Raw genomic sequence first — 72089 nt, 5'->3', positions numbered from 1 at the left:
TTTTTTTTCATCTTTATCCTTATTATTTTAAAGAAATGACATAATTTACCCTTCTCAATTAAAACCCTTTTCTCTTCTCCTTTAATTTATCCGCAACTTTCACCGCAAATATTATTATTATTATTATTATTATTATTATTATTAGATTTGCAACAATATTGCTACTTCATTATGAAATGTTATATTATGATTATGTTAATAGTTTTATTTCAAAATGTTAAATTTTAATATGTAAACAAACTAATTTAAATTTTATGAAGATGTCCTTTTTAGTCTTTTTACGTTTATCAGCTTATCAAAAAGCTAATTTTACCAAACACTTTCAATCATAACAGCTAGCTTAAGAGCTCTTCAATTTTCAGCTCTGAGCTTATAGCTTTTCAGTTTTCAGTTCATTTTCAGCTTTCAACTCCTAGCTTATAGCTTTTCAACTATGTTTGCCAAACAGAGCCTTAATCTACTAATATGCTATAAGTTTTGTTTGGTAATGTTCCCAAAATAAGCTTCTAGCTTAAAATAAGAGCTTATTTTGGGACGCTATCTTAGGTAGCGTTTCAAAATAAACTTATAGCTCCCTAACTTTTTTCCCATCTTTATCTTTATTATTTTAAATAAATGAAATAATTTACCCTTTCCAATTAAAACCCTTTTCTCTTCTCCTTTATCCGCTACTTTCACCGCAATTATTATTATTATTATTATTATTATTATTATTATTATTATTATTATTATTATTATTATTATTATTATTATTATTATGAGATTTGCAACAATATTGCTATTTCATTATGAGATGCTAGATCATGATTATGCTAATAGTTTTATTTCAAAATGTTAATTTTTTTTTAAAGACAAAATGTTAAATTTTAATATGTAAAGGTCAAGTTCCTATGAGAACAGATCTTCCCGTGCGGTCAGTGCGGCATACACCATTAGGTATGCATAAATGCATCACACGGTGTTCGAAAATACTAAGACTAAATGTGGATATTCTAATTAAAAAAAAAAAAAGACTAAAAGTGGACTAACACATAAATCTAGGATCAAATATGGAATTAACTTTTATTATTATTATTATTATTATTATTATTATTATTATTATTATTATTATTATTATTATAACCCAACTATTATGTAGTGTAATGACACCTCTATTACCATTACAAATGAGGAATAATAGGATTGAACCTCTATAGTGGGGCAACTACCACACACAAACGGCCTACTCTCTATATAGCAAGTTTTAATAGGTTCATTTTATTCCCTTTTTTATTTCAAATCTCAACCTATTATAACTTGTCACATCAGAATGTGACAAATTTGTGAATGATAATGTAGAGATATACGGAATATAACATTGTCCTAATAAAAATTGAAGAAATATTACATGGACTCCAAAAACCTACTCTCAATTTTTACTCTCACTTGTATTCAAATTTAATTGAAAGAAAAAAAAAATGTTCAAAAATCATTACTTCCTATTAAATTAACCAGTCAAAGCATGCTAAATCATAGAAAGTAGAAAATGATGATTGGAATTAAGAGCGTACAAGTAGAATTACTCATAAAAATAATAATCCATTTTTTAATAAATTATTATATCACACATCATCGAATATAAAATAAAATATAAAATATTTCTCTTATTTAATTGTTTGGAAAGAACAAATGTTATCGCGGCGGGTGTCGTGGAACGGCTGGAGTTTGTTGTTGGACCACGCGGATCTTGCAAAGGGACAGAAATGCCCCCACTCGGCGCTGCGTGCCAGACTGCGCCAGCCAGCCTCCTCACAGCTCCCTTTGTCGGTGCACGACTTTTCTCCATGGGTAAAACAAATATTACAAATCGCTGCAATTTTGTCCATTCTATTAACTATTTAAAAAGCTTAGAAAAATGATAAATTTTAGCCTCATAATTGTGATGTTGCGCAAGTTTAATCTTTTATTTATTTATGGTGTAAATTTAGTACTTTAAATTTGTTCATCTGACAAATATGATTCTTCATAGATCAAATTAGACACATTATTATGTTGCATATTGATTATGAATTTAGCCATTGATGCTAAATTTTCCACTTTGATAAAAATTAGGGGATTAAATGTATACTTCAAATAATTAAAAGATTAAATTTAAATTTCGGTCACAATTGTGGGATTAAAGTGCAATTTTTCTAAAAAAAAAAAAAAAAAAAAAATCTTAACACTAATAAAGTATGTAAATCTTCCGCCAAAGTATTATGGGTTTTTTTTAAAAAAAAATTATAAAAAAGAGTTAACTTCACAACAATTTTTTTTTTTTTGAGTACTACTGACTCTGCTACAATAAGGGGGCAGCTTGTGTCATTAGACCCCAAGATCTTGGCATAATAATTTAAAATGGGTTCAAACCTTTGACCATCCAAATAGATAGATATTCCGGATGTCATCACACTACGTGGTAATTGGCTTAAAACTTAAAAGTGACATTTATTTACCATAAAAATAAAAGTTAAAAGGGAAAATGGCACTTTTTGCCCTGAGTTATATACTTATAGCACTTTTTCCCTCTCAATTATTCTAAAAGTGGTGCTTTTTCCCCTTGATATATTAAATTGACATTTATATCCTTAAAGTAAACATTTTATTTATTTTACTTCTCCAACAAATTATTGCGTATACGTAGGGATGACCACCGTTCGGTTTGAACTGAACCAGACACTAAAGCAATCGAATTAAAAGTATCCGGTTATGATTCAGATCTAAAATCCAATATTTAGATGTCAATTTATTTAAATTATGTATAAAAAATTTGAATCTTGAACTATAAATCGGCGGTTCCAGATCCGGTTCGCGATTTTGAACTGTCTTCATTTTAAAATTTTAGTTTTTATTTTAAAATAGTCTAAATTCAACAATAAATGTATTTCATTTTTTTCAGTTCGGAACATGAACAATCCGTTCCGGTTCACGATTTTAATAAACTCTAAATATCGGATTTCGATTCAAAATTGTAATTAGAATATTTCGGTTTGGTTGCTATAGTGTTTGTTTGGTTTGAACCCAATTATGGTCATAATTTGTTGGAGAAAAAAAATAAATGAATTATTTATTTTAAGGGTAAATATGTCCATTTAACATTTCAGGGGGAAAAAATAGCCACTTCAATAATTCAGGGGAGAAAAATGCTATAGGTACATAACTCAGAGGGAAAAAGTGCTATTTTCCCAAGTTAAAATAACTAATCACTAATACTTAAAAGGTAAATATTATATTTTTCCCTTGAAAAAATTAATACTAATCTTTTGTAAGATTAGAAGTAATAAAACTTTTAACAAGAGTTAATACTAGATTTGGTCATCTATTATTAGGATTTCATCATTTTGGTCGTCAACTTTCAGACTTGCTTAATTTCATCCCTAATTATGTAATTGTTAACCAAAATGATCATAATTAAGACTATTTTATTTTGGATAAAAGATTATTTTAGATAAAAATTATATAGTTGGAATGAAATTGAACAAGCTTAGAAGTCGATAATCAAAATGGTGAAATCATAATAGTTGAGAGACCAAATCAAATACTCCGTATTAACTACGTATTAACTAATTAAGAATCAGATTTTATTGTTTACAAAAAAAATCAAATTTTATGATTTTTATTTATCTTCACTGTTTCAGCCTATCCCCCTTCTTTTCCTGTACTTGAAAACCTTTCCTTCTCTCTTCTTTTCGTGGTTCCATTATTGCCTCTTCTGTCGGTCCTCTTCTTCTACTTTCTTTCTCTCTGCACATTTATTCTAGTGAGAGAAGAAATTTTCAGCTCCATCATAAAGTTCCCACAACTTTCTGTGACCTTCTCTTCTCTCTCTGCTGTAAGTTCTACTCATTTATACATAGTTTTTGCTTTTGTTTTTTCTTGAAAATGTACCATCATTTTTTTTGTTGAATCTTGTTCAAACAAATTTTTGTGCTTGGACTATAGATAGCGTTTTCAAGATTTTAGTGGGGTGTACTGTGTAAGAATGTTGGGTTCAGGGATTTCTGAGAAAAATGGGAACTTTGGGTGGATATTGAGGGCAAATCCCATAGTTCAATGGTGGTTTAAGGTGTTGGTAATAGGGTTTTTTCTTGGAATGTTGATTGTGTGGGGGATTGATGGTGTCAATGTTAATGTGGGTAGCTTGCAGAAAGATTTTGGTGTTCTGAGACTCAATAGTAGCTCTGGGATATTTAGACCAACCTTCAAAGATTTTACCTTTACCAATGTTTCACTTTTACCCCATTCTCTGCTGAATCTCAGCCAAACTTTTGAGAATTTGACCCAACCCCAAGAGGATTTGGGTCCAGAAATTGTTCCAAGTGAAGTTAATTTAACTGAAAATGGAAGTATGGCTATGGTGAATTTGAGTGTGGGAGATCAAGAATTGGTAGGAACAAGTACGTTGAGTTGGATTTCAGCTGAATTAGAAGCCAACTATTCGTCGATGCTTTTCGATAGGTGGATGGCTCGAGGCGGTGAACCGTGTAGGGAGTCGAAAACTGTGGGTATAATGATTCGAGGCGTAGATGGTAGTGAGAGTAGTATCAAGTTGTCGACTGGGGATATTCACGAATTCGTTTTCCAGGCATTGGATGATTCGGGGAAGCCTCGTTGTTTAGGTGGGGATTATTTCGAGACTGATCTTTCTGGCGAGAAATGGAAGTCGAGGCCTCCAATCGAGGATTTTGGCAATGGTACCTACAAGTTTTCCCTCCAAGTCCACCCTGATTTTGCAGGGGACTACAATCTCACCATCATCCTATTGTTTCGACACTATGAAGGATTGAAATTCTCGCCTCAAAGATTCGCAGTCGATCAAGTCCTCCGTGTGATCCCCATCAAATTCAATAAATCCTCAGCGGAGTTACCAGAAATTTCACAGTGCCGAAAGTCTGATCTTGCTAGAGACGTTTGGTCGGGGCGGTGGACTCGACACGCTAAGAATGATAGCTGCCCTATTAGCAACGATGGGCGATACAGATGCCAAGAACCAAATTTCCCGTGCCAAAAACCATGGTGTGACGGTCCACTAGGTTCGCTGGAGAGCAATGGGTGGGTATACTCGACACATTGCTCGTTCAAGATGTATTCCAGTGAAGAGGCATGGAATTGTTTGAGTAACCGGTGGATCTTCTGGTGGGGCGATTCAAACCACGTTGATACCATCCGGAATATGCTTAACTTCGTTTTGGGGTTATCCGAGGTTAAGGCTGTTCCGAGAAGGTATGACATGAACATAACCAACCCCAAGAACCCATCCCAAATGGTCAGGTTTACAAGCATTTTCAACGGTCATCATAACGCAACCGCGAACTATCTGGGCTTGAATTCATTATCAAATGTAGAGTACCGGGAGCTGCTAAAAGGTTATTTCTCGGGAAATGTTGTTCCCGACACCATCATCATGAACTCGGGTTTACACGATGGAGTGTATTGGCCTAATCTGAGATCTTTCATCCAAGGTGCCGACTATGCTGCCGCCTTTTGGAGCAAGATAGTGGAAACGGTGAAGCAGCGAGGATTGGCGCCACCCGAGGTAATATATAGGACTACAATCACAACGGGTGGCTATGCCCGAAGCCTAGCCTTCAATCCTCACAAAATGGAGGCATTCAATGGGGTAGTCTTGGATAAACTGAAGGCGTACGGTGTCCTAAACCGGGTCATTGACGATTTTGACATGACCTACCCGTGGCACTACGACAACCGGTGCAATGACGGGGTCCACTACGGCCGCGCCCCGCTCAAGTACCGGTGGAGGGATGGGCAGATAGGACACCAGTACTTTGTGGACCTGATGCTGTGTCACGTGCTGCTCAACGCGCTGTGCACGAGATAGCAGCATCGGTTCCAGGCTGCGTTTATCGCGCCCCGGCAACACTGATAGGAGGGAGGGGTAATATTTTTTGGATAAATGAATACAAGGCTTGGGATCTATATATATATATATATATATATATATATATATATATATATATATACACATACATATCATTTATCTTTGTAATTTTTTGCCAAGCTATATAGTAGATCACATATATTAGTACTGTAGTAGGAGATTGTGGAATAATAATTTATCAGATGTATTCAGGCTTTCCTATTCTATTGAGGATTTTGAATTTGGACAAATGTTTCAGAGGACTAAAAGACTTCTCCAATCACCTCAACTGTTTACCATCAAACCCTAACCCTAATTTTTCATTTTTCAGAAATCACAATTCCTCAGATCAATCATTGAGAAATTGCCTGCCACCACTGGGAGAGTGATTTGTGGAAATTGGATATTTGGGTTAGGAATTGCTAGTAAATGATTGATGTGGTGAATAAGTGTTTTATGCCTTTAAAAATCAGCACGTGCCACGTGGTGGGTGCATATGGTCTCAAACAATATGGCTATGTCAACTGTTACAATCGTTTATATTATATTTTAACAAAAATACTAATTCCGGTTCGAACCTGTGACCTCTCATGAAAACTATAAGGGCTCGTTTGGTTCGCGGAAAATATTTTAAGGGAAGTAGAATTGAAATTCCATGGAAAAATAATTATTACGAAGATGAATTTCATTGTTTGGTTGGTGGAAAAAGAATTACTAGGAATACTAATTCTATTGTTTGGTTAGATTTGGAATTGTAAGGAATAACGAGTATAAAGATCTATATGTCCCTACAAATTAATAGGAGTAATATAATTAAAAAAAGAAAACAAGGGTAAAATAGGCGATCCATGAATTCCATGAACCAAACACTAGAAAGCAACATTTTACTCCACTTTAAAGAAAATATTTTCCTTTGAAAAATATTTTCCATGAACGAAACATCTCATAAAGGTGTCATTCAACTACAAGTTACTTCACACTACTTTGTAATATTTAATGCACTAACAATATATCTTTTTTATGTTGTCGCTAAAGATATCCTTAAATCATAAGACAAAATTGATAATATTTTTATTCGACTTGCTTTAAAAAATAAATAAATAAGGTGGTGGTAAATTTTTCAAATTAGAGTTCTATTGTATTTTTTATTTAAATGTTAAATGATCATAATTTTTAAAGTGATTCATTTAAAGTTACTGGCTCTATTACATTGTAATATCTGACAAAGAACCAATAACGCCTCCACTGAAGCTTGAACTCATAATCTTCCAAATGGAAGTCCAACCCGGGTACCATTAGACCACATAGTCCTGGTTATTTATTGACTTAATACTTAATTTAATCATCGATTATAGTGATTTTTTTTATTTAGTCATAAACATGTTTTTGTGCTTAATTGAGTCTTCAACTTTGATGATTTTACCTAATTGAATCCTCTGTATTGTAACTTGATAATTTCCCTTCTATTAGTCAAGGGACTATAAAATGGTCATATTGAAAGTCGATGACAAAAATTGATAAAAATCAATAGTCAAATATTATTTATGGTCCAATTGAAAGTCAAAAGATAAAAATTAGTAAATATCAATAGTCAAGGAACCATTCATAAAATTATAAAATGACCGAATATCAAATATGAGTGTATTTAGATATTCGTATCAAGAGTAAATGACATAAAATGTGTAATATTTTTGGATTAAAATATAATCCTAGAGATATGGAGTGAGGTTGAGCAAGGCAGGCGAAGATGGCAAATCAACCAATCTAATAATTTGTGAAGGAGTTTGGAATACATGGTTACAACGGCTGGAATTTAGCACAATATCACATGTTGGTTTTGCACTTTGGCAGACAAGATTACGACATGCCAATGCCACCTTAGCTTGCACTAACGTTCAAAACATGCATCCAAACAAAGAACAAGTTCAATAGTGAAGTAGTTTTTTTTTTTTTTTTATTAATTTTTTTTTTCAAGCGATGTATGGATAAGAAAATAGAAGGAAAAAAAAAAAACAAAATAAAACAAACTTGTTTTATGCGCTCAGAATACGTGTGGAGTGCACGCGCCTGGCTAGATGCATTTAGTGCGCACAACATGCACTAGAATGATGTGTTTTTAATTTTTTTTTCTTTTAGTGAACCCCACAAAAAACCATGCATTGTAATAAGAGTTCTTCACATTTCTCTCTCCTTTACTCCACTTCAACCTTGGCCTCATAAAAAAATTCCAAAAAATAACAAATGAAGATTCCCTTAGCTGGGGAATGTTTAAGGTAGTTGTTACATTCTTAATTTTATATTTTTAAGAGAAAAATGACAGTTGTGAGTTATATTGTCACTGTAGACTCAATTTCTAAGTAATATTATTTCAGTCCCTTAATTTTTTATACTCTAGCATTTTTAGTCTAATTCTGTTAGCTCTCAATAAAAAAGTGCAAAAACCCCTAATTTTGCAAGGTCAAATTTGTCATTTAAATAGTATACTGACTCGTGCTATTTTCAACTCAAAGAGTGATGATTTGGTAACACATACTAAAATGGTTATGATAAATGGCCTGTTGAATTGTAAATGGCATAAAAATTTGAAAAAATGCAATTCAAGAACTAAAAATGTTTCTTTTTAAAAAAAAAAAAAAATCACATTATCTCAAATTTGGGAGGAATGATATTCCACAAAAATACTATCCAAAAAAAAACTGTATACTGAGAAAATTGAAGAATTAGAAGCTATCCATTTCTGTCCAAGCTTAGTACATTAGTATTATCCGACTGTACAAGAGAAGAATCTCTGCATCAACACCACACGCGTATCAGAAGCTAGAAATAACCACTAACATTGCATCAGGTATAGAATTTACAGATATTACAACATTCAATTTTCATGATTATCCCGAGCATCATCTATCTTGATTATAAGCGGCTGGTTGAGATTTCCAGGAGGATCTGCCACAACGGGTAGCTCTGGTGATTCCAATATGTCATCAACATCGTCGTTTTCAGCCAATGCTTTTTCTAGCGCAGCCTTTGCTACTCTTGTAACGCATATCATTAAAACCACTGCAACGGATTCGAAGATCAGTTTCGCATTTCCAGTAGTTAGATTTAGAACAACCTAGTACTAAGTTTGATGATTGAAAGAACCACGAGAATATGCTTTAGTATCTTGAAAACTTCACTGTTTACTTGTTTTATAATATGAATCCCGGCCTGAAGACAGTTTCTGTGATTTCTAAACTCTGTTTCTACGTTATAAAACTTAGCAAAGTCTTTAGACTTACCAGACACCAGAAGGCCCAACACAATGAATACCTACACCAGAAGTAGACGCAGATATCAAAAGACTAATATGTCAAACATCAAGATTTTATGCAAGTTTTTGACCAAAAGGGTGAGAAAGTGAATGTGGTTATAACACTTCTTAAATTTAGATATGAATTTCAGCTAGTCTTACCCAACGGGTTTTTGAGAATTCACCCCACCCGTGTGTTACATCAGAAAGGTCCTTCAGAGTTGTTCCAACGTACACCAGTGCAAAAGTAATTGGCTGCAATACAAAGAATAGAACAACACATATCAGATTTAAATAGCAAACTAATTATCTGATCAGTGAAGAATCTGCATGTCAGGCGTGTTTGCAGTTTACACATAAACCAGGCCAACAATATGCAAACTGACAGGCATGAGAGCTAAAGACGACCCTGATCCCAGACAATAGTCTTATGTTACAGTAAGAATCCAAGGAAACAAAATATTTTCTCCTTATAACTCACAGATCCACTTATTTTGGTCTTAGAATTTTCACATATAACACCCACAGCTATCTCCAATCCATTATGAGTATTGGGAGTCTGGAATTCACAAGACTCCATAAAGAGACACAGCCTACTTCATATCCAGTACGTCATTCTAGCATTATTGTGGCTCATGGACTCAACAATAATATTATCCGAATCTTATACAAAGAGCCACAATTATGGAATCCCCATTCAGGATGCTTATTCCATTCTTAGCATTGGCTACAATTATGAGAGATATGCATATTTCCCAAGAAATTCCTGAGATAACATAAAATCTCATGTTCAAGTCCCAACTATATATCACCTTATGTCTTCTCATTGAAGAAAACAAGTTTCAAACATACTGAACATTTTAATCTAACAATAAATTGAAATATAGTATATCTGTATATGGCAACCAGTGTAATACTTGAGTTCAATATTATGGTATTTGCTATGGCTTACTGGATGATGAAGAAATCGTCAGGAGAGTTTTGTGCATATGGAAAATTACCAAAAAAAAAATTTCAGAAAGGGCTATATATAGAGACACACATAGAGACATGCATGCATAGAATTAGAAGGAGTGCCAACCATCATTCCCAGCCATGAAGCTAGCACATATTCCATAATGGGAACTGGTGTCACGGACAAGAGGTAGTTCAGCATGTTGAACGGAAGGAAAGGAACAAGGCGTAGCAGCAAAACAATCTGTAAATAAGACGTGAAGTTATATTACATCCACACTAATCTCCTTCAACTTTCAATAAATTACAAAGATAAACTGATAAAAGACGAACTATAAGGTCCCAACATACACTAACCTTAAAGCCAGACCTTCGAATTGCAATTGCAACTGCACGAAACTGTGGATAGTCTTTCAACTTGGAGATAACAAATGACCTCCCAATCTGTAATAACCCATTAAATAATCTGCTGAGAAGCAAACTTGCAGTAGCTGACAGCATTAAGGTTTCTCAAAGTCAAAAAGTCATGCATTAGAGAAAACAATGGGTAAATATAGAGAATAGGAAGTTTTAATGAAGTTTATTCTATAATTCAAAACAAGCATTTCACCGATCCCAGCAAAAACATCACTTCTCCAAAAATATTACTTAAACAAGGTTCTATATAGCATCTGTACCTCTATTTATTCTAGTATTTCAAGATGAATAGTTACCGTTCTTCCAAGAAGGAAAGCTGCAGCAGCACCAATTGTAGCACCAATAGAATCAGCAACAAAACCCACAGGCAACCCAAACAGATAACCACCACCTAACTGAAAGATATACCAGGTACCAGTTTGAGTTTAATTAGGAAGACAAAGATACAGGAATACTTGTGGTAAATACTCAAGAACATTTAATCTAAATTTCAAAACAGGAATTAGAAGGAAATGAAAATTACTATGGCAGTGTAAAGGAATCGGTCACAGAATACCAGTTAATCTCTATTGATGTGTACTCATGTTGTTCTTTAAAGTTTGCTAAGTCTATTGAGCTAACTGCTTTACATATAACTATTGTGGTTTTAAAAAGTATTCTAACTTACAGTAAGTACTGAAGCAGGAACTGCTAACACTGTTAGAGGAATGTATGCAACAGCCCTGAAAGATGCACAAAGCAAAGTTAACTTTAAGAAGGAAGCACTGAAAAATTCAGATAAGCCGAAAGAAACAAACAATGTTTTATCTTGGGCATGATTCATAAACAAATTGCAGATTAAAGTCATACTTACAGGACAAGAGGACCCCAAGGACCAAGATCATCTTTTACCCATATCAGGAAATCTTTTAAAATCTGCAAAAGGCAAGGTGTTCTCCGCTACATAAGAATGATAATGACTCCAATATAAATAGGCAGACAGGTGACCTAAATACTAAGCTTTTCCATTTCAAAATGTCAGCTCCAACAATTAGAAATTGGGAAAATTGTAATTTATGCCCCTCCATAATATGCCAATTATCAATGTCAGTATGTCACTCTTGAATTATTAGTGGTGTAAATGTTGCTCCTCAATTCTCAAAACGGTACATATATTGCCCCTCCCGTACCGTACGGGAGGAAAATTGAGGGGCAACATTTACACTAAGGGAGGGGCAATATATGTAACGTTTTGAAAATTGAGGGGCAACATTTACACCACTAATAATTCAGCCATTTAGGAGTGACATTGATAATTGGCTGGAGGGGCCTAAATTACAATTTTCCCTTAGAAATTCTTAACATATTACATGAAGAAAGATGAGTAAAACTTTTCCCCTCAGGAAAACCTTGATCTCTTCAAGTTCTATTATAACACACTACTTTCACAAGTCAGGTCAGACAGAGAGGAAAAGCTACCAGCCTATATCTGATTTCCTTCTGGAATAGCTTCCCTAGCAGACTAACTTCTACCAGCTTAAGTAAGATACATTGAACAAAATCACAGATTACTAGGAAATTGTGATGAGAAGAGACCATATAACACCAAGAGTGAATGCCTAAACAGCAAAATCCAAGCAATTAACAAATCAAAGTAGTTGGTATATACATAATCAGAATAATCTTAATCAAAACAGTCCAGGCTAATTCAGAAATAAACAAATATTCTGTATCATGAACAGAAATGTTTATTTAAGACTTAAGAGCTTTTAGCAGCATAAAGAGAATCCAAATTGTCGATTAAGCACAGTAAAAGAAGCATCCAGATCATAAACAGTACGATCCAAACAAGAAAACAACTCAAAATGTGCAAATCAAAAGAAAACCAAGCCGGACCTTTTCAACAGGAAGAGTGAAGCAAGCTGTGGCAATGGCGGCAATAAGCAAAAGAAGAAGGATAATTTTTAAAAGGGAGACCCTATTGAAAGCCATCGAGAGCCTCTTACGCCAAGGCCTACACTCTTCTTCGTCCTCCTGGGCCTCTCTAACAGCTTGCCTAAAACACAATCGCGGCCGCAAATTCACTCCTTCCCCTAAATTTGCCAGATTTTCAATCTGGGGAAGTGCAGAATGAAAACTAAAACAAAGATAGAACAAAATCCGAAGAATAAAATGGGAAGAAATGTTATAAATCGAAATCCATTTAGCGACAAAAAGAAAAAGGCGAAGCTATATGAAATGAGCACACGCAAGAGCCGCAGTAGAGATGATCCTTCTTGTGGTTGGCGGAAAGACGAAGAATTTGGGAGCTTGTATGCTGTACTAAAAGACAGTTTCTTACGGTAGGGGGTTCCCTTGCGGTGAAAGTGACGTAGCTAAACTCTCACAATCCGTTATCCCTGTTAGCGCCTTCCTACCAATTTCAAGACGGCACACTTCCCTAAAACCTACCAATTTTTTTGGAAGAAGTGTGAAATAACCCATCTATTATTCGCAAGTGTTTAATTAAGGAAAATACTACATGTATTTCTATTTTTTACTATAGAAAATTAGGTCTGGACCTATTACGAGAATTTAAGAGTTGAGCCTGGCCTGAAGCCTTTTTAAAAGTCTGTTTAATATGTAGGCTATTAAAAAAACTTCAAAGTAAGTTTTACTTTGAACCTATTTACAACCTATATATTAAGTCTTTTTAAAAACTTTAATAAGTATTTATAAATAATTTATAAAATATACGCCTCCATAAGGCTCGATCTCATGAGGAGAGAGATCAATACTTGTCATCTAAGTACAAGGTGCTTGGCATTTATGAAATATACCTAGCTAATACAAAATTAATATATAACTACATAAGTATATCGAAACAATGCAAACATAATAGTATAAACTTTAATAAAATATATTGATTTCTACTTTCCCATTCGTACAATAATTCTGGGTGAAAATTCTATTATAAAATTTTAAAATAGTGTAATACAATTCCCTTTGTACATCTATACTATATATAAGAATTTTAACTTCCAGCCCAATTCTTAAAAAATCTCTCTTCCCAATAAAATATATTGATTTCTACTTTCTCATTCGTACAATAATTCTGGGTGAAAATTCTATTCTAAAATTTTAAAATAGTGTAATACAATTCCCTTTGTACACCCTATACTCTATATAATAACAAAATCCTGGAATTTTAACTTCCCGCCCAATTCCTAAAAAATCTCTCTTCCCAATAAAATATATTGATTTCTACTTTTCCATTCGTACAATAATTCTGGGTTAAAGTTGTGATGTGTCAAAAGTTCGGCAAGGCATAACTTTTGACTCAGTTTTCCGTTTTGGACAAATATTTTTTTTTAATCGCGTATTTTTTCGAGATCTATCCACCGCAAACTGCCGTAGGCAGTTTGGCACACCAATTTCTAAAAACAAATGCTTTATTAAATAGTTTTTAAGAAAAAAACTATGAGAACCTTTTGTTTTATTAATGAATTTTTAAAATTTTTAATTAAAAAATTGTCCCGTGCATTATTTGATAATCTCTCTTTATAATTGGTCAAATTATTTAATTATGGTAAATTAGAGAATAATTAATGATGGTAATAGAAATCCTAGAAGAATATTAGAATTGAAGAATATTTAATTATTGTTATATTATTATTGTGACTCACGGAATACAATACAAGAATATTTAATTAGGGTTATACTATTATTGTGTGCGTCACGATCATTATATACTATCAAAACTTGAAAAGAAACTAATAATAATAATAATAATAATAATAATAATAATAATAATAATAATAATAATAATAATATAAGTGGTAAAAATAATATTTAAAATTAATTAAGTGTTAATAATAATAGTAAGAATATTAACGTAAGAATTATAACATAGAATAAATCATAATAATTAATAACTATAGTCTAGGATTAAATTTGGAATTGGCAGGAAAGATAAGCGACCTCTGGTGAAATTAACTCTTTATCGATTTAAATATTCTTAATATATTACAACAATTCCATTCAGTGCATCGCACGGGTGAAAATACTAGTAGTATTAAAACATATATAAAATAAAATAAAACAAGTCACAACTTCAACATGCTTGTTGAGCACTTGTTTAGGAATGAATTTAATTGTATTATTGATTGTCATCCTATATAATCTCATAAATAGTTAACAATCAACTCACATAATTAAGTCGTGACACTTCATTAAATATTTAATAGTAAGAACAATTAAACAATAAGAACACTTATAATAGGACTAACAAGAATGTTTATAGTTGAATCAGAATTTAGAATGCGATTTTGCAGGTGAAGGGTTAGGGTTTGATAATTATATATGTTTGGAATTATATTGTAAATATAAAAATATATTAGATATAAAATAGAATATATATATATATATATATATATATATATATATACACACACACTAACTTAATATTACAAATAAATTATATATGTGTGTGTAAATAGGCTAGGCATGTAGGCCTGAAGGCCGAGTTTGGTATAAATAGGTTTGGCCTGTTTAGTTTAATAGGCTTCAAAATGAGCTCAAGTCTGACCATTTTACTAAACAAGTCAGGCCTATGTAAGCCTTAAATAAGCCCGGCCTTAGGCCCCTATGAAGGGGTCTGGCCTATTCCCATCCCTACTCTCAACTTTTACTTTCACACACAAAATTTTGATGTAGACACTTGTATTAGGGCCCACATAAAAAAAATCGCATATCAGTGCCTGCTACATCAGTCAAATTTAGGGAGTATGATTTGAGAGTTTATATGTAGTAGAACTCTTTAATTAATCCCTGCCCTTGTTCTAAAATGAACTTTATATTGATGCGCTCATTAACTGTCACAGTTCAAAGTTTCCTGACATATTTGGTTTCAACCACTAGATTATAGGACAATTTACAGTTGGTGCACGCCTAACTAAGACTGCTGAAGCAAACAGGATAAATGAAATTCCAAATTGTGACCAGGAGCGTAAGGCCATGAATAAGTTCTGCCTTTGAGCATGTTCAGGAATTAGGCGGCGAAGAGTTTCAGGATAGATGCTAGTGAGCTTTACATCAAAGCATGAAAGGACATGGTGATAGGCATATAAATATTATACAACCATAGAAAGTTTCAGCAACCCATACTAAAGATATTGTGAGATTACTTGGGCACACAAGTAACAAGTGGGAGGCAGCAAACAATTTTCCATTTTCGGATCAGCAGCCGCAATGATGGTGGTGAGGATGAGCAGGAAGAGAGTAGCGGTTTTCTCTGACTATCTACTCTCAATGAAGGTACAAACTTTTTTTTTTTTTTTTGAAGGGATGAAGGTACAAACTTGAAATACCTACTCATAAAAAAATCTAGAATGGAACGTTGCAAGTCAATCTCCACTCCAATTCTAGTCAACAACAAACTAAGTGCAACAAACTCATCTCAACCATATGACAACTCCACATAGTACCACAGCTTATTTGGTGCACTTCAATGTCTAACTATTACTCGTCGAGATCTCTCCTTTGTCATAAAAAAATAAAAATAAAAATCAATAAAGCATAATAAAAATATAATAAATAATAAGAAAAAAAAAACGTAAAATAAACCATCAAAAGTATACATATAATAGTAATTAGGTCTAAACCATAAAAAAATTCAATTAGACACTTCAACATATGCATGCAATTGATACAATTGAACTAGTAATTGTGAAATTGATACAATTGAGCTGATTTGCTTATAAACTCCAGCTAAAAATCAGTCATAGTGACATGGAATCCTAGTTGACGCTGACATATATAAATAAATAAAAATTCTTTAAAAAAAAAAAAAACTATTGGTTTCAACAGAAAAGCCACCATAGATCCTCCATCCAAAACTGGTAAAAGTATTTTTTTTTATTTTAATTTTGAAATATATTTATTTTAATAAAAAAAAAAATGTCATCACAACACATTTTAATTGATTACCTGGTAACGAACTAATTGATCCAATTGATAAATTGAGATGTCTAATTGAAATTTTTAATAACTTAATTGATTTTTCGCTAGTTCCGAAATTTTTTTGATCAATTTCCTAACAAAATAAAGATACATGTACATGTTGAAATTAAATGTGAAATGCTGTGCATGTGAATTTATACACGCACATTATGCGTGTATGTGCACTTTTATACACAATTAAATGTGTATTATATAATCAAGACTATGTGATCTAATGGTACATAGGTTGGACTTCCATTTGAAAGGTTGTGAGTTTGAGCGTTACTGGAGATGTTATTGGTTCTTTGTGTTTTATAACTGTTCTATTACATTAATTTACTTTTTAATATATAGTATTCATATTAGATAATATTTTGTCCCCAAAAAGTAAAATTTTCTCATTTTGACCCTTAAATTTTGATCCGACATGCAATATTAGATAATACCTTCACTAAGAATGTGACGGTGATTGATATTGATGTTGCTTGCAAGTTGCAATGATCATAAAAATTAAAAGCTTCATACAGATTGCTGCATAGACTGTAAACACTTTCCCTAATTCTAGAAAACTTGATTTTAAGAATGTTAACAGTGTATGCAGCAATCTGTATGAAACTTTAACAAATAATACTTAGGGCAACTTTAACAAATAATACTTAGGGCAACTTTAACTAAGTTGCATAACCTCAATGTCATTTTTTTTTTTTTGGGGAATGCATAACCTCAATGTCATAAGTTTGACTTCTTGTGAGAGTTACCATGATTTATATTTTCCCAGATGCTCTGTCGAGGCGGAGTGTGGGGCCCTTAGAGTTGGGGTTCAACCTTTTGGAAGAATAATTTCACTCATGTAAATTAATTAGGGAAATAATGATACCAAAAATAAGGAAAATTTTGATCTATTAAAATCTCTTTAATGGACGATCTAGATGTATTCTCATGTCCACATGTGGGAATGTGTTCTCATATATATATATATATATATATATATATATATATATATATATATATATATATATATAGAGGATCATATGAGAATACTTGTTTAAGTGAGAACGTGAGAACAAATCTTGTAAATCAATCGAATTAATTGTAATGGTCTAGATTAAGTGTGTGCGAACGCGCTTAAGTGTGTGCAAATGCGATTGATCTAGATTGGTCTAGGTGACATTGTGAGATCAAATCTTGTGCATCAATCTAATAAATTTAATGGTCTAGATTGATCTAGATTAAGTGTGTGCGAATGCGATTAAGTGTGTGCGAACGTGATTAAGTGTGTGCGAACGCGATTGATCCAGACCATTAAATAATATTAGATGGATGCACACGATTTGTTCTCGCGTTCTCACCTAAGTATATATATATATATATATATATATATATATATATATATATATATATATATATATATATATATATATATATATATATATATATATATTGATGTAGTAAATACGGGTGTCTACTACATAATACGGTGCTAGGGTTGATTTTGGCTAAGGTCCCTAAGTTTAAAAGCTCGGAAGACTTGATAGTGGGTCAGAGGTTCCCGAACTAACAGATAGTGTGTAGAAATTGCCAAAAGTCCCCCCCCCCCCCCCCCCCCCCCCCGCGTCCTTGCAATTAATGCGGTATTTATAGGAGAGAGGAGGGAGTAGGTACTGGTCTCTCAGCATGTGTGGCACGTGGATCCCATGCAGTGGTCCAGGTCGGAGCCTAAAGTGGCTCGCCCACGTGTCCTTAGATTCATGAGTTCATTGGGTACGCCTCTGCCCTGTTCAGCTAAGGGAATTAGATCGGTAGCTCGGCCCCGAACTAATTATGTAACACCCCATTTTTCTAAACTCTAGAGCCCATAAATTAAACATTCTAAATAGGATAAAGTCAAAGGATTAACATAAACTAGGATAGAATCCAAAACATAAATTGAAGGGAAATGTTACCGCCACAGCTACCCACTCATGAGTAACTGCACAGCCTAAACATAAACTGCTAATACTGGAGTCTAAGCTCATAAAACATGAAAAGGGGAAGCAATCCCCGGTGTCTACGCACCATTAAAAGATAACTGTAGTCTAGCTACAACCAAAATCACCGAACTCTCTAACATAAGAGAGAAACTAATCTAGCATCAAACATGAACACTAGAGCTACACACTACTATACGATACGCGCTCTCATCATGTACTGGGTCCACCTGAAAGGGGTTATAAAACACATAGGAAAATAAACCTGTTAGCATATAATGCTAAGTATAAAGCCACTCAACCTTGTAACATACTATAAATATAGGTTGGAAAACGTTTTGCATTCATACACATTCTTAAGTATGAACATAAGCAATCAAGACACTTAGTCAAAAGATCTCAATAGATATACTTATATACTTCTATATGCTCAACGACCTATATTCTCATGTCAACAGGCATTAACTCATAATACATACTTATGCACATACATGTACTGGAAATATATACAATTCTTCTATAAGGCTACTATGCACTTCTTACAATCATACTGATACTTTCAAGATAGATACTAACATGAACTGATGCTAACATATAGGATCATGCTTTCATGCTAATACTCAAGCAATGAATGATACTTTATTTCTCATATAAACAAGATAGGACATATGCTATGCCATGATATAAATTAGGATATGATGCTATATGTATACTTATACTCTCACTCTTTATTTAAAAAGAAATACTTTTATGTGGAGGATCTCTGTTGAGTCACTTGACTCGCTTTTCTCTTCTTTCTTTCTTTCTTGCTTTCTTTCTGAACTCGTGGGGGAGGTAGGAACTTCACGAATCGTGAATGGACCTATCCGGGCTCGGCAATCTGGCCGGCCTAATACTCTTCTCGCCCACAGAACCGGTACTCGTGTTTCTTAATCTCGGTGGAATCAGATATTGTACTTTCAGTGTGCACACCCCCTAATTAGGATTCCAAGCCCAGCGGGTATATCCAACCTAGCAACTCGGGATTGTTCTACCAAGTTACTTCTAGAATAAACTGTCGGTCTTCTGTGACTGTTTCTTTCTCTTTCTCATAACTTCTTTCTTTCTCTTTTCTTCCGAAAGGACATAGTCCTAACGGGAACCTTCAAAACATAGGTTTTCCTCACATTATATAAATAGCATATATATATATATATATATATATATATATATATATATATATATATATATATATATATATATATATATATATATATATATATATATATATATATATATATATATATATATATATATATATATATAGGCGGGTTCAGGTGCGGCAGTGTCTTACGGTGCGGCAACACCAATAGTTCACCAAATATGCACCATCAGCGTTAGGAAATACACCACACAAAACAGAGTAAACAGAGCCCTGCATCACCAAACACACACCATTAGGTGTGAGTAAAAACACCATACACTGTTCGGAAATACACCATTGGGGGTGGTGAGTTATATGGTGTATTTTTTTGAGTCTGTGGTGTATTTTGTGATGTTTTATTACATTTCATTGGGGTGTGTTTTTATTACACTGTTGATGCATATTGTTAACACTGTTGGTGTATTCTGGAATTTGACCGCACCGCCGCACCGTAAGACCCCGCCGCATATGAGCGCTCTTATATATATATATATATATATATATATATATATATATATATATATATATATATATATATATCACATGCAACTTCTTTTTCTCATGCTAGTAATCTAGATATCATGCAAGCTTCTCAATGCACATATATATCTCATACAACTTCTCTTTCTCATATTGGAAATCTAATTATCATGCAAGCTTCTCAATGCATATAGATATAGATTTTTCAAAATAGATATAGGGATTTGAAAATAGCTTAGTGCTTCACTTTAAGCCTTCTATTGTGCACAAATCTTTAAAAGTGGCAAAATAGACTTTTCAATGCAAAGTTTGGAAAACAGTGACTTATGCAAGAAATCTCAATAATCTCATAAATTCTTATGTTCATGAGCTAAATGCAATTATCACATTTAATCAAATAATTATTGTAAGCAGATGCCAACATAAAACTTCATAATTTCGAACTCATTAGCCAATCAAATACTCAAGGACCAAATTTCATACTTTGTCTGGATAACATGCTTCTACTCAAAATCATACAAATACAACTCACACTAGCGTGTCGTTACGAGCCCGAGTGTCCGAGCTTCACGGCCTTACGAATCCCGGTCCGAAACAACACATAGCTGAGCCTCAAGGGCCCGGCCTCTCCTCAGCTTGACCTGGCGGAGCTTGGTGGCGGTCATTGAGAAGCCCCGCCACTTGGCTCTGCCAAGTCACAGACTGGAGTGACGGATTACTCCATGATCCGTCACTCTAGTCTGTTGATCAACGGACCAGGCCAACGGATCCCCTTTGGACCCGTTGGCTAGGTCCTCACGACCAAATCAGGGTCTGAGACAAAGAGCTTCTCTGAAATGCACCAGATGACACAAACTCCATTTTTACATCTCAGACCTCAACCAAACACCCCAACCAACCATGAATAAATCATCTAACATCATCAACACAGAATAAACATATTATCATGCATTCTCAATCATTTCTAAACATCAAATATCAAGAAATCTATTAACATAGGACTAAAATAATAGATTAGGGAATCCATGATTTATACCTTTGAGCTTTGCTAACACTAGTGTAATCCCTCCTCTAGCTTCTTTCAACAATGGCTTCCACCCCCACCTCTGTGCTTTCTCTTCTCTTTCTCAGATTTCTTTTGCTTAGAGTGAAGGAGGCAAATGGAGAAATTGAAGATGATCAGGTGAATAGTGTGGTTTATATAAGGTACGAAACCCTAGGTAGGATGTTGGCTGAGAAGGGCATTTTGGTCCATTGACTTATGAATCATCAGGCTCCTTATTTTACAATAAGGCAGGGTAATAAAATAGGTTTAACCATCTTTGGTAATAAAATAGATTTCCTATAGAGATGTTTCTAAGTAAAAACATTTGACTCAGATTTCACAGGTTCCTCTCAGGTTTCACTCAGATTGACTTTTTGGGTCAAAACTTGATACATAAATATACTCCATACTTAGGATTTTCGAATTAGGCAACTATTTGGTGTTGATTTAATAAAAATCACGATTTTAAAATATTTAATTCATACACCAAGTTTTAGAAATATTTTCGAAGGAGTAAAAATAATTATTTTGGAATTTATAAAATAGAATTTAGGAAAAATAATTTTTTTTTTTTGAGTTGTCACAAATTAGCTCAAGGCAGAGTGACTGATACAACTCTCAAGTCTAGTCGTCTAGTGCTGGGCTCAGTCTGGATTTTGGTCGGGAAATTGAGCATTCTAGGTCTGTGATGATCGAATCGGGATCGACTCAAGTAATAGGTCCGATACCGACCTAGTGTACAATACGGTCTGGTAGGCGATAATCCCTATCAAGTAGCCCCCTAGCCCGTGGCTTGACAACGGTTCGTGGAGGAAGGGTTTGAGCTAAGAATCCGAGCAAAACCTATAAAGGTTTTCCCCATGGGCAGGGATCAGGTGTGATGTGGGTGTATGGACAAAACACGGATCACTGCAGTATAACCCACCTTTTGGACAACAATAAGGGGTGAAAGAACTGAATTATCTCAGTTAAGTATGTCTGGTGCTTATCGATCCCCCAGGTCTGGGCTTCTCAGTATTGCAAACACACTTGCTCGACCAAGACCCGAGCCTTGACCTCGACGACGGCGAAGATCTCCTCGGAATTCTGTAACTATCACATCTTTTGTTTACTTGAGGAGTACGCCGTGGCTGGCCTCCAGGATCCCCGATACGACCTGGATAATAAGTATATGCTCGAGCCAAAAGTGGCCACCTTTGCGGTTCTTCCTCCTACAACTAAACCGAGCGCCGAAGGTTCAGAATATAATGATCTTTTCAAATATTTCCCAAGTCTCTTGGGTCGGTAATTCTATTCGTCGGGATTTTGACTCACTTTTTTCATTTTGTCGGCATGGGTTTGGACAAAGACTTTGAGACTTCGACTCCCCGAGGACCCCGCCTTAGGATAACTCTGGGCAGTAACAAGTCCACCGTTACCTAGAGGTGGTCGCCCTGGTCCCAACCGCATTGTTGCTTGCAACGGTCGTTCCGACCAGCTCAAGGTCGGATGTACTCATAACACGGGTACAAGCCAAACGGGGTGAGGAAAAAATCCCGGAGGTCGAAGAAATCCAACAAAAGTTTAAGCTTTAAACTTAGGCACCTACAATTATAAACTTACGCACCTTAAGTTGTAAATTTACGTACCTTAAACTATAAACTTACACACCTTAAGTTTTGAACTTACGCACCTTAAGTTTTGAACTAATGCAAAATTACCATAATGCCACTATTTTTTTTCAATCTGGGTTGTTGATTTTGGCTAGATCAAGGGCTGAGATTATACCCATCTTTGACCTGCAATAACCTATTACCGCACCTGATCTTATATATATATATATGTGTGTGTGTGTGTGTTTAGATTCAAATGCAGTCATGTTCTCCAGTGCGGTTATGTAGATATATTAGAATCGTAGGATGAGATCAAATCAGACAAATGAAAATTAGTGAAGAGGAGAAAAGACGCGAGAACACTTTTGTAATTTTATCAATCATGTATGTTTTAGCGGTGCATTAAGTGCTAGTGAATGGTATACTTATGGGAAGTATGTGATGCATTAGGTGATGCACTTTGAAAAGTTATTATTATTTTTTTGAAAACATGAAAAGTTATTAATTGATTGTACTTAGACATCCATAACAATAATTTCTTACAAAATTTTAGAAAAGGAGCAATTGTATAAAGGATAAAGAAAAAGAGAAAACAAAAACAATAAAATAATATAAATTAAAGCAAAAAAGGGGGCCCAAGAGATGGAAAAGAGAAATCATCAATCATACACTTAATAGTATTGTTTAATTTTGTTAATTTTATTAACATAGTGAGTTGGACTCCCATCATTTTCTACTCATCGCCGTCCTCTACACTTCACTTCCCACAATTCTGCATTCTTTGCTTGTGCTGAGAAATTCTCTCCTTTTTTTTTTTTCCCTTTCTTTTTCCTGCCAAAAAAAAAAATTGTTTTGAAATTTTGGAAGAAAAAGAAAAAAGAAGAAAGGAGGGAAAATATGGGAATTTCATTCAGTACAAACACTAGCAGGAGGAGCAATATCAGGAGTGCTTATTATGGAAACCCCTACGCTTATCCTGCGCACTCTCCGTACCCTTATCCTGCGCACCACCCGCATTTGCTTCCTCCTCCGCCGCCTGTGAACTCCTACTACGGCTCCACCGCCTACAATGGGTGCAATTACGCCAACCCTTTTCTGGGTAGGGCCCTTCTTCCACCATCTTGCCCTTACCACTGTAATGATTGGGGTGGGGCCCGCCTGCCACCGCCACCGCAGTGCGTGCCGGTGCCACCCCCTCCGCCGCCTTACCGGCAGTCCAAGAAGGTCAAGAGCGGTGTGAATGTGCACAAGGATACCGCAAAGCTTGAGCTTGATGAGCGCAATCCGGATCAGCATTTGGTTTCCTTTGTTTTTGATGCGCTCTGCGATGGAAGGTAAAGATCCTTCTTTTCTTCAACTGTGATTTATGCATAGGTTTAGGATTTTAGTTCTCTTTGTAGAAAGGCATTGCTATTTTCATATAGATTAAGTGATTGATTGGTTTATTTAATTATTTGTTTGCTTGTTTGTAATTCTGTTTTAATCTTGGATCTTGTTAAAAGTCCTACATTAAAATATAAGTGAGAATATATGAGTTTATAAGGTCAGAGTCAGACTAGCTAAGAGCAAATACCAATTTTGGTCCCATGAGTATTAGCAAAACGACAGTTTTGGTCAATATGTTTAATTCTTACCAATTTTCATCCACGATTATAGTTTTAGTACCAATTTTCATCCACAACTATTGTTTTAGTGCCAAAATTCATCACACTGGTCACCCCTTGACATGTCGAAATATGAATTTATTAAGGGTAGTTTCGTGCTTTTCAAATTAGGATCCCTATTTGAGCATGAATAAAAGAATTTAAGCCCTAAGATGTATACGAATTCACAGTTTTCTTCCTAAAATTAAGATAGGATGAAAAGGAGACCTGCGAATTGAGATCGATTTTAGGGCTTAAATTCATTTGTTTATGCTCAAATTAAAATCTTAAGTTGAAAAAGACGAAAATGCCCTTAAAATTTTTAAATTTCGGGATGTCTTAAATAGATGGGTGACCGACGTGATGAATTTTGGTACTAAAATAATAGTCGTGGATTAAAATTGGTACTAAAACAGTAGTCGTGGATGAAAATTGGTAGGAATTAAACATGTGGACCAAAACCGTCATTTTGCTAATACTCGTGGGACTAAAATTGGTATTTGCTCGACTAGCTAATTGATTGGATTTAGTATTTTAGTGTGGTTGGATTTAGTCTTTTAGTATGACCACATTGAAATATAAGAGAGAATATATGGGATTATAAGGCCATGAGTTAGACTGGTTAATTGATTGGATTTAGTGTTTTAGTGTGGTTAGGCCATGTGCATTATAGCCGACCTTAATTACCCCACTGTTTCTTGGCAACTATATGTAGCCTTGGTAGCAAGGTCTAATGCAAAATGTAGTTAACTATATATATGAAATATCCAGAATTCCAGATAGAACATATTAAGGCAAGTTCAACTTTTAATCTTGTGCATATGATATATGATGAGAATACCACTTTTCACATCTTCACATGGGATATTGAAGAACCAGCTTGCAACATTTTGGGGGTGGGGGTGTTTAGAAAAATTTTCATGTGTCTATTACCAAGACAATAGTGGGAATAGAAACGAAAAATAATGGAAATGTTAATCCAGTTGAAGCAAAAAAGATCAACAAACTGGTAGTGCCATACACAAACTCCAAGAAGAGAAAGAGAGAGGTCTGATTTGGGTGGTAGGGGAAGTGTTCTCTGAATCTCTCATGCCTCTTGAATATTGGGTGAAGTAAGATAGAAGGTGACAGGAAGAATGGGAGTTTTTGTGGTAGACAGTGGGGGTTTAGGGATCCGATTGGCGGAGAGGTTGCTGGATATTTGTGAGGGAGAAGAGATGGGGTGAGGGTACATATCAAGGCTGTGGAAGTGGACAACACTGGGGGAGAAAAATGGGGAAGAACTAGAGGAAGAATGTAACACTCCAGGGACCAAAAACAGATTAAGAAATCAGTAGGGAGAAGAGAGCAGATTTGGGGAGAACAGAAGAGAATGTTGGGAAGGGAAAATTAGAGTTTTCATTCATTAAAAGCCAAGATAAAATCCTTACATCCACTGCAGCAATACAAGTAGGATAAAATCAGAAAAGGGAAAACAGGCTAACAAATTGCCTAAGCTGCTGGAACTGCTACTGATAAAGAAATAAGCAAACAAAGAAATTAAAAAGCTTCCACCAACTTTCATAACGGCCACTTCCAATGGTGTCGTTTCTGGCTATCTTAATCCATTCTCATAATTCACAATATTTGCACTTCACCTCCTGATGTTAGCATCAGAATTCAAGGATCGTTGTCCTCAAGGATCAAAAGTTGGAAATTGCTTGGTGACAATGTGACATGATGAAAATTTTCCAGGTGGCTTCTTCTAGTGGGAGATTTGCCATTGGACTAGAATTTGAACCTCAGCTGCATTGTTTTTCTTTATCATTCTTTTACCCAGCACCGCCACAGGTTCTTCAAGGACTTGACCATCTGGTCCAGTGGCTGGAGGTTGTGATTGCACAGCTACCTGGATCCTATTTTCTTATTGAGTAGAGAAATGTGAAACACAGGGTGTATTAAGGACCCTGGGGGTAGCTGCAACTTATAGGCTACTGGTTCAATCCTTTCCAGTACTAGATAGGGCCCATAGAACCTTGCTGTTAGCTTGATGTTGGACCTGATAGCCGTAGATGTCTTCCTATAAGTTTTGAGTTTTAAATAAACCCAATCCCCTACTTGTTGCTCCCTCTCAGACCCTTCAACCTGCTCTGAGCTTGCAACGGTGCTTCAAATGAGTTAGAATCTGATCTCTGTCTTTCAACCATTCCATTTGGGTTTCTAGCAATGATCCCTTTACTATATCAAATATCAATAGACAACATGGGTGGAGAGTACCCATTCAAGGCTTGAAAGGGAGTTATCTCAATTTGGATAATTATGATGCTCCAATTTGGTCCCATAAGAATGAAAAACTAAATTTATTTTGTCTATTTTGCATATAATTTAATGGAGTCCTAGTAGGGAAAAATAGGTATTTATTTGGAAAAATAAACAAAAATGAAAGAGAAATTAATTGTCTTGAAATAAGTTATTATATCGGTAAAAAAAAAGTCAACGCAGCTTAAGAACATTCATGAGCAGCTTGAACTTAAGCTTAGGCTTGTAGTTGACTAAAGGCAAATTCTGGTGGAATATATATCTGTAGACTCTTAGCATTAACCAACTTAGGAATCTCTCCAACTAACAGAGGATGTTGAGGATACACACGTGAATAATGTCTAGGTGACTGACTATTCTCGACATTTAATGGCAAATAAAATTGATGCCAACATTTTTTAGTATGAATCAAGTAGGAATCTCATAAATGCAAATCAATTTCTTTTCACCTAGTTTTCATGGTGGCATGAGAATGAATTAACACCTAAACATTTATATGTTTTCTTGGTCTTTCCTTTATTGTTTTGTCAGTTCTCATGTTCCAATTATGCAGTCTAGTTCTGGTAGAACGATATGCAAAATCCATAAGTGGAGTGTCAAGCAACTAACTCCAAAATAAGCAATCTAGCCTTACTTCTTATACCTTGCTTCAAAGGTTGTAAAAGGTGCTAGGCGCTCATTAGGCTGTGGATGGGTGCCTAGCGCCTAGGGCCTAGGTGGGTGCCTAGCTATGTAAAAAAATAATTAATTTTGCCTTTTATTTATTTTAGGCTTAAATATCAAAACATAAAAGACCGTTCATTTACTTTAGGCTTCAATGCCAAAGCATAAAATACCTTTCATTTACTTCAAAGTTTCAATACCAAAGCATAAAAGACCTTTCATTTACTTCAGGCATAAATACTAAAGCATAAAAAGTAGAGCTAGGCACATAAATAAGAAAAAATTGTTTTTGCTTTTCATTTACTTCAAGACTATCAAAGCAAAAAAAAAAAAAAAAATCGTAATTCTGCTCTCCTCTGTCGAATGGAAAAAAAACTTGGCTGACTTGGGTGCCGAGGGCGCCTAGTCGGCCGGCCAACTAAAAAGGCCTAGTCCTGAAATCCCCTCAGCCTAGGGGCGCCTAATCGCCGCCTAGGCCGATTTTTACGACAGTGCTTGCTTCTTACACATATTGATTCTGGACTGTTTGTGCTTTCTGTTGGGCAGCATCACAATTTTTTATTTTACGAAGGAAGAACCAAGTTGCAGTTTTGTTCCCATATATCCAGAGGTGTATGGACCTATAAGCATTCCTTTCCACAAAGGACTTGGCCAGAGATTCCAACAGCCAATAGGGACAGGAATTGACTTGGGCTTCTTTGCTCTGGAAGATCTTTCTGGACCCTTGTCTGGGAAAGTTTTTCCACTTGTTATAACTGCTGCAACCTACCTTCCATCTCTTTCAACAAATGAATATACTCAACAGAGCCTGTCCTTCCATATGCAAGCAAATTATGCTGTTCTGGAGAAGAATCGTGAGGGCTATTTTAATGTGAAAGTGGTAAGGCAGGCATTGTGGGTTGATGGCGTTTGTTATGAACTACATGAGATATATGGAATTGGAAACCATACCCCTGATTATGACAACAATGGCTCGAGCAAGGACTGCGTGATTTGCATGACTGAACCCAAAGATACGGCTGTATTACCATGCCGACATATGGTGAGGAACTATTTAAAATAATTAGAGTATCTTGAATAATAGCAAGTTTATCTGAATTTCTGAAAATATCTTTAAAATGACTATATTGACTACTTATCATAATATATAAACGAGCAAATTACACTTTTGGTCCTATGACTATAGGGGGCGTGTTAATTTCGATCCGTGACTTTTAAAACTAACAATTTAGTCCTTTGACTATGTTTTTTTTTAGCATATTTGGTCCTCCCGGCCAAATCACCGGTGGAAATTGGCCGGAAAAACTTAAACCTTTTAAAAAAAATTATTTAAGAGGGTAAAATGGTCTTTTTACGTTAAAAAAAAATTGGAAAGTTATTTGCTGCCGGAAAGATGGAGCTTGTTGTCGCCGACGTGTTCCTCCTCTGCGCCTCCCCATCGTCGTCGGCGAAATCCGAGGGGGAGATCGGCGAGATCCTCCTCAAGTTCAAGGAATCGTTAAAGAATGCCACCGCGTTATCCAGCTGGAATCCCTCCAAGCCTCCCTATCACGGAGAGCGCCATAACTGCGACGGCGTCATTTGCGAACACGGCAATGTCCGCGGCCTCAATTTGAACGAGAAGGGTTTGAAGGGAACCATAGACGTTGACTCCCTGGTTGAGTTGACGGGTCTCAGGGTTTTTACCGCCATAGATAACAACTTCGAAGGGTCCTTGCCGAAGTTCAACAAACTGGGAGCCTTCAAACAGCTTTATCTGTCGCATAACAAGTTTTCCAGGGAGATTCTGAGCAAGGGATTCTAGGGAATGAACTCCTTGAAAAAGCTCCATTTGGCCAATAATAGCTTCGTCGGCGTCATTCACACCTCCTTGGCCACGTTGGGAAAGCTCATAGAATTGATGCTTAAGAACAATAAATTTGATGGCAATTTACCAAATTTTAAGCAAGAGAGGTTTACATTAATAAATTTCTCCGACAATTTACTCGTGGGTGAAATCCCTCCTGCCCTCTCTAATGATTCCTTGAAATTGAGGAGGATCTCCACCTAGCTCGGAGTTCCCCGACGACGACGGGGAGGCGCGAGGAATACGGCGGCAACGACAAGCTCCATCTTGCCGGCGACAGATAATTTTCCAGTTTTTTAAATATAAAAAGACCATTTTGCCCTCATGAATAAAATATTTAAAAAGGTTTAAGTTTTTCCGGTCAATTTTTACCGGTGATTTGGCCGGGAGGACCAAATCTGCTAAAAAAAAACATAGTCAAAGGACTAAATTGTTAGTTTTAAAAGTCACGGATCGAAATTAACACGCCCCCTATAGTCATAGGACCAAAAGTGTAATTTGCTCTATATAAACAAATAAATTGAATAATTTAACCGGCACAAGCTTACCAATATATACATATCTGAGATGATTTAATCATGGTTCTTCATGTTGGATAACATGATTTAGATTACATTATTCTTTTTTCCAAACGTATTTGTTCTTATTAACAAATAGGATATATTAGAAAATTAGATAGCTAAGAAAAAAATATTTTGAAGTGATTCTGCTTTTCTTTATACAGTAGTTTGATTTAATGATGTGTTTAATATTTTCCCATAATAAACTAGACAAGAAAAGAGGAAATAAGGAGAAAATTATTTTGGAGGGAAAAGAGGCAGTCTGAGAGCAGCATTTTGAGAGTCAAAGTTCTCAGGCTATACTGTAAAATGTGATTTGGTGCCAGGACTTATGGAACATGAGAACTGACAAAACAAGAAAGGAAAGACCAAGAAAACATATAAGTAGAGATAACTTCCAACAGTTATACCATGGACCCGGGTCCACCTTGCAAGGTGGACCTGGGTCCAAAATACACAATTTACACAACTCAAATTGTGAACATTTAATATGTAAAAATGTGAACATTCAGTATGTAAATTGTGTATTTTTTACCTGGGTCCATCTTGCAAGGTGGACCCGGGTCCACAGAATAATTCGCCGATAACTTCAATGTTGTTGACTTGTGGGCTTCATGGCTTGTAAAAGTGTAAAATGATATGAACATGATAAGTTCATAAGCAATAGATTATTAAGAATCAGTTCTCTTGCCCTTTATTTTCCTGTTTTATTCACCTTTTCCTTTGTCTGTCTCTAGTGTATGTGCAATGGGTGTGCCAGAACTTTGAGACTTCAGTCAAACAAATGCCCAATATGCCGACAGCATGTTGAAGAACTATTGGAGATCCAGATCAATAATCTTGATGATTGAGAGACCATTTCTTTGCAAGGTAAGATAACTGCAAGCCTGAGATTGTATTATTCTTTTACCTGTAATTTTTGCCTTCATTTTTACCCCCAAGTCTGTGTATATAGACTTTGGGGAAACGAGTAACAGCATTATGATTTTCGTATTGAATAAATGTCACCATTTTGATGTTGTATTCTCGTGGAGCATACGACATCAATGTAAACTTTTGCATTTCTCCCGTTCTTGCTTGCAGATTGAGTTACATGCCCAAAATAACAAAGAAAAGCCCTATGATGCATGACAAAGTGCCTTTTCTGAGTCTAGAACCGCCAAAAAGAGTGGATATGGAGAATATTTTACCTAGAAGTTAGCAACAGGAGAAAAGCGGGCATTTAAGAAATTTTAGTTAGGGCTAGGTTCCATTGTAATGCAGAAAGATACAAAGTTGTACAGCAACAGTTATAACTTTTTGAATAAATTAGGACTTGTTTTTATGCATGGGGACCATTAATGGCTTGAGGTTTACACTTGCGGGAGTTATATTCTTGGCTGCTGGTTCACCATTAATAGTATTCATATTGTTAAGTCATAAGTGACCGCATAATTTCCTTTTCTTCTTTTTCAGAAAGGTTGATCTTTGCCCAAGCTTTGAAACTAATTTTTGACATGTTACACTGAAACCACTGATTCTTCACTGAATGCACGAAAAACAACTTTCCATCAGGATTACTCGACAATTTCTTGAAATGATAGTGACCTCAATGCCAGTGTTTTCTTAGTTATATTGAAATTAATTTGTCAACAATGTTGCCATAGAAACCCTATATATATTATAAATCTAATTCGTTTTCCTTTACTTCCTCTACTGCAGGTTTTATGTAAGATAACTGGAGGACAGTTAAGAACAGAAGGTGGAGCAGACATGATTTTGTACAAAAGGTTCTTTCTTCTGTGGGCGTAGCGTAATAGCTTCTGCTTAATGCTATTATATTGTTACAAACTTACACAGTGTTATTAACTAATTCAACTTCTTGACAAAACTGATGAAAGTTAGCAGTGTGAAAGAGAGCCAACGTGAACATTTCCAGTGTTGTAAAAATTGGCCTAAGCACTAGGCGCGCCTAGGCCGTTGCTAGTCGGCTGGCCACCTAGGCTGCCGAGTCGGCCAACTTGACTCCAACCAAACTCAGCAGGATTTTTTTTTTTTTTTTTGTTTTTTTTTTTTTTTTTTGCAATTAGGTGGCCCACCTAGGTGCTAGCCTGACTAGCGCCTAACACTTTCTGCAACATTGAACATTTCACATTCTTCTATTTGCTACATAGCTCACTTATACTCAACCTCAGAGAATTACTTAGCAGGGATTTTGATTGTTCAACCTCACATTAATCCTTTCTGTTGTGCTTCCATGAGCAAATGTTTTTGCATCCTTTCAGATTCCCTTTCTGCCTCTGCATTTTGGGGATATTTTTGAATTTGAAAGATGCCCAAATTTGGAAGCATTCCCAGTCCCAGAAGTAATAACCAAAAGTTGAATGGCTCTAAAAGTTCACTTCACAGATCACAGTGCCCTTTTGCTTGTATCCCACTAAGAGGTATTGAATTATACTGGTTTGCCAATCTTACAATGATTAACAATATGATGATATTTTGGTAGAAAATATAGTGGCTGAGATTGCCCCATACAAATTTGACTGCTTCTTTTGCAGTGAAACATGATGCCAGTTTTTTTTTTTTTTTTTTTTTTTTTTTTTTTTTTTTTTTAAATAATTAAATTGATATGACCTTCCCATGAAAATGTTTGCTCCAGTAAATGAAAATTAACCCTTTGAAGGAAAAAATGTTTAGACATTGGGACCATACTATTTTAGGGTTAATTCCACTTGGGTAGGGCAAATTATACCATGGACCAGGGTCTACCTTGCATTGTAGATCCTGATCCAAAAATAACTTTCAGATTCTGTATTTATAGTTGACACATTCTGTACTTGTAGTTGATAGTTTCTGTACTCATATTATATGTTAGCAATTATCAAGTCAAATTTTGTATCTATAATTGACATATTTTGTATATGTAGTTGATAGTTTCTGAATCTGTAGCTATCATATTATGTGTCATCAATTATCAAGTTATTTGTTTACATGTACAGAAACTGTTAACTGTAGATACAGAATATGTTAATTGAAGGTACAAAATTTTTGTATCAGACTTTATAACGCAATATGAACCCTGATCTATAGTATAACAATTGCTTCGGTATTTAAATTCTCAAACATATGCCACGGAATATTTAATACGGTGTAGTATATATGCATTTGAAATACAAGTGCTCATAAAATGTTGAGCCTCATGAGACTGTCTCACTAATTCTTTTTTATAAATGAGTCGAGTTTAGATGCAAATGTAATACTTACGATAAAAAATGTAATACAAATCAAAGATACATTTATTGTTACTATTAAGAAAAAATATGATATTTTTTGATGAAAATTGTCATATTTTTAAATCAAAAGGTAATATTTAGGTGTTGAAGAATTACTCATGATGAAAAGTGTAACACTAATTAGGGATACATTAATTGATTATTACTTATGAGGAAAAATGTAATTCTAATTATGGACAAGTTAATTATTAGGGAAAATTGTAATTTATGCCCCTCCATAATATGCTAATTATCAATGTCACTTTTGAATTTTAGTGGTGTAAATGTTGCCTCTCAATTTTCCTCACGTACAGTACGGGAGGGGTAATGTATGAACCGTTTTAAAAATTTATGGGCAACATTTACACCACTAATAATTCAGGAGTGACATTGATAATTGACATATTATGGAGGGGCATAAATTACAATTTTCCTTAATTATTACTTATAATAGAAGAAAGTGTAATACTTATTAAGAAACATATGATACTTTTGAGGAAAATATAATACTTTTAAATGAAGAAAAATTATTAAAAAAAAAAAATACAAATGATCAAATGTCTCAAACTGATGCACCTTAAGATATAAAACTACGCACCTTAAGTTATAAAACCATGCACCTTAAGGTATAAAACAATGCACCTTAAGTTTAAACTGATGCATCTTAACAAGAAAAGTGATGCACCTTAAAGCTTTAAATATACGCACCTTAAGAAGGAAAATAACTCACTTAAGCTAGGGAAAGACTCACCTAAAGCATTAGACTGATGCACCTTAAACTAGAAAAGTGACGCACCTTAAGCTTTAAATATATGCACTTTAAGAAGGAAAACGGCGCACCATAAGCTATGGAAAGACGTACCTAAAGCTTTAGACTGACGCCTTAAAGTTTCAACAAAAAAATGCTTTAAGTTCTCAACTGAAGAACTGACGCACCTTAAGCACAGAAATCACGCACAGAAGGAAAACGACGCACCTTATAAGAAGAACGACACACCTTAAGTTTGACCAATATGTAAACAAGACAAACTTAGGACGCGTTTTTATAAAGTTTTCTTCAATCTGGACAGTTGATTTTGATTAGATTAAGGACTGATATTAAATCACATCTTTTACCTAAAACCTATTACCCTATTTGATCTCTAATATATATACCAAAGGAAGTCATCAAGAACCCTATTTGATCTCTAATATATATACAGAAGGAAGTCATCAAGAACCCTATTTGATCTATAATATATATACGAAAGGAAGTCATCAAGAATTACAATCTTGAATTGAATTACCTCCAACTGCATGTGACTCTGCATGACATGAGAGGTAGAGAGTGAACAACACATGTAAATGTTTGGGGAAATGGTCGAACATGGCTGAAGGGAAGATGGAGAATCCTATGCAAAAGAAACCTTGTTGGAGAAGAAGATAGGTGCATTGTGAGTTCCTGCCTCATCAGATGGGGAATAGTAATAATAATAATGTCGGTGGAGTAGCTGTGCAAGTTGGTGGCATAGTCCGTGAAGTAGCCGTGCAAGTTGGTGGCACCGTCTGTGGAGCAGTCGTGCAAGGTTATGACACAGTCCATGAAGTAGCCGTTCAAGTTGGTGGCACGGCCGTGCATGCTGGGTGTTTCTAGGAAGCTCTTAACTGAAACCTCCTTCACCCCAAGCCATGGTGAAAACCATTCAGCCAAACAAAGCAGCTAGCCAAGAGAGTTGGACTTGAACTTGAAAAGAGGGTCCTCCAGCAGTGTTTCAATTGCTATGATGATGATCATCATACACTTTCCCAAGAGGAAAAAAGATTTAAAATTATAATAATAACTCAAGTTTCAATTATTGTGAGTTAGTTTTTAAAAATTTACATTGTCTTGCCTTATATGTGATGTGATGTGATACATTTCTCAATGAGTGAGTTATTAATTTTTTTTATTAGATGGATCTAAGAGAAATGCTAGTGCGAAAAAAGTGCTATTCCTAAGCATTTTGGAGCATATTTTTTTCTATCATCAGTGTGTTACATTCAACTTGAGAATGCTTATTTCGTGACAAAAATTAGACGAAAAAGAGTGACAGGTAAATGTTTGGGGTGATGGTCGAACATGGCTGACGGGAGGATGGAAAAGAAGATAGGCACAGTCCGTTGATCAGTGGTGCAAATTGGTGGCACAGTCCGTGAAGCAACCGTGCATGTCAGTGACCATGAAGCTCTGCGAGGCAGCTTCGATTTTACCGATTCGTTAGCTCCCATGACGATCACCACCACCTTCTTGACTTCTTGTTACAGTGTTCATCGCCATCATTAATCAATCCCATACTAAGGAAGTCATCAAGAATTACAATCTTGAATAACCTCCAACTGCATGTGACTCTGCATGACATGAGAGGTAGAGAGTGAACAACACATGTAAATATTAGGGGTAATGGTCGAACATGGCTGAAGGGAAGATGGAGAAGCCTATGTAGAAGAAACCTTGTTGGAGAAGAAGATAGGTGCATTTGTGAGTTCCTGCCTCATAAGACGGGGAATAGTAATAATAATAATGTTAGTGGAGTAGCTGTGCAAGTTGGTGGCATAGTCCATGAAATAGTCGTGCAAGTTGGTGGCACTGTCCGTGGAGCAGTCGTGCAAGGTTGTGGCACAGTCCATGAAGCAGTCGTGCATACTGGCAAATTATGCTGTGCATCCGTGTGCACCATGCATGGTGCACATGGATGCAAAAACGACGTCGTTTAACTTAGATAAAAAAATAATTTTTGATTGCCGTTAGTTACGTAAACATATTTTCAACCTGAGAATGCTTATTTCGTGACAACAATTAGACGAATAAGGAGTGATATGTAAATGTTTGGGGTGATGGTCGAACATGGCTGACTGGAGGATGGAGAAGCCTATGCAGAAGACATCTTGTTGAAGAAGAATATGGGAAGCCGTGCAAGTTGGTGGCACAGTCCGTTGAGCAGTGGTGCAAGTCGGTGGCACAGTCCGTGAAGCATCCGTGCAAGTTTGTTCCACGGCCGTGCATGTCGGTTGCCATGAAGCTCTGCGAGGCAGCTTCGATTTTACCGATTTGTTGGCTCCCATGACTATCACCACATCCTTCTTGATTTCTTGTTACAATGTTCATCGCCATCATTAATCAATCCCATACTAAAGGAAGTCATCAAGAATTACAATCTTGAATTACCTCCAACTGCATGTGACTCTGCATGACATGATAGGTAGAGAGTGAACAACATATGTAAATGTTTGGGTTAAAGGTCGAACATGGTTGAAGGGAAGATGGAGAAGCCTATGCAGAAGAAACCTTGTTGGAGAAGAAGATAGGTGCATTTGTGGGTTCCTGCCTCATCAGACGGGGAATAGTAATAATAATAATAATGTTGGTGGAGTAGCTGTGCAAGTTAGTCGCATAGTCCATGAGGCAGCTGTGCAAGTTGGTCGCACTGTCCGTGGAGTAGTTGTGCAATGTTGTGGCACAGTCCATGAAGCACTTGTACATGCTGGCAAATTATGCTGTGCATCCGGGTGCACCATGCATGGTGCACATGGATGCAAAAACAACGTCGTTTTACTTAGATAAAAAAAAAATCATTTTTGATTGACGTTAGTTACGTAAACATATGTTCAACCTGAAAATGCTTATTTCGTGACAAAAATTAGATGAATAAGGAGTGACATGTAAATGTTTGGGGTGATGGTCGAACATAGCTGACTAGAGGATGGAGAAGCCTATGCAGAAGACATCTTGTTGAAGAACAATATGGGCAGCCGTGCAAGTTGGTGGCATACTCCGTTGAGCAGTGGTGCAAGTCGGTGGCAAAGTCCGTGAAGCAACCGTGCAAGTTGGTTGCACGGCCGTGCATGCTAGTAGCCATGAAGCTCTGCAAGGCAACTTTGATTTTACCGATTTGTTAGCTCCCATGAAGATCACCACCACCTTCTTGATTTCTTGTCACAGTGTTCATCGCCATCATTAATCAGTCCCATACTAAAGGAAGTCATCAATAATTACAATCTTGAATTACCTCCAACAGCATGTGACTCTGCATGACATGAGAGGTAGAGAGTGAACAACACATGTAAATGTTTGGGGTAATGGTCGAACATGGTTGAAGGGAAGATGGAGAAGCCTATGCAAAAGAACCCTTGTTGGAGAAGATGATAGGTGCATTTGAGTTCCTGCAGTAATAATAATAGTAATGTTGGTGGAGTAAGTGTGCAAGTTGGTGTCATAGTCCATGAAGCAGGCAGACAAGTTGGTCGCACCGTCCGTGGAGCAGTCGTGCAAGGTTGTGGCACAATCCATGAACTAGTCGTGCATGCTGGCAAATTATGCTGTGCATTCGGGTGCACCATGCATGGTGCACATGGATGCAAAAACGGTGTCGTTTTACATAGAAAAAAATTCATTTTTGATAGCCGTTAGTTACGTAAACATATGTTCAACCTGAGAATGCATATTTCGTGACAAAAATTAGACGAATAAAGAGTGTCATGTAAATGTTTGGGGTGATGGTTGAACATGGCTGATTGGAAGATGGAGAACGCTATGCAGAAGGCATCTTGTTGAAGAAGAATATGGGCAACCGTGCAAGTTGGTGGCACAGTCCGTTGAGCTGTGGTGCAAGTCGGTGGCACAGTCCGTGAAGCATCCGTGCAAGTTGGTTGCACGGCCGTGCATGCCAGTAGCCATGAAGCTCTGTGAGGCAGCTTCGATTTTACTGATTTGTTGGCTCCCATGTCGATCACCACTACCTTCTTGATTTCTTGTTACAATGTTCATTGCCATCATTAATCAATCCCATACTAAAGGAAGTTATCAAGAATTACAATCTTGAATTACCTCCAACTACATGTGACTCTGCATGACATGAGAGGTAGAGAGTGAACAACACATGTAAATGTTTGGGGTAATGGTCATGATGGAGAAGCCTATGCAGAAGAAACCTTGTTGGAGAAGAAAACAGGTGCATTTGTGAGTTCCTACCTCATCAGACTGGGAATAGTAATAATTAAAATAATGTTGGTGGAGTAGGTGTGCAAGTTGGTGGCATAGTTCATGAAGTAGCCATGCAAGTTGGTCGCTCCGTCCGTGGAGCAGTCGTGTAAGGTTGTGGCACAGTCCATGAAGCAGTCGTGCATCCGTGTGAACCATGGATAGGGATGGCAATGGGTCGGGTGTGGGTCGGGGTGGGCTACATCCATCACCCGACCCACTTGATATTTTCTCCACCCACCCCCACCTCCAACCCGCATCGGGTGGACTTTTTCAAAATCCACCCCCACCCCCACCGGGTGCGGGTGCCCACTACGGGTACCCACCACTTATAATCTTATTATTTTTTTTAAAATAATATTTAAATTACTTACACATAATAAAATAATAAAATTTATTAGTTATACTAAAACATAAAATAATAGAAATATTTACATATAATAACTAAATTGTTTAATTTTTAAAAATAAACTTAGTAATTTAGATATAAAAATAGTAAAAATTTACATAAAGTTATAAAAACTCTTATAAATAACTACATGGTGGGTCGGGTGGGGTTCTAGGCGGGTTTTGTACATAGAACCCGAATCCAACCCGACCCACCACGGATTTACTTTTTTAAGACCCACACCCCATCCATTACCCACTACCACCCAAAAAAACCCGACCCACGCGGGATGGATTCGGGTGGATATCCGCGGGGCGGATTGAAATTGCCATCCCTAACCATGGATGGTGCACATGGATGCAAAAATGACGTCCTTTTACTTAGAAAAAAAAATCATTTTTGATTGCGGTTAGTTACGTAAACATATGTTCAACCTGAAAATGCTTATTTTGTGACAAAAATTAGATGAATAAGGAGTAGCTTGTAAATGTTTGGGGTGATGGTCGAACATAGCTGACTGGAGGATGGAGAAGCCTATGCAGAAGACATCTTGTTGAAGAAGAATATGGGCAGCCGTGCAAGTTGGTGGGACAGTCCGTTGAGCAGTGGTGCAAGTCGGTGGCATATTCCGTGAAGCAACCGTGCAAGTTGGTTGCACGGCCGTGCATGCCAGTAGCCATGAAGCTCTGCGAGGCAACTTCGATTTTACCGATTTGTTAGCTCCCATGACGATCACCACCTCCTACTTGATTTCTTGTTACAGTGTTCATCGCCATCATTAATCAATACCATACTAAAGGAAGTCATCAAGAATTACAATCTTGAATTACCTCCAACAGCATTTGACTCTGCATGACATGAGAGGTAGAGAGTGAACAACACATGTAAATGTTTGGGTTAAAGGTCGAACATGGCTGAAGGGGAGATGGAGAAGCCTATGCAGAAGAAACCTTGTTGGAGAAGAGGATATGTGCATTTGTGAGTTCCTGCCTCATCAGACGGGGAATAGAAATAATAATAATAATGTTGGTGGAGTAGCTTTGCAAGTTAGTGGCATAGTCCATGAGGCAGCTGTGCAAGTTGGTCACACCGTCCGTGGAGCAGTTGTGCAAGGTTGTGGCACCGTCGATGGAGCAGTCGTGCATGCTGGCAAATTATGCTGCGTATCCGGGTGCACCATGTATGGTGCACATGGATGCAAAAACAACGTCGTTTTACATAGATAAAATAAAATCATTTTTGATTGCCGTTAGTTACGTAAACATATGTTCAACCTGAAAATGTTTATTTTGTCACAAAAATTAGACGAATAAGGAGTAGCATGTAAATGTTTGGGGTAATGGTCGAACATAGCTGACTGGAGGATGGAGAAGCCTATGCAGAAGACATCTTGTTGAAGAAGAATATGGGCAGCCGTGCAAGTTGGTGGCACAGTCTGTTGAGCAGTGGTGCAAGTCGGTGGCACAGTCCGTGAAGCAACCGTGCAAGTTGGTTGCACGGTCGCGCATGCCAGTAGCCATGAATCTCTGCGAAGCAACTTCGATTTTACCGATTTGTTAGTTCCCATGACGATCACCACCACCTTCTTGATTTCTTGTTACAGTGTTCATCGCCATCATTAATCAATCCCATACTAAAGGAAGTCATCAAGAATTACAATCTTGTATTGAATTAACTCCAACTGCATGTGACTCTGCATGACATGAGAGGTAGAGAGTGAACAACACGTGTAAATGTTTGGGGTAATGGTCGAACATGGCTGAAGGGAAGATGGAGAAGCCTATGCAGAAGAAACCTTGGTTGAGAAGAAGATAGGTGCATTTGTGAGTTCCTGCCTCATCAGACGGGGAATAGTAATAATAATAATGTTGGTGGAGTAGCTGTGCAAGTTAGTGGCACCGTCCGTGGAGCAGTCGTGCAAGGTTGTGGCACAGTCCGTTGAGCAGTGGTGCAAGTCGATGGCATAGTCCGTGAAGCAACTGTGCAAGTTGGTTGCGCGGCCGTGCAACCCAGTAGCCATGAAGCTCTGCGAGGCAGCTTTGATTTTACCGATCCCATGGCTCCCATCACGATCGCCAACACCTTCTTGTTTACCGTGCTCATCGCCATAGTAAACAATACTACGCACATTGGATTCATAAATCACACTGTATTGAAGAGATTAACTTTTTTTTAAATATTCTTTAAAATCATTAAATAATTTTAGGATTATATATAAATCTAGATGTAAGACGAGGCAATGTCCTTAATGGGGGTGGTATGGTTGCGTGAGTCAGACGCACCAACCTACCTCTGCCCCTAGTGGTATCCGTTTTTAATCTAGATCAATATGTCAAATTTTCATTTTCTTCTTCTTGTTCTTCTTCTGATCTTGTGTTTCTTCCCTTCTTCTCCTCCTCACCACCACCACTAACTTCTGCCACCTCCACCCTCTTTTTAATTCTTATTGTTCTTGTTCTTGTTCTTTTTCTACTCCTTCTTACAATTACCGTCGCCATCCACCACGGTCACCACTTTGCCAAAGACGGGGGCACCACCTTCCTTCTTCAATGTGAGTTTTATTTATTTTTTTTTAAAAAAATTTAAGTATCATTTTAGTTTTATGAATTTATTTGGAATTATTTTTAAATTTTTTTTGAATTGTTATAAATATTTTTAAATTGTTTTGAATTATTTGTTCATAATTGGTGGTAATTTTTGTATTTTTATGCAATAATTATGTATTAGAAATTATGATCAACTTTAATTTTTGGAATTATATTAAATTATATTTCAAATTAGGATAAAACTTGTGCGAGACCGACTCACAAATCCTTGTTCGTGATACGGGTCGGGTAATGATGAAAATGTAATACTAATAAGAAATACTAAATTGGAAAGTGGAATGTTTTTGGAGAAAAAATGTAACACTTTTACCTTTTGATTTCAAAGTATTTTATTTTTCCTCAAAATTATTATATTTTCCCTAATAAGTAAAAAATATTTGTCAACATTATATATAAGGGAAATTGCAATACTTATAAGGATATATGAGACGGTCTCACACAAGTGTGACCATTGAAATTATATTTTTAAAAATTTAAATAATAGATACGATGTCAGTTTATCTTAAAAACCGACATTGTGTTTATTTTTAAATTTTTTTAATAAAGAGATACGGCATTGATTTTTTATAAAAATAACCGTCATATCTTTTTAAAAAAAAAAGAATAATTAATAAAGAGATACGACGTAAATTTTGTTAAAAAACTTACACCATTTCTTATTTATTTGTTTAAAAAAGAGAAATGTGAAAAAACCTATATATGTCGTTTCACAATTTTTTTTAAAAAATTAAATAAAGAAAAGATCAATTTTGTTTTTTAAAAAATCGATGTCATTTCTTTATTTCTTAAATGGCATACGACATCAGTTTTCTAAAATCGACGTCTTGTCATTTATTTACTACGTAGTCTAGAACTACTATAAAAAAAAGTTACGTTAAAAGGATTTTTTGTAGTAGTGTCCACTGTTGAAAATGACACAAAAGAGAACTTTTAACTTCTATTAGATTTGTTTGCACCATGACTTACTCACATAAATTAGTTTGTATAGAGAAATTAAAGTTTTTCCTTTTCTTTTTCTAGATTATGTTTATGTGCGTTCTTTTGTGTTGATTTTATATTATGTAAATAAATCTAGAAATATTTAATCAAGATTGCAGCATTATTATTTGTGTATAGTTGTTGCACAAATCTATATAGAAATATTCTAAACGTGTGTATCTATAAAATAATAATAACAACAACAACAACAATATCATCATCATCATCATCATCATCACCACCACCACCACCACCACCACCACCACCACCACCACCACCACCACCACCACCACCACCACCACCACCACCATCATTATTATTATTATTATACTACATACGATAAACTTTTTATGGTAATTTTAATTAATGTGTATTATTATATTTTTTAAAGTACAACTAATACATTGATACATATATGATAAAGTTTATAGTTCCAGTCAAATGAGATCGTCTAATACTGAATTAAATTACAGTTGGCAATGGTGTTCATTACAATAGTTTGTAGTCTGTATGTTTTAATCATATACATTCTCTCATACACGATTATTTACTTTTTGTTCACATTTTAATTTATAATGTTTATTATTCTACATTTGTAAGCATGAGTTGTCAATTAGTGGGAAATTATTTTTGTAAAATCTAAACGATAAGAAAATTACTTGAATTTGATAAGATAAGTAGGATTCAGTCAGCAATTCGATATAAATGTTGTATTTGGGTACTGATTACTTGAATTTGATAACATGATTCAGATTACATGCAGAAGAAGATAGGCATAGTCCGTTGGCACAGTCCGTGCAAGTTGGTGGCACAGTCCGTGAAGCAGCCGTGCACGTTGGTGGCACAGTCCGTGCAAGTTGGTGGCACAGTCCGTGAAGCAATCGTGCAAGTTGGTGGCGCAACCTTGCATGCTGTTTAATCTGAGGGCGACGACTGGGGCCTTGCTGGAGTTGATGATTCGTCGTATAAAAAGATATGCTCCAAAATGCTAAGAAAAATCACTTTTTTCTCACACTAGCATTTCCCTTTTTTCACACTAGCATTTCTCTTAGATCGACCTAATTAAAAAAATAATAGTAACTCACTCATAGAAAAGTGTATCACATCACATCACATATAAGGTAAGACAATGAAAATGTTTAAAAACTAACTCACAATAATTGAAATTTACTTGAATTATTATTATTATTATTTTTGTATCTTTTTTCGTCTTGGGAAATTGTATGATGATCATCATCATTGCAATTGAAGCACTGGCGGAGGACCCTCTTTCCAAGTTCAAGTCCAACTATGGCCTGGGGTAGAGGAGGTTTCTACTTAGAGCTTACTGGAAACACCCAGCATGCATTGCCGCGCTACCAACTTGCACGGTTACTCCACGGACTGCGCCACCAAATTGCACGGCTGTAGTTTGGAAACTGGGCATTTAGCCCACTTGAATCTTGATTAAACATGTCTAGATTTATTTACATTAAATAAACACAAAAGCACAGGTAGAAACAAATCAAAAAAATGAGGAATTCTACTTACCAATTTACAAGAGGAAGTCTCTGCGCAAAAAATATTGTGAAAGTTGAAGCTTCTCTTTTGTGCCATTTCTTGCAATGGATCAGATCAAAACTTTTACGCTTCAACCTCAACCTATCGAGAAAAAAAACATTGTGAATGGAAGTACCAAAAGTTACAAAAAACACTAAATATATATCCAATTGCTGAATGTAATATGAATATTGTTGATCCCGGTAGGGTTGAAAAGAGAGTCTAGATGGAGGGGGGGAGGGGGTGAATAGACTCAATTCGTTTTTCACGAGAATAACTCCTTTCGCGGTTATTACGCAGCGGATATGTAATACAGATTTTAGGTTGCTTTGCACTGTTTGATCTTTTAGAATGCTTTCGGTTAGAGTCGTATGTTATGCAATGCACGAAAGTAAAGTGCTGATAGGTAAAGAGATAGAGACAAGAGATTTTTATAGTGGTTCGGCCAACTGTGCCCACTCCACTGTTCTTTCACAACTCGTGAAAGGTTTGCACTATCACTCCTAGTACAAAATACACAAAGATAGCTTCCTTGATCACTAAGCCGCACAACTACTTGAAGATTTTTCAACTCCTAGAGTTTACTCCGCCTCTATCAACGTCTTCTTCAGAGTTGAAGGTTGGATATGAATAATCTTCGAGTTTCTCCAACACGGTGAAGTCTTGACTGGCTGGTGACTTGATGAATAATCAGTGTATATAAAATTGCAAGACTTCTTCAAGGTTGTGTGAATGAGATCAGATGCGTCTTCTTCAAATATCACACCTTGAATCACTGGATTTCAAAAGCTTGAGAGAGTGAACTTGTATAAGATGCTTTTGAGAATAAGTATTCAATTGTTCTAAAAAACCAGCACCTTCTATCATGAAGAAGATGTGTATTTATAGGAGAGAAATAATCCATCCGTTGGAGGGAGATGGCATTTCAAACCTATGGTCCAGTGGTTAAAAACCAGAGAGCCTTGTGCATTTATTGCTTCATTAAATGCAGCTGTATTATTTAGACGTTGGAGACAAGCATTCTTGCTTATTTTGTCTTCTAGCTCTGAAAAGTAGTACTATGGCATTTAATGCACCTTGATAAGTGTGCTCTCATTCTTAGGAAAGTTTATTCCTAGAATGATCTTCAGATGAGACATTTGACAACATTCTTCTTGAGTTGGGAGAAGATGAGTTGTCTTGACAGTCATATCTTTAATTAAAATGTCTCTTGATTAGAAGGCTTCTTTCGGCTTCAGCTTTTTGATCTTTCGTTGTGTAGTAGAGATGAGGTTGTGCTTCATTGAACTGCTCTTCTTTCGTTGAGAGAAACCTAACTAAAAAGATCTTAACTCGGTTTCGTGTGTTTGACTAGTTTAACATGAATTACATGGTGAGTTAAGGTACTTTTCGTCTAGAACGAAGGTAACGAAATAAATGACAAAAAGTTAGGGGTCTACTTCTAAGTTACATTGGTATCATCAAAATCCTAATACATGTGTTCCTAACAATTTCCCCCTTTTTTGATGATGCTAAAACCTATACTCTGCTTATAAGGCCGATAATTATCCCATAAAGGATTTTTCATTTCAAAACAGCCAAACAGAAGAGTTTACACTTAGTTTCTAATGAATGTGAAACAATACAAGTAAACAGAGCTGATAACTTAGATAAAGACACAGTAGATTGAATCAAAGGTGACTTTTATAAAGATAAAAAACACTTACAAAATATTGTCAATGGTACTGTGGAAAAGAAACTTTTACATCTCTAAAAGTTTCGCCTTCTGTAGCTGAGCTTCTTCTCTTTCCTTGTCATCTCTTTCTTTCTGTTTCTTGAGCATCCTCTGCATGTCGATGTCTCGGTTGATATGCTCTCTGAATTTTTGGATTGAACTTTCTTTGACAATATCTTCATATTTTCCTTTGATATTACAACTCACATAATTGTTGTATGCTTCGAGGATGTTTTCTCCTTCAATGATGCCAAGATTCCACCAGGCGATAAGCTCAAATGAGTACATTCCTTCGGTGTAGCTCTTTCCAGATTCTTTGTGAATTTTGAAAGCAGCATTATATTTGACTCCAGGCTCAACATTTTTCTTGACTTTGGTAACATCCCTTATCTTCTCTTTTATTATTTCTCGTTCAGTCAGCTCCTTTTCTCTGGCAAGTCTCGCTTCTTCTTGCTTATTCCAAAGCTCACGATTCGCTTTCTTGATCTCTTCATTCCTTTGAGTCTGATGAACTTGCCTGAAGTAATTATCTCTCTTCTTCATCCACACAGGTATGTTGTACCCTTCAAAACAATTTCCACTCCCTTCTTCATATGGTTGGTACGTGTGGAAATTTCCCACGACATCCATGGTCACAGTGTCCTTACGCATCAGCCTTTGGCGAAGGTTCTTTTTCTCTCTGTCGTTTTTCCAGAAAATGAGAATTCAGAGGTGGATCTGAAGGATTGTCGAGGTTTCACCGAATGTTGTTGTCTGGATTTTGAAGAGTGTTGTTGTCGAGATCTAGATCTTGGAGGTGGTGATCTCGTGTTTCTTGGAGGAGGGTTTCTTCTCTCTTCATGTCTCGTGGAGGATTTTTCTTCATTGTTTCTTCTAGATTCACCACCACGTGGTGGTGATCTATTTCTGTCTTCGTCCTTGTCATCATCCTTTCTTGGCTTTTCCCCCTTTTTGGCATCATCACACGGGGAGTCAGAAAACCTGGTTAGACTTTTAACTGCATTAAGAACATCCTTGACATACTCGAGCATAGTGAGCTGATATTCTGCCATCTGAAACATGTTGTTATGCCCTAGGTCTATCTTTGTACATGCAAGATCAACTCGGTCTTTGAGGCCGAATTGTGTATGTTTGAGAGCATGTTGTTCCTTAGCAATTTTGTCAAGAATAGCACGTTGTTGATGGAGTTCGTGTGCTAGCTTGTCATGAGTGTTTGATTTGGAGGAACTAGGTTGACGATGAGACATGGTTTGCATCAGATGGTCCACTTTGGCAGAATGGTCTACTATGTTTCGGCTGTCTTTTTCTCGGTGATCCAGATATTGCTTATGAATAATCTCAGCATTAAAGAGTGCATTCAGCATTTGGTGCATGATGTGCTCGGGACTAAGATAATCGATGCCAGGCTCTTGGTCAGGATATGGATTCATAGGATTGCGAAGAACACCTCTAGGTTCAGATGGAAATTGCTGTGCTTGAGGTGATGCTTCCCGGTTTTCATCATGAGGTGATGCATCCTTGTTGTCATCACGAGCTATATCTGGGTGAGGTAGTGGCACGGCGAGAGATGAATCACAAGGGGGATTTTCTTTTCGTGGAGATGAGCTAGGGGATGGTGATCGTTCATGTATATGTTCGGTGTTGCCTATGACAGAAGATTCACTATCATAGCCCGAATCTCCATCATATTCATCATCGTTGTCTGAATCATTATCACCATGATCATTGTTATCATCTTTTCCTTCATCATCGTCGTCATCATCATCATTATTCTGCTCATTATCTGATTTCTCATCATCGTCTTCATCATCTTCGTCATTTTCAGCATCTTCTTCATTACCTTGGCCTTCATCGTTAGCATTTCCATCCGAGTCAGAGTTCGCCTCACTAATATCGTTTCCAGAGGACCTTTCGTCTTCATTTTCAATCTCCTTTCCTTCGTCATCTTTTAGCCCCCTGACATTACACGCCGGATCGTTCTGATGAGTCCGTTCTAACTCTGTCTTGACTTTAGACAGGAGAAGAGCATATCGAAACTCTTTCATTTCTTCGACGAAAGATGGATCCAACGGCGGCTTGTTTAACTCAATGCAAATGGGAGCTTTTTCTTTCCCAAGAGTGCGATGGGTCACCTTGTAAGAGTACACACGATTGATGGTTTCGAGACGTATTGCTTCATAGACGTCTTGTGTGCCGATCCACTCTAGAGCAAACTCTTCTTTATCCTCCATCTCTTCAAATGTTTCAAGGAAAGTCTGCAAGGGAGAAGTTTGCCACGTTTTCCGTTGCATGACCCGATTAAAATCGTTCTCAATGGATTCTCGAAGCAGTTGATCTCTTGATGGAGGAATTGGTACAGCTTCGGGTACTGGTGCAACTGCTCGAGATTTCTCAATTATGACTGGTTCTTGTAATGCTTCAGGCTCGGGTATATATATGTATATGTATATATATATATATATATATATATATATATATATATATATATATATATATATATATATATATATATATATATATATATATATATATATATATATAGGGAAGGGATCAGGTGCATTTGTTGCTTTCCGTGCGGTTGTGGGGTGGATTAATGTGCGTGAGGTTTATACTTAATGTGCTTGAGTGTTGTGCTTAATGTGCCTGAGATTTGTACTTAATGTGCGTGATGTTAATATGCGTGAGTTTTGTACTTAATGTGCCTGAGTATTGTGCTTAATATGCGTGAGATTTGTGCTTAATGTGGCGTGAGTAGTTCAGAATTACGAGCTCAGAAAGAAGCAGAACAAAAAACTCACGCACATTAACGCCCAAGCTTCTTGTTACTTCTTCCATCAATTTGTTCATGGATTCTGGATTATCAGCTACCTTCAGTACAGTTGAATGTTTATATATATGACGCACGCACAACAAAATTTGCACACTAGCTAAGTGTGGATTTCTATTGTATTATTCTCATAATTCTTAATCACCATAGCTCGCCTCTGCATCATCATCATCACGGAGGGGGCAATGATGGGGAAGAAGCTGATATCCATATTTTCTGCTGCATTTTACACATTCACGCAAATTAAGTACAAATATCAGGCACATTAGACACAATACTCACGCATATTGAGTACAAATCTCATGCACATTAATAACCGCACAACTGCACAGGAAACATTCAACCGCACGGGAACCTTTCACTATATATATATATATATATATATATATATATATATATATATATATATATATATATATATATTAATCTAATCTAGACCATTAAAAAATATTAGATGGATGCACATGATGTGTTCTCACGTTCTCACCTAAGCATATGTTCTCATATGATCCTAACTATATATATATATATATATATATATATATATATATATATATATATATATATATATATATATATATATATATATATATATATATATATATATATAATGCTCATATGTGGTCATGTTGTTAGGTGTGATCGTGTGACGGAATTTTAGAATACACCAACAGTCTTAACAACATGCACCAACAGTGTAAGGAAAACACACCATAATGAAATGCAAAAAAAAAATACCAAAAAATACACAACAGACTCAAAAAATACACCATGTAACTTACCAACCCTAATTGTGTATTTCCGAACACTGTATGGTGTTTCTACTCAGACATAATGGTGTGTTGTTGGTGAAGCGTACCTAATTTGTGTGCGTTTTTTGTGGTGCATTTTCTGACGTTGATGGTGTATATCTTACTAACTATTGGTGTATTCTGGAAATCGCCACATGACCACACGGGAAGGGGTCGCCACACCTGAGTGCGACCCTATATATATATATATATATATATATATATATATATATATATATATATATATATATATATATATATATATATATATATATATATATATAATTACATTCAGGTAAAAACACATCTTAAAGTACAAACATGTGGACTAATCTGGGCCATTGGATTTTACATTTGGATGGCTGTGATTCCAGCGTGTGGTGTAGTGTTATTTTAATGTGTTTTTATGTTAAGGGGGTTAGTTATGGTATTTTACTAGTGTTGAAACCTAATCAGATTGGTTTTCAATTTTCACGCGCACTGGTTTCTCTATTCTCTCGTTTGTTTTGTGTTCGTGCGTAGGAGGGTTTGGACATGCTCCGCGAATGGCGTCGGCTCTGCGAGTTTGTTCCTTCGTTCTTCAATTCCACGTAGCCATGATTGTCGGGGGACCGTGACACACTGAAGAGGCGGGGACCACCGAGTGTTAGCCAAGGTTAGCTCGCTTTGTTTAATCCGTATTTTTAAGGGGGGGGGGGGGGGGGTTGTTTTTTCTGCCATTTTTCTCGTTCAACGGTGGGGTTTTGTTATTTCTTGGTCGGTAGCTATTGTTTTTGGGGTCGGGGGTGTGGGTATTGCCCTTATTTGGCCGAATTTGGTAGTTAGGGGTTTTTTTTTGGGGGGACGTGGAGGGCTAGTCCGGTGCGTTCTGGTGGTGGTTTGGTGGCCTCTTCGGCTATGCACGACGGCAGTTTGGTGGCCTCTTCGGCTGTGCACGACGGGTGTTGGGGAGTGGGTTTTTTTTTTTTTTTTTTTTTTTTTTTTTTTTTTTTTTTTTTGGGTTTACTGGGACGGGGAGTGTTGGTCCGTTAGGTTCTGGTGGTGGTTTGGTGGCCTCTTCGACTGTGCACGACGATGGTTTGGTGCCGGGGGTGTTGGGAAGTGTTCTTCTCGGCGGTCCACGATGATGGGTCGGCTTTGGGTGCAATTGTCAACCATATGCATAGTCAATCTTTTAGGCAATTGTCCACCTGGATCTCCATCAAATGAGCCTTCATCTACTTCAGCCCCTTCATTTTCCTTATCTGCACAAGATAATATTAACAAAAATTAATTTATCATGAGAATGTTTATAAAGCTATGGGTGTATACTAAAAGTAAATGGCATAGTTAATATAACACTCTCACTATCACTCAGTGTTAAAAAAAAAAAGTTGGATTGGGGTTGTTTGACAATATTGAGAATGAGTACTTGGGTGTGAGCCAACACACGAATGACACATGCATATTTCTTCATCTTCTCAAGCTGTGCTTCAATATCCTTCTTCCCACTTTGACACTGGTTTTTGCAGGGAAAAATAATGGAAAAGGATACTACATTTATCAGAAGGAACAAAACCAAAACCTGATCCTTCTGTGCTTCCAATCATAGAGGAGTCTAGAAGGCTGATAAATATTATGCCTGGTGGGAAGGTATGACTTCCAAGGAAATGCAGTCTTTTCTGATTTATTGCTCCAAAATAGATATTCATTATTCAATGATTCATGCTCTATTTAGAAATTGTAGGAAATGCAGTCTTTTCTTTCTTTTTTTTTATTCCTCCAAAATAGATATTCAATTATTCATGCTCTATTTAGAAATTGTATAGTTTTTATACGTGGTTCACATTTAGTAATTGACTAATGTCTTAAATTTATGTCCAGCCAATATCTGTGACTGACCAAGAAATTGTCGAGATGGTTCTCTTTCCAATGGTGAATGAGGCTTGCTGTGTTCTTGATGAAGGGATGATCGTCCGAGCATCAGATCTTGATGTTGCATCTGTTCTTGGAATGAGCTTCCCCTCTTACAGGTTAGTCTTTGCATTGTTCTTTAAAATCTGCTCATGTATGTTATCGTCCATTGTCAAATTCAAGCAGTCTTATTTGAAAGATTTATGATATTTACTAATAGAACCAAAAACATTAAGAACACAACCGTGAAGTAGAAACATAGTATATCACACTAATGCTATTTACTACAGTAAACTAAACAAACAGACTTTTTTTTGTATGCTCTAGACAAACAATTTTTTTTTTTTTTGGTATCTTTGCAGTACATTATCAGTATCTTGAGACTATAGTCCAGTCTCAAGATACTGATAATGTTGCAAAGATAGGCCATCACAGTGCGGGATAAAAAAAAGGAGTTAAAAATATTAGAATTGAAATTGATGGAATCATGGCAGGTAATCAAAGATAAAATTGATTTCCATCTTGTTTGCACTAGGTACAATGCAATGCCATCAACAATTTATCTTTCTGAATCCAAGTGTATGCATGGGTTGGTCTGGGTGTATGCTCATGTTTTACTACATCCATTTATTGTTTTTTTTTTTTTTTAGATCAGAAGTCTAAGGTGGCACATTGTGCTACAAGTGGATGGGTCACAGTCTTGTGTGAGCGATGACGACTTCATTTCGTCACCTTTGGCCTTCTTAGCGAGGTTGGAACAAGAACGACTGTGGAATGCACCTGATGATGATGTGGCATCTGAAGAGGATTCTAGGGGTGAGTTGTCGTTTGAAGGCCAATCAAAAATTACATTTCTTTACATTTATCATACATTTTTTAATAGCACATCGTTTATTCGAAGGCATCGTAATATTTTTTTTTAAGTGTATGCACACTGTTTTTTTTTTAGATGTATGCACACATTATTTGATTACAGGTGCACACTAGGTATGATCACCCATGCACACAGGTTTGGCTTGCGTGAACATAGTGAACATAGTGTGCATATGCATGCATAGAAGTGGGTTGCTTGCACACGGGTTTCTATAACTATGCACACGGGCTTTTATAGCTATCCCCTTCTCACGGGTTTAGGAAGTATCGACAACTGTACTAAGCTAAATAAAACACCAAATAACGATCGAAAAAACTGATATAAACAACCACCAGAAAACATAAAAAAAAATAAAAGAAATAAAATTATAAACAAATTTAGGAGAACACAGGTAATTCCATTAACGGTGCACACAAAAGGAAGCATATGCGCACAATCCTGTGCGGCACAATCCTGTGCGGGGAGTAGGTACTCCGAATTTGTAAAAAATCAAACGCACACACTAACAAACGCTTGTGCACACATGTCTAGAGTGAAAGTTAATACAAGTAATAGATGACTAAGATATAATAACCAGCGCACACACTAAGCATTCATCCGACGAGCATAGCATCGAAACTAAGATATAATAACAAAAGCAAGCACACCAAGCATTCAACCGACGAACATAACATTGAAATTAATAAATACTAGCAGAAGTATCTAACTAAACAATGGTAAAAAATACTGTGAGCACACTATGTAGTACTTGTGTGCATGTTATTGGGAACATCAAAAGAAAACCATAGGAGCTATTGAAAAAATCAAACGCAGACGCTAACAAATGCCTGTGCACATATGGATAGAGTAAAACTTAATATAAGTAATAGATGACTAAGATATAATAAACAAAGTAAGATGACTAAGATATAATAAACAAAGCAACTAAACCAAGCATTCAATCGACGAACATAGCATCGAAATTAATAAATATCAGTAGAAGTATCCAACCAAAAAATGGTCAAACCCAAACAATTCTGTGCGCACACTATGAAGTACTCGTGTGCACGTTACACGGAAAAAAAACTAAAGTAGTTAAAACAGATGTCTACATAGAAGGAAGAGGAGCAGAGATAGACTCGTAGGCACGAGATAGTTGTGTAAACTGTGCACATTGAACTCCAACACTGCTAGATCCTTCATGTATCGCAGTCTAAGTTTGTGCAACATTGTAGAGTCCCTCGTGAATGGGACGAAGACTAATTTTTACTTGCAATGTATCCATTTTTCGTACTTATTAGTGCCCGCATATGTGTTAATTATAGCACAAACATATCTCAGTCAGATCAGCTTCCCCCTTGACAATGTGACCCCCAAGCAGATAAATGTATTCGTTTCAATAGTGTAATAAAAACTCCCCCCATTTGTTGTCTATATTCCATGTTGTATCCTCCTGTGCACACGTAAAACTACTATCCAACACACACCCCATTGGCAATTTATGTCATGTGTGTACCGTACCCTATTACTGTGTGCGACTAATGCAAAATTAGGGTTTGGAACTAATCTAATTTGCAAAGGCAAATTACTCCGCCAAGCAACCCTTTATTCTATGCATAATTCATATTCTACCTTTTCCTATGCATAACTCTTTTTAATCTGTTGTCCATAATTATGGGTTTGAAACTATTTTAATTCGCAAAGGCCATGATCACCCCAATTTACATAATGAATTCTACATCTTCCGCATGATGCATAGTTTGTTTAACTACCATTCACACGGTGTAATTTGAATACCATACTCAATTGCCGTAGTCGTTAGATTGCCGTTGGTGGGATGATGTGCGCATGCTAATATGTTGTTTACTCCTACCAAAATTAAACTTCTAGAATTATGGTGAATATCAATATCTAATATTTTACGTAATTAGCATATTCTTGCTTTGCCTTAATTACAGGCTAATATGTTGTTTACTCCTACCAAAATTAAACTTCTAGAATTATGGTGAATATCAATATCTAATATTTTACGTAATTAGCATATTCTTGCTTTGCCTTAATTACCCTTTTTACAATTAATTATGATTATCTAATAATTTGTTTCCTTACATCTAATCCTTTAATCTACTCAAATCTTATGGCCCATATTTGTCCTCATGTTTGTATTTTAAGGGTGTTTGCATGTGAATGCAACCCTCTATATATATATATATATATATATATATATATATATATGTTGCGAACAATATGTGTGTCTAGCTTAAATTTGCTTGTTTCTCAATTATGTACCTACCTTAGTTTGGATAGCATCTACAATATAATATATACCAAATTAAAGGAAATTATCATGGATTACAATCATGAATTATCTCCAAATATGAGTCTGCCTGACATGAGATACCAAAAGAAATCATCAAGGATTGAGAAGCCTATATATATGCAGAAGAAATCTTGTTAGAGAAGAAGCAAAGATAGGCGCATTTGTGAGTTCCTGTTCATCAGATTGGGAATAATAATAATAATAATAATAATAATAATAATAATAATAATAATAATAATAATAATAATAATAATAATAATAATAATAATAATAATAATAATAATAATAATAATAATGTCCGTGGAGCAGCTGTGCAAGTTGGTGGCACAGTCCGTGAAAAAGCCGTGCAAGTTGGTTGCATCGGTCGTGCATGCCAGTAGCCATGAAGCTCTGAAGAGATTGAAATTTTTAAATATTCTTTAAAATCACTAAATATTTTCACTATTATATATAAATCTAAAAGTAAGACGAGGCGAAGTCTTTAATGGGGTGGTATGGTTGCGTGAGTCAGACGCACCCACCTACCTCCTCCCCTGGTCGTATCTGTTTTTAATCTGAATGTGTCAAATTTTCATTTTCTTCTTCTTGTTCTTCTTCTACTCCTCCTTACAACCACCGTCGCCATCCACCATGGTCACCACTCTGCCAATAACGGGGGCACCACCTTCCTTCGTCATTGTGAGTTTTTTTTTTTTTTTTTTTTTTTTTTTTTTTTTTTAAATAAATTTAAGTATCATTTTAATTTTTTGAATTTATTTCGAATTATTTATTTTTATTTTTTTGAATTGTTCTAAATATTTTTAAATTGTTTTGGATTATTTGTTCATAGTTGGTGGTAATTTTTGTATTTTTATGCAATAATTATGTATTAGAAATTTTGATCAACTTTAACTTTTGGAATTATATTAAATTATACTTCAAATTAGGATAAAACTTATGCGAGACCGACTCACAAATCCTTGTTTGTGAGACGGGTCGGGTAATGATGAAAATGTAATACTAATATGGAATACTAAATTGGAAAGTGTAATGTTTTTGGAGAAAAATGACTTTTACCTTTTCATTTCAAAGTATTATATTTTGCCTCAAAATTATTATATTTTTCCTAATAAGTAACAAATACTTGTCAACATTATATATAAGGGAAATTGCAATACTTATAAGGATATGTGAGACAGTCTCACACAAGTGTGACTCTTAGAATTATATTTTTTAAAATTTAAATAATAGATACGATGTGAGTTTATCTTAAAAACCGACATTGTATTTGTTTTTAAAATTTTTAATATAGAGATACGACGACATCGGTTTTTTTATTAAAAAAAATCGTCATATATTTAAAAAAAATTAATAAAGAGATACAACGTCGATTTTGTTAAAAAATTTAGGCCATTTCTTATTTATTTGTTTAAAAAAGAGAAATGTGAAAAAACCTATGTCGTTTCACAATTTTTTTTTTTAAAGTTAAATAAATGAAAGATCAGTTTATTTATTTTTTTTAATTTTTTTTTTATAAAATCGATATCATTTCTTTATTTCTTAAATGACATAGGACATCAGTTTTCTAAAATCGACGTCATATCATTTATTTACTACGTAGTCTAGAACTACTACGGAAAATAAGCAACGTTAAAAAGGTTTTTTGTAGTACTGTCCACTCATGAAAATGACACAAAAGAGAACTTTTAACTTCTATTAGATTTTGTTGCACCAAGGCTAATTCACATAAATTGGTTTGTATACCAAAATTCAAGTTTTTCCTCTTTTTTTTTTTTTTTTTTTTTTTTTTTTTTTTTTTTTTTTTTTTCTAGATTTTGTTCATGTGCGTTCTTTTGTGTTGATTTTATATTATGTAAATAAATATAGAAATATTTAATCAAGATTGGAGCATTATTATTTGTGTATAGTTGTTGCACAAATCTGTGTAGAAATATTATAAATGTGTGTGTCTATATATAATAATAATAATAGCATTCAAAAAATATATAATAATAATAATAATAATAATAATAATAATAATAATAATAATAATAATAATAATAATAATAATAATATTATTATTATTATTATTATTATTATTATTATTATTATTATTATTATTATTATTATTATACTAATACGATACAATTTTTATGGTAATTTTAATTAATGTGTATTACTATATTTTTTAAAGTACTACTCATACATATATGAGAAAGTTTATACTTCCAGTCAAATGAAATCGTCTAATACTGAATTAAATTACAGTTGGCAATGGTGTTCATTATAATAGTTTGTAGTCTGTATGTTTTAATCATATCCATTCTCTCATAGCCGATTAATTACTTTTTGTTCACATTTTAATTTATAATGTTTATTACTCTACATTTGTAAGCATGAGTTGGCAATTAATGGTTAATTATTTTTGTAAAATCGAAACGGATAAGAAAATTACTTGAATTTGATAAGATAAGTAGGATTAGAGTCAGCAATTCGATATAAATGTAGTGTTTGGGTACTGATTACTTGAATTTGATAACATGATTCTGATTACATTCAGAAGAGGATAGGCATAGTCTGTTGAGCAACCGTGCAAGTTGGTGGCACAGTCCGTGAAGCAGCCGTGCACGTTGGTGGCACAGTCTGTGGAGCAGTCGTGCAAGTTGGTGTCACAGTCTGTGAAGCAACTGTGCAAGTTGGTGGCACAGCCATGCATTCTGGTTAATCTGAGGGCGACGGCCGGACGGAACCTTGCCGGAATTGATATTCGCCGTAAGGGTCGACATGCCCAATTCAAGAATATGGTGAGGCACTCCCAGCATCTTTAACTTTTGAGACCAAATAATCATGAATCCAACGAAGTATAGTACGTTATATTTATATGTGCCAATGTTTTTTTTATGCAACTAGGAAATTGATTAAAACATATAAAAAATATTTGTGCAATTCGATTAGTTGAGGATATAGGCAAACTTGAACAGAACCGCAAGCTCCAAACATTCAAGATTTTTCAGATGAATAGTGTAACATTGGTTGAAAATTAGAAATTTAAAACAGATTAAAAATAATATGATGTGAGATTGACTAAGGTTGCATGATTCGTAGTGTTGTAAATTAGGGTAGAAATGGTTTTTGGCTAGGTTGAGCTTGTGCACAGCGTGAGGTGGTCCCCACTTACTTTTAGACATTAGTATAGATTTATTACCACTTTTAAATTATACAAAGACGTACACAATTCTTACCCAAAAAGACTGAATCCGCAGTCCTAAGTGCTCCCACACTCTGACCCGACAGAGCAAGACGTACACAATTCTAAAAGCATTATTAAATGTAGTGTGTTCTATTTATTTTTAATGTGTTATTGATATATTAATTTTTTAATTATTATTTAAAGTCTTTGTTTTTTTTTTTTTGAAAACATTTAAAGTCTTTGTTAACTCTTCATATAATCAATCAATTCACTCATTGTAAATAAAACTACATAATTTTATTTTTAAATCGACCCATTTTAAGAGTTTAACTGGCCCACGTTTCGATCTCAAAGTCCAATAGAGGACTGTAATAGCTTTGGCAATTTATATCCTACATCACGGCGTGTATTGCACTGTGCGCCCAACTGCAAAATGACGTCGCTTTAATTTAATTTTTTTTTTGAAATTTTCCGCCCCAGTGAATGGCAATAATTTTTACTTTAAAAAAAAAAATCAGTTGTTCAAAAATGTATTTATGTACATAATGTTATACTAGAATACACATAATTGGAGTTAATACCCATTTTGGTCCCTCGACTATTAGGTAATACGTAATTTAGTCCCAGACTATTAAAAGCACCCAATTTAGTCATTTAACTTGTAAAATTGACTCAATTTAGTCCTCCGTTGCAAATGTCATTCAATAACAGTTATTTAGAGGGGCAAAAACGTCAATCACCGTTTCTAACCCCTTTCTCGGGACTTCCCTCGCTGGTTCGTAGTCCTATTGCGGTCCGTCGATTGGGGTTGACAACGGTGATTGACGTTTTGCCCCCTCTAAATAACGGTTATTGGATGACATTTGTAATGGAGGACCAAATTGAATCGATTTTACAAGTTAGAGGACTAAATTGTGTACTTTTAATAGTCTGGGACTAAATCACGTATTACCTAATAGTCGAGGGACCAAAATGGGTATTAACTCCACATAATTGTATACATGAATGTACATAATTATATAACAAAATATACATAATCTTTTTAAAAGATAATACACATAATCTAACATAATACATAATAAACATAAACTTTTAACATAATATACATCAACTCTTAACATAATACACACAAATTTTTTGATTCGGATGTACATAATTGTATAAAAAGAATGTACATAATTGTATAAAAAATGTACATGACTGTACAAACAAATACACATAATTATATGAACAAATACACATAACTATGTGAACAAATACACATAATCCCAATAACTTTCTATCGCGCCTCCCAAAACGATCCGAAAACGACATCGTTTTGGGAGGCGCGCGGCGCATAGTGCTATGTGCACCGTGGTGTAGGATATAACGATTGAATAGCTTTGGACTTTGGGCCACTAAATTATCTATTTTACCTAGCATTCCGTATTGACATGAGATCAAACATCGATCATATCTGATGGTTTTTGGGTTTTCGAGCCCAAGGTTTTCGAGCCCAAAAAGTCTAAATTTCAGTGAAATGAGATGCTAATAATTCTTTGTATTCCCTCTCCGGGTTCTCGAAATCTGTCTCTTACAAGGGTGGAGGAGCCCTTTTATAGTGCTCCTCCCCTACTGACTTAAAGGCCCATAATGACCAACTTCAAGGCTGCTTTCAATGTGCCGAGCCGTTGGGTGGCGTTACGGGGCCTGCCAACGGCTCTCTCTAGCTTGTAACCGACGGACCGAGTCCGGCCTTTAATGCCTTAACGGCTTCTTGTCTTGACTTCTTTGAAGGCTCCCTCAACGGCTCTTTGAACCGAGTCTTTCCCTAGGTTGGGGCCCGGACCGACTCCTCATCTCTAGCCTATACTCAGACTGGGCCGTCCTTCGTAGCCCCTGAAATGGGCCTTCCGCTTGGGCCTGGGCCGACTCCTGGACTCGGCCCACGCACTCTCCAAGCCTGCCTTGTGTCAGCCCATCCTTTTCTCTGGTCCTTCCTCTTTGGGCCCACTTTTCTTGGGCCGGGGTTCTCAGCCCATCAACTAGTCCCTCACTTTTCCATACCCGGTCCACCAACCTGGGTTTGGAAAAGTAGTAACCGTCTCCTCATCCGGCTCATCGAATCCACGCCTTGAATGACTCATGAATAGCCCAGATTATCCGCCATCTCCTGGATCTCGCGGGACCGTTCGAATCTGCTCAGCCTGGCTTGGCACCTATAAATGACCTTTGCTTTTCTTCATCTTATCCACCAGCTCTTCATGGGTCGCTCGCCATTGAAAGGGAAACGAATCGACTTCGGGTCGCCCTGGCGCCCGTTACCCTCCAAGCGGACTCGGCCCGAAAGGGAGCCCAAGAAGAAGGCTCCTCGTCCAGCCCCCCAAAGATCTCCTGTTGGCGCTGCCTCTTCGGTTCTTCATCTGCCAACTCCTGCTCGACGTGAAGCTGCTCCGTCTTTTCGCCATTCTCCTACTCCGGCGACCGCTCGAGTGACTTCCCCGGGTGGGACCATCGTTGATGTGCCCGTCCCGGAGCAACTGACCTTCCGCATGACCTTCTCCATCCCTCTGGACGACCTGGATGGTCCGATTACTGGGCTAATGAACGAGGAAGATTACGTCCGCTACCAAGAGATGTATCCGGACGATGAAGAGCTGATCGTGCCACCGCTCATGCCAGCCTTCTGGGACTCGCTTTGCCCATCCCCTCCTGGACCATCGGGAGGGTTCTTTGGGAGTGACTCCTCTTCGCCGGGCGAGTGATCACGTAGGTCGGGGTTGGCCTTATGTTCTAGGGGGGTAGTCTTTTAGGAGCATTTGCTTACTCTCGCTGTAATAAGCTCTATGTAGCCTACACCCTCTTCTATTATAATAAAACACTCTTTGCATTATGCTTCTTCTTTCGTATTGTTAGTGCGCCCGTCCGCCTGAATGGTTGAGGAGTCGGCCACAGCGTCGAGTCCTCCCTTTGTTTGACACCTGTAAAATATTCCGCCTCCCAGGGCGAGTCAGGCTTTTCAGGCTAGCGTGCGAATCTCGCCCTTCCCAAGCTAATTTGATGGGATTAATCTCTGACAGAGATTCGCACCACCCATCCAATCCGGCTCAGTTACGTCAGTTATGATTCCCTCCGTGATTTGCGCCTGGGTTATCGCCCCCTCGAGGCTCTATATAAGGGCTCTTGGTGGCTCTATACTTCACATTATCCCTCATTTCAAAACTTCAAGTCATGAGCTTCAGAGACGGTGATCGCCGCTGGTCTATTCGCAACAAGGAGCACACCCGGCTAGAGAAGCTCCGGCATCAAAGGATGGCTAACGGAGGGCATCTAGTGGGCGACTCCACCTCTGACCCTATTTTGGTGCCCCCCGACATGCTGGACCTGATGATCATAGAGCCGGACGATGCTGAGATGGAACCCGTGGTGGAGGACCTGGAACCGGAGGTAGACATAGAGTGGGAGGCTCCTCCGCTTTTTGGCATTGTGTCGCCGAGTGCTCTGGAAAGGCCCCTGCGGATGATTGATGATGGGAAGCCCGCAGTGTATCTGGATGAACTGCCCGAGCCCGAGCCTGAGCCGAGTCCTTTGGCTTTCCGTCCCCACTACTTCCTGGAGGGTCCGCAGCCGGTGCGTCATGCGGAGGAGAAAGAAGCTAAGCCCTAGGCCCGTATTTTCCTTGTAATGTGTGTGGCCGAGTCCTCGGTCTTGTACTCCCCTGTTTCATGGAATAAAAATCATGTCCTTATGTCTGATTCTTGGTTTTGCATGTCTTTTGGCTGACTCCCGGTTATCATGACCGGCTCTTAGAATTTGTCCGACTGATCCCCTTAGGCGAGGGACTCGCCGAATCCGTTGGCCGACCTCGCGACCAGAAACTTATCCAGGCCCTTCAGTTGGCCGGACCCGGCCGAGTCTTTTCTAGAAACTTCTAGCTTGGTCTGGTGGGCCCCCGCGGCTACGGCCCTTGATGGGCTTCCGGCTTAGCAGGCCGGGTCATAGCTATCCGGCCTCGGCCTAGGGTAGACGCGCCGTTTGCAGGCTAGCCCCAGACCTGAACCGTTGCCCCGTCTTTCGAGGCATTAAATGCGGCGTCCTTTCAATGTCCCGTCGCCTCCAATTCCTCCACTGAGAAGGCGCCGCGTGGCAGCTTCCCGGGCTTCCCTCTTCCTTTAAATAGCTCCTCTCCTCTATTCTTCTTCTTCAAGTCTCCACTCACGCTTCTTCGCTCTTTCATCGTCTTCCCAGTCTCACCTCCGATCTGTAAGTAATGTCTTCCTCCTCTTATTCTTCTTCCACCCGCCGTCACTCCGTTGACAATCCGGCGGGGACTTCGCCGTCGTCCTCTTCTTCCTCCTCTGTTGTCCGCCGTCTGGAAATGCCGGCAGGCTTCCAGGCGGTGTCTTCTTCTTCTTTTCTAACCCCTTCTTCTTCGGGGGCGGCTACTCCGATGAGCCCAGCCCCGCTAACCACGGTGGCGGCTCTGCCGGACGGCGTCGAGCGGCCGCGAGGCAAATTCGACTCGATTGTCAGGCCGTCCGGTCTTCCGTCGAATGCCACGGCAGCGAGCCTGGATATGGCCCTTTTTTGCTTGGCCCGTCGGCCCTGGTTGTCGCGGCGGAGGGCCGGCCTATTCATAACCCGCCGGAGGGTTTTGTAGGCATTCACCTGCACTCGGTTGCATTCGGCTTCCGAGTGCCTCCTCACCCATTTCTTTCACTTCTCTTCCGGCACTATAATCTGGTCCCGGGCCAATTGGTGCCCAATTCGCACCGCCTTCTCACCAGCTTCATTAACCTCTGCCTTTGGTTGCAGTGTGAGCCAGATCTGGACTTGTTTCGGTTTCTCTTTACTGTGAACAAAGTCGGCTCTCACTCGCCCGACTTTGTTCAAGTCGCCGCACGTCCGGGGCGGCAGCTTTTCGAGGGGCTATCCGACTCGATCAAAGAGTGGAAGCCTCTTTACTTTTTCGTCCGACCCCGCTCTTCTTCCTTCTCTTTTCCGACCCTGTGGCCCGCGACTCTCTTCAAGCCTTGCTCTCGGCGTGCCGTCATTACAGAAGATGCTGTCCAGGGCGGCGAGTTCTTGAAGAGCCTGGGGCCGTACTCGGTCAAGTATTGGTCCCGGGTCCGGGCCATGGCCAAGCATGGCCTACTGCCGGAGGGCGCGACCACCATAGGTAGCGTCTTTTTACCCCATTCTCAACTCGTTCCTGCTTCTTTATTTTCATTTTGACCTGAAACACTTACAACTATGCGGTTTTCTTGCAGGTCCGTACGATTCCGACTCCTCTAGCTCCGACGAGGCCGTTGCACCGACTCCTGAGATGGCGGACAGGGCTGAAAAGATGAGACGTCGCTTGACCCAGCGCTCCACTGGTGCCGCCGCCGCTTCTTCCTCTCAGCCGTCGCTGGCGATTCAGGCGACTCCTCCATGTTAGGAATAAAGTGTAATGGTTTTGATATGCCAAATATGTATTTGTAGATCCCCCAATTTATTTTATAGGTCTAGTAGAGTCTTAGACCATGATCGGGAAATTATTTAAGATACAAAAGAGAAAAACAGAGGAAGATGCATGAAAATGGAAAAAGAGGATATCAAGCCTAAAATCAAGAATTTGTCTGGAGAAAATGGCAAATTGAAGAAGAAGATAAATGGTGTAATATTCACGTCAATACTACTAAAGAAGATATCCCAGAAGAATTTTCGTGAAGAAAATTAAGATTCGAAGAATGCATGAAATTAACTTGGAGATCAAGCATCTATGGAAAGAAAGGAGTACATCAAAGAAGATTGGAGATTTAATCAAAGGTTGTATGGACGAAGTGGATGATGCTTGATATATTATGTAAAATGGCTCAAGTTCAAAACTCACCATCAACAATTTTACAAGGTAAAATTTGGGAAGCCAAATTAAATTAAATCTGATGGAGTTGGGCGCTAGTCTACCTATGGGCGCCGATTACAAGTGGAAATTGGGTGTCTACCTATGGGCGCCGATTACAAGTGGTACAAGTGGAAATTGGGTGTTTACCTATGGGCGCCGATTACAAGTGGAAATTGGGTGGCAATTGAGAAGCAATTGGGTGTCTACCTATGGGCGCCGATTACAAGTGGAAATTGGGTGGCAATTGAGAAGCAATTGCACTTGGGAGCCAATTCAAAAGGAATTGGGAGCCGATTTCAATTCCGATTTCATAGCAATTGAAATTGGGAGCTAGTTCGAAACAACAGAGATTGGGAGCTAGTGAGCCAATGTAGAATTGAAATGAAATTGGGAGCCAATTCAAGTTGTAGTATGGGATGCAATTCAAATTGGGGACCAATTAAAGGAAGACATTGAGGAGCAATTGAATTGAGATAAAATTCAAAGAAGTCCAATTTCGAAGAAGTAATTGAAGCACCAGGAGATGTTGGGAGCCAATTGCAAGTCAAAGTCAACTGGAAGCCAATTACAAAGGAGAAATTCAAATTGGGTGCCAATTACAAGTCAATTGACATTGGGTGTCAATTACAAAGGAGAAATTCAAATTGGGTGGAAGTTCAAAGCCAATTTGATATCTGAGAACACCCAGACGTGAGAATGAAGAAGATGAAGCAGAACTTACAGTGAAAAATATTCTCACAAAGAAAATACTAGTCTAACTAGTATGGGATTAAAATAAAGATTATTTTTGAATCCCAAAGGTACAAGGACCATTTCAGAGCTGATCAGAGAAGCCGTTCTACACCTAAACAGAAACCCAGATATTTCCACTCAACGTTAAAACAGAGGAATATCAGATGAAGTTTGGAAGCTCATTTACAATAGAGATGAAGATCTTTTCAAACGGCTAGCTTATCTCTTTCTGACATTTTTGCAGAAGATAAGATAAGATCTCTGACATGGGAGCGTCTCTATCCAACAGACAGATTCTCATCACCGGCTATAAAATGATGAAGATGTGAAGACTTGAAGAAATAGAGCAATAACATACAAGAGCAAGATATACGAACTCATCAAAGAGAAAAGAGCTAAAAAGCTAAGAGCTAAAATCTTCAAGTGTGAGAAAAGAACTCAGAGAGCTTCAAAGAGAAAATATTCTGAGAGTTCTTAAACAGAGCAAAACAGAGCATAGAAATCAAGTGCTTTACTTGATTCATCAAAAGAGAGCAAACACTCAGATCCATCAAGATAAATCATTCCAGAGTGTTTATCTTCATCAAAGAGACCTGCGCATCATTGAAGATCATCTACAGAGTCTCAGAAGTTGGAAGCAAGACAACACTTGTTTTGGAGCAAAACAAGAGAAGGGAGGAAAGTAGCACGGAGCTGTGAAATCCTGGATTGTCACACAGAGCTGTGAGATCCGAAGCAGCAGTGTCGGAGGCACTGGGCGTGATTGGTGTGGGCTTAGTGATCAAAGCACCAGATCACGGATACGTTTCTACCGGAGTGTGGAAGACGGGGGGAAAGTAACGCGGAGTCATGAAATCCTGGGATAGTAGCGCGGCGACGTGAAACCCGAAGCAGCAGTGTGGTGTCATTGGGCGTGATTAGTGCGGGCTTTGTGATCAAAGCACTAGATCACGAATATTCATTGTATCTTGGAACCAAGAAGTGGTAGATATAGTGAATTGGCTCTTGGAGAGAAGAGCAAGTGGAGTAGGAGGATTACACCACCTCGCGAACCACTATAATTGTCTTGTGTTCTTTACTGCTTTCTTTACTTACTGCTCTTTACATAATTGCTCTCACGAAGATACATCATCACACGATCTCACACACACTTTATCTTTATTTAATTTCCGTTGTGCACCATACTCTAACAATCTAGTTATGAGTTTTGGTTTATCTCTGTCTTAGCCATTGTTGTGATGTGTGAAAAAGTTTGAAAGTCTATTCACCCCCCCCCCTCTAGACTTTCACCTTACCTCTTTTGGGACCAACAATTGGTATCGGAGCGGGTGTTTATCCGAGTCAAAATTTTGTCCCTAAATTGGGTCAACTATCTTTTGACTGCTAGACAGATCCATTCTACAAAGTGTGTGAATTGGATTAATCTTTCATATCTCACGTGATGATGATGAAGAAAGATTTAGCTCAAAATCTATTATTCTCACTTGATAAATTTGATGATTGGAAAGTTCGTATGCAGGTACACTTATCGTCTTTACACGATGAAATGTGGGAAGTTATTTCCACTGGCCCTATCGAAATATTAAAAGTCAATACAGCGTTTGTCCTATCCCCAGATGCTCCACAGTACGTACAAAAGCCTAAACCGGAATGGACATCGGATGATAGAACGCGGAATAATCTTGACAATATTGCCAAGGATATTCTATTCAAAGCCGTAGATGATACAATATTTCCGAAGATCCGAAAGTGTGCTACAGCAAAAGATATATGGGAAACTCTCATCAAGATTGGCGAAGGAGATGAACAAGAAAAAGATAATATGCTCACAATCGCCATGAAGAAATTTGAAGATTTCAAGATGCTCTCAAATGAAAGTGTTGCAGACATGGAAGCTCGAATGATCAAAGTTCTTGGAGAGATTAGTGATCTTGGCAAAAATATTAGCCAAAAAGAAATTAATCTCAAAATCCTACGACGCTTACCATCTGCATGGGATATGAAGGTTACGGCTATGCGCGATCACCGAGATCTAAGAATGTTGTCAACAGACAAATTATTTAGTGATCTAAAAGCGTATGAGTTCGAAATGAAGGCCAAAGATGATGATGTTCATGAAGTTCAAAATTCTGCTCTAATGGCCGAACAACCGTCAACCTCCAGGTCAGTAGAAAATAATGTTGATTTTGTGACTGACGAACAGTTTGCTCTTTTTGTGAAAAGATTTAAAAGGTTTATGCGAAAAGGAGACAACAAAAATTCTGCTCGTGGAAAATTCGTCTCTCGCACCCCACAAGATGAAAAAGTCGAAGAAAACAACAATTTGTGCTACAATTGCCGCAAACCCGGACATTTTAAAATAAATTGTCCATATCCGATCGTTAGCAAGTATCAAGGCAAAAATGTTGAATCTACGCCGAACAAATCCGAAAGCAAAAGGTTCAAGCGCGACAAAAGAAAAGCTCTCGTTAGCAACGAACCGAATGAAAATGGTGATTCAGAGGAATCATTATCAAGCGATGAAAGTTCAAGTTCGGACGATGATACGGCTCTAATATGCAAGCTAATGGAGTTGAGTACAAGTGAAGATTGTCTTATGGCTCTTGAAGCAGAGGAAGAAGAGGTAACTTCTAATTCTTTCAATTCTGTTAATTCCTCTTTTTCTCGTGAATCTGTTGATAATCTAATGCGAGATTGTCAAGAGATTATGCTCACTCATCCTCAACTCAAGGAGCGCAATAATGTTCTAATTCTTGAAAAAGAAGAAATGAATAAAAAATTGCAAGATGCTTTACTTGAAGTGAGTAAGTTGAAGAATGAAAATATTCATCTTCAAGAAGAGTGTAAAGCAAGAGAGGTTAGAGAACATAATCTTCGGGCAACAATTGCTACGTTCACTAACTCATCCAAAATTATGGATAAGATGGTGAGCATGCAAAAGCCATCAAGAGATAGAACCGGAATCGGTTATGACTCCACATGTTCTCAAACCCCTCAAAATCTGACTAATTCTACTACTACTTTAAATAATAAAGTTCAAGTGGTAAAATTTGTTAAAAGTCAGAATAGCACGATGAGACAAGGACTTGGCTATCAATCAAACGCAAAGGTGAATGTTGAAAGGCCGAAACAATTCTATACTACGGCTAAGCAACAAAAATTCTACAAGCAAAGATATGCCAAAGAGTCAAGTGCAAAAAGATTTCATAGAAAAGAGGGAAACTTTTCTAGAAATAAAGTTGGGAGATTTTATCCCACTCAAAAGGATTGGTTGTGCAGTAGATGTAATGTTTTTTATAGACCAAAGCAACAATCCTCTTCCCAAGTGCCAAAATATAAAAATGTTTTTCAAAACCCGGCACCAAAAATGTTTTCGAAAGTAAGTTATGATTATCATGTTTCAAATGGTTACAAATCACCCAATCTTAATTCAATAAGATCTAGGTGGGTTTGGTTACCAAAAATCACTAACAATAAAGGACCCAAGCAAGTATGGGTACCTAAAGTTAATTAATCTTTTTTGCAGGATGTTTGGTACATCGATAGTGGTTGCTCACGCCACATGACTAGAAATAAATCATATCTAGTGAATTTCAAAGAAATCGATGGACCAAAAGTTATTTTCGGAGGAAATCAAAATTATGGAATAACAAAAGGAGTTGGCACGATCAAGAAAAATGGTTTGAAGATTGAAGATTGAAGATGTGTCTTTCGTTGAAGGATTAAAATTTAATTTGTTGAGCACTAGTCAATTTTGTGATAAAGGCTATCTTGTAGAATTTTCTAAAGACAATTGCCTAATCAAAAATGAGCTCACAAATGAGATTGTTTTATCTGGAAAACGGCGAAAGAACATGTATATTGTGGATTGGAGCACAAGCAAAGATTCAGTGTGCTTAATGGCCAGAAATTCGAATGAAGCTAATTGGGAATGGCACAGAAAGCTCAACCACTTAAACTTCAAGACTATCAATCAACTTACAAAGAAGAATCTAGCTGAAGGCTTGCCAGATATTATCTTCAAGAAGGACCAAGTGTGTGACGCATGCCAACGCGGAAAGCAAATCAAATCGTCATTCAAATCAAAGACACACGAGTCAACGTCAAGACCGCTAAGCTTGCTACATATGGACTTATTTGGACCGGTTGATCCAATAAGTGTAAGTGGTAAGAAATATACTCTCGTTGTTGTTGATGATTTTTCCAGGTACACTTAGACCGTGTTCATCAAGAAGAAAAATGAAGTTGAGCAAGTTCAACCGAAACTGTTGAAACAACTACAAAATGAGAAAGAATTGCAAATATCAAAAATACGAACGGATCGCGGAACCGAGTTCGTGAATGGAGTTATACAAGCTTTTTGCAATTCACATGGAATTTCTCATCAATTATCTGCCGCAAGAACACCGCAACAAAACGGTGTTGCCGAAAGAAGAAACCGGACGCTAAAAGAAGCCGCACGAGTGATGATTAGTGCTGCCGGTCTCCCGAAACGCTATTGGGCAGAAGCTATCAACACTGCTTGCTACACGCAAAATCGAAGCATGATCCATAAGCAGTACAAGAAGACGCCATATGAGTTATATAAAGGGAGAAAACCAAATATTGGTTATTTTCATATTTTTGGATGCAAATGTTTTATTCATATTAATGATAAATTGAATCTAAAAGCTTTTGATGAGCGTGCAGATGAAGGAATTTTTCTAGGATATTCAGCTACCAGCAAGGCGTACAGAGTTTTGAATAAAAGATCAATGGTGGTTGAAGAATCCATACACGTGGTATTTGATGAAAAATCACAGATCAAAAATGATGCACTGGACGAAGAAATTGCACAAAATGGTAACAAGTGTCATATTGATTTTTGTGATACTAATGATACGTGTAAAGATGATGTTTTGCAGGGAATGGATGAGTTGAAAATTAATTCTCTAGAAAATCTCATCCCTCATCTAGAAGAAGTTGGAAATTCTTTAAATAATAATTTTGGGAGTGATGCCTCACGTGGGAATGAGGATGCAGTACAAGTTGGTGATCCAAATAATGATGAAATTGCATGTGATGTTGGTAATCAATTTCAAGACAATTTAATTGATGAAATTCGAACCAACACTGCAAATTCACAACAAATGGATCCACCCAGTACCATGCACCCATTTCAACCAGATTTAAGATGGCTCAAAAATTACCCTCCAGAATTAATTATTGGGAATGTCCATGAAGGCGTGAAAACAAGATCATCTACCATGGAAGCATTGTTCACGTGTTATTTATCCCAGATTGAACCGAAAGAAGTAGACGAAGCTCTTAATGATCCGGATTGGATAAATTCTATGCAAGAAGAGCTCGATCAATTCAAAAGAAATGATGTTTGGGAACTTGTTCCAAGACCGCCGAACCACAATGTTGTAGGAACCAAATGGGTCTTCCGAAACAAAGCAAACGAAGAAGGCGTGATTGTTAGGAATAAAGCAAGGCTCGTTGCAAAAGGATACTCTCAAGAAGAAGGAATAGATTTTGATGAAACTTTTGCACCGGTGGCCCGACTTGAAGCAATCAGAATTTTCCTAGCCTACGCCGCACACAAAGATTTCACTGTTTATCAAATGGACGTGAAAAGCACATTCTTGAATGGTCTACTCGAAGAAGAAGTTTATGTCGAACAACCCCCAGGTTTTGAGGTAAAAGGCGAAGGTGATAAAGTCTACAAACTTAAAAAGGCATTGTATGGGTTGAAACAAGCACCTAGAGCTTGGTATGATACTTTGTCAATGTTCTTGATAAGCTGTGGATTCACCAAAGGCCTTGCTGACAAAACTTTATTTAGAATTCAAGATGATGATCATATTTTATTAGTGCAAATTTATGTTGATGATATTATTTTTGGAAGCACTAACAATTCTTTGTGTGAGAAATTTTCGAAGCTTATGCAGAATAAATTCGAAATGAGCATGATGGGTGAATTAAATTACTTCTTGGGCTTACAAGTCAAACAACTGAAAGAAGGAGTATTCATCAATCAAGCAAAGTACACTCGCGACTTGATAAAGAAGTTTGGCCTTGAAGGAAAATCATCGATCAAAATTCCAATGAGCACATCAACAATGCTAGACAAAGATGAAGATGGAAAGGATGTCGATCAAACAAAATATAGAGGAATGATTGGTTCACTTCTATATCTTACTGCAAGCCGGCCAGACATTTCTTATGCTGTGGGAGTGTGTGCAAGATTCCAAGCAAATCCAAAAGAAAGCCACCTCACCGCAACGAAGAAGATCATACAATATCTGAAAGGCACAATCAATGTTGGATTGTGGTATCCAAAAGGTACAGATTTTACACTAACGGGTTTTTCAGATGCGGATTTTGCAGGTTGCAAAATAGACAGAGAAAGCACTTCCGGGACATGCCAGTTCTTGGGGGGAAGGCTTGTTTCTTGGTTCAGCAAAAAGCAAAATTCCATCGCAACTAGTACCGCCGAGGCCGAATATATTGCTGCAGGAAGTTGTTGTGCGCAAATTTTGTGGATGAAGCAACAATTGAAGGATTACGGAGTTAATTGTGATGACGTTAGTATTTATTGTGATAATACTAGTGCAATCGCTATCACTCACAATCCGGTGCTTCACTCAAGAACCAAACATATCGACATTCGACATCATTTCATAAGGGATCACGTTGAAAAGAAAAATCTGAAGATCAAATATATCCCTACGGAGAACCAAGTTGCTGATATTCTCACGAAGCCTTTATGCGAAACGAGATTTTCAACCTTAAGGCACGAGTTGGGAATGATCGAAATGAGCTAAGTATCACTGATCTTAATTTCTCAATTTAAATTGATACTTGTGCTCAAAATAAATTGTTTTACATGAATAAATTGTTTTATGTGTTTATATGCATGTTTTTATTCGAAATATGTATGTGATAAAATTGCAATATGTGTTAGAAATTTATTTGTGTATTTGCATGTGTTATTTAACGTGAGATCATATGTCATGCAAATTAATTTGATAAAATGTGCAATTCATGATTTATTTGCTAATTTTCTTTAAATTGCATGTTTTAATGCGTTAATCAGTTTTTAAGCATGTGTTCATGTTTCTGTAAATTAACTAACCTTTTTGCATGAACAATTTGCTCTAAAAAATGATTTACCATGTTTAAGTATATATATATATATATATATATATATATATATATATATATATATATATGTGTGTGTGTGTGTGTGTGTGTGTGTGTGTGTGTGTGTGTGTGTGTGTGTGTGTGTGTTCAGTATATATGTTTATTTTATTATATATGTGTTTAATGTGTCTTATATGTGCATGTATATGATATAATGTGTTAAAATGCTGAATGCCTTTTGTTAGTTTCTAAAAATTTTTTAGAATATAATTTTGCATGTTTATTTTATATAAAGTTGTTTCTAAATTTAAATTAGGAATATGTGTTTAAATTGTGCTAATTTCCAAAATTTATGTGTTTTAATTAGGAATGCCGTGTATATGTGTTTAATTTTTGGTAATGTGTGTTAATTATTTGTGGAGTAATTTTTGCTACTAACGAGATGTTTGAGTGTTGTTATATCTGTGGTACACGATTTTGAGAAGGAAATCAGGAGATAAAGGAGGAAAATTAAGAGTTTAATTATGAATCAAACCTCCACCCATAAACTCCTACCCTTTCTAAACCTCCACCCAACCTAAAACCTCCCCCCATAATCCTCTCCTAGATCAAATCTTTCCAAACAGATTTACCCCCTCCCTCTCAATCGACGCCCACATCTCGCCTGTCAGTAAAATCATCTCAATTGATCCCCATAAACAAATCTCAAGGAGATCAGAACCCAAATCTTTTTTTAATCTCTAAGTGTCTCTTCAAATCTCCACCCTCTACACCTTACGTGCATAGGGTATTTCTAAAGAGGTGTGAGCATTAAATGCTCTTGTCTGATAATGATGACATCTTCTCTTTCCTTGTAACACCATCTAAAAAGATGACTCATCTATCCTAAGCTCACCCAATCGACACACCTCAACCAAAGGATACAATTGAGAATTCTCATCTATCTTAAAATCGAAAAACCCCTTCGAGTCACCCTCCTCATATAAACCCCATACTTATCTCTCAAAAATTCTTTCAAGACCTTCAGAATATCAGAAAATTCTCTCCTCAAAATTATCCCCCTTCTAAACCGATCTGATCATCATGGCTCAATCTGGAAGAAAGCAAGTCGACCCCATTCTGTCCCTCTCACAACAGATATCTAATGGGATGGTACTCAATCCCGAGTTCTTCAAGCTGGGTTCTACCAACAAAGACACGGCCGAGAAAATTCTTCAAGCTCTAAAGGACTGTGGACTATATGACTT

General features: G+C 36.9%; 4 protein-coding genes and 1 pseudogene across 4 annotated transcripts; 3 read left to right on the top strand and 2 right to left on the bottom strand.

Annotated features, from left to right (window-relative positions):
- The first annotated feature begins 3692 nt into the window (after positions 1-3692).
- On the top strand, positions 3693-5965 carry LOC109191422. Its single transcript, XM_019342078.1, has one exon. The coding sequence runs from the start codon at positions 4001-4003 to the stop codon at positions 5855-5857; it is 1857 nt and encodes a 618-aa protein (XP_019197623.1). The 5' UTR covers positions 3693-4000; the 3' UTR covers positions 5858-5965.
- Positions 5966-8541: 2576 nt separating this feature from the next.
- On the bottom strand, positions 8542-12947 carry LOC109191428 (TVP38/TMEM64 family membrane protein slr0305-like). Its single transcript, XM_019342090.1, has 9 exons — positions 12432-12947; positions 11410-11471; positions 11224-11278; positions 10853-10951; positions 10497-10583; positions 10267-10383; positions 9348-9440; positions 9175-9205; positions 8542-8953 (listed from the first exon to the last, which is right to left on the bottom strand). Exons 1-9 carry the CDS (start codon positions 12525-12527, stop codon positions 8769-8771), a joined length of 825 nt encoding a protein of 274 aa, XP_019197635.1. The 5' UTR covers positions 12528-12947; the 3' UTR covers positions 8542-8768.
- Positions 12948-23512: 10565 nt separating this feature from the next.
- Positions 23513-31826, top strand: LOC109191484 (probable E3 ubiquitin-protein ligase LUL4). The gene is made up of 4 exons (XM_019342147.1): positions 23513-24115; positions 27932-28427; positions 30529-30661; positions 31493-31826. The coding sequence occupies exons 1-3, from the start codon at positions 23679-23681 to the stop codon at positions 30640-30642; spliced, it is 1047 nt and encodes a 348-aa protein (XP_019197692.1). The 5' UTR covers positions 23513-23678; the 3' UTR covers positions 30643-30661; positions 31493-31826.
- Positions 31827-45913: 14087 nt separating this feature from the next.
- On the bottom strand, positions 45914-47554 carry LOC109191597 (probable ATP-dependent helicase PF08_0048). The gene has a single exon (XM_019342208.1). It carries the CDS (start codon positions 47552-47554, stop codon positions 45914-45916), a length of 1641 nt encoding a protein of 546 aa, XP_019197753.1.
- A 2822-nt stretch (positions 47555-50376) lies between these two features.
- LOC109191585 lies at positions 50377-51053 on the top strand (annotated as a pseudogene).
- The last annotated feature ends 21036 nt before the right edge of the window (positions 51054-72089 follow it).

The sequence above is a fragment of the Ipomoea nil genome, unplaced genomic scaffold (genome assembly GCF_001879475.1).
Source record: "Ipomoea nil cultivar Tokyo-kokei standard unplaced genomic scaffold, Asagao_1.1 scaffold0207, whole genome shotgun sequence".
Taxonomy (NCBI): domain Eukaryota; kingdom Viridiplantae; phylum Streptophyta; class Magnoliopsida; order Solanales; family Convolvulaceae; genus Ipomoea; species Ipomoea nil.
The sequence above is the reverse complement of the archived record's forward strand: the minus strand, read 5'-3'. Positions and strand labels throughout refer to the sequence as shown.

Bases quoted from the DNA above. Each gene is read 5' to 3' on its own strand.
- LOC109191422 (XM_019342078.1), top strand. From the start codon at position 4,001: ATGTTGGGTTCAGGGATTTCTGAGAAAAATGGGAACTTTGGGTGGATA.
- LOC109191428 (XM_019342090.1), bottom strand. From the start codon at position 12,527: ATGGCTTTCAATAGGGTCTCCCTTTTAAAAATTATCCTTCTTCTTTTG. The intron at 11,472-12,431 runs GTCCGGCTTGGT...TGCCTTTTGCAG, and splicing joins TCACTCTTCCTGTTGAAAAG to ATTTTAAAAGATTTCCTGAT. The intron at 11,279-11,409 runs GTAAGTATGACT...TGCATCTTTCAG, and splicing joins CCTTGGGGTCCTCTTGTCCT to GGCTGTTGCATACATTCCTC.
- LOC109191484 (XM_019342147.1), top strand. From the start codon at position 23,679: ATGGGAATTTCATTCAGTACAAACACTAGCAGGAGGAGCAATATCAGG. The intron at 24,116-27,931 runs GTAAAGATCCTT...TCTGTTGGGCAG, and splicing joins GATGCGCTCTGCGATGGAAG to CATCACAATTTTTTATTTTA. The intron at 28,428-30,528 runs GTGAGGAACTAT...GTCTGTCTCTAG, and splicing joins TATTACCATGCCGACATATG to TGTATGTGCAATGGGTGTGC.
- LOC109191597 (XM_019342208.1), bottom strand. From the start codon at position 47,554: ATGCAACGGAAAACGTGGCAAACTTCTCCCTTGCAGACTTTCCTTGAA.